The 65,303-nt window shown below is 41.0% G+C and overlaps 1 protein-coding gene across 1 annotated transcript; it reads right to left on the minus strand.

Annotated features, from left to right (window-relative positions):
* Nucleotides 1-2,916: 2,916 nt before the first annotated feature.
* On the minus strand, nt 2,917-59,047 carry PDE6C (phosphodiesterase 6C). The gene is made up of 22 exons (XM_003255234.3): nt 58,379-59,047; nt 50,809-50,961; nt 50,613-50,702; nt 49,521-49,661; nt 45,986-46,060; nt 44,930-44,994; nt 44,760-44,826; nt 42,314-42,361; nt 36,708-36,857; nt 35,982-36,125; nt 34,577-34,645; nt 31,423-31,569; nt 31,082-31,189; nt 30,600-30,709; nt 24,936-25,023; nt 15,184-15,284; nt 12,127-12,234; nt 11,968-12,031; nt 9,010-9,084; nt 8,506-8,589; nt 7,971-8,121; nt 2,917-5,790 (listed from the first exon to the last, which is right to left on the minus strand). The coding sequence occupies exons 1-22, from the start codon at nt 58,856-58,858 to the stop codon at nt 5,732-5,734; spliced, it is 2,577 nt and encodes an 858-aa protein (XP_003255282.1). The 5' UTR covers nt 58,859-59,047; the 3' UTR covers nt 2,917-5,731.
* Nucleotides 59,048-65,303: the final 6,256 nt, after the last annotated feature.

Here is a 65,303-nt window from a genome sequence, read left to right on the forward strand (position 1 = left end):
GTACAGTATGAGTATGAGGCCAAGCAATAGGGCGCTATACATGAAGACTTCTTTAGACGTGAAGTCCATGAATGTTCCTTGTCCTCCAGTGCCGTGAGCCAGTTGAGGGGCAGGGATGGGTTGGCGATGAGCCAGCTGTCTGAGCAAAGGGTGTTTAAGAATTGGTAGAATCGGCTTACTGCAGCCATCTGGGGTACTAGGGGTAGAGTTTGGTCTGCCCGAAGAGAAAAGAAGATGGTAGTTAATTTAGGGTGCGAGGGCAGGCCTACCCCCCCCCCCCCAATCCTGGGTATCTGTTGCTGGTCGTTGGCCGTTTAAGAGGTTAGCAGGGTGTGAGACTGTCTCTGGAGTCTGCCATGTCTTCACAAGTCGCTAGGAGCTGGTCGTTTCTGAGGAGAAGCTGGTTAAAGGTTTGGTTAGAGATGGACTCTTTGAGGGAACGGGAAATAGTTATGGTTTGAGTTGGATATGCCCAGGCATTGCTGGGATATATGCCTCCCGTAACTGACTGGCCCCAGACTGGGTCGGCGGGGTTGTCCATTATGTATGGCTCGGGAGGAGGCGTTGTTTTTAGTGGTATAATATAGGAAGGGGGTGTGTTTGTTGATGTGGGAGCCAGACGGCGAAGTGGAACATGTGGAAGAGAGGGTCCCAGCCATTTTCTATCATAGTGAGAATAGGGCTGGGAAGAGGGCCTGCCGGCGGAGGAAAGTGTAAAGATGTGAGAGGCGGAAAGCCAGAGAAGAGGACTTAGGAGATGCATGAGAGCGGGGCGTAAGCAGTTTGGTTCTTCGTGTGGTCCAGGTTGGTAGCCGGTTTCAACTGGTTGAGCGGCGACCGGAAGATGAGGTGGAGGGTGGGGGTATTGGGGGGGTTCATCGGCCGGATCAAAGTCGGGAGCAGAAGGAGAGGTTGGTAGCTTGAGAGCAGCGATAAGGTGTTGTGGCTTGCAAGGGAGGCAGAGGTTGGGTTTGTCCCATAGAAGAAAGAAGCCATGAATGTAGGGGATCTCTGCCCATTTTCCTGTTCGCTCACAATAGTTGTAGAGATCCCAGAGAAGGTTGGGATCAAAGGACCCATAAGTGGGCCATCTGTTTTGGTTGTCTAGGGGGTAGGTGGGCCAGTTTTGAGTGCAAAATTTAATCAGGCATGTAGGTTTGAGATCAGCAGCCAAACCAAGGGCTGATAAGTTATCTAAAAGGCATTGTAAGGGAGAGTCGGCCAGCAGGGATGCAGAGGCTCCCATTGCGGAAGGGAAGGTTTGCGGAAATATATGGCAAAGGGCTGAGTAGGGCGTCCCCTATCAGCCGATTACCATGTCGTGAGTCAGAACTCTCGAGTTGGTCGTCACCAAAACTAAAGGACTGAGAGGCCTGTAAAGGCCGAGGGCCGTGGGCCACCTGGTACCAGGTTTTCGGAGCGAGAAGGGGAAGGGACCTAGGCCTGGTGAGCGAGAAGGAGGAGGAAAGAGCCCTGTTCCCTGTGGGCCGAGTCTGGAATAAGTTTATGGCGGCCTCGCGGGCGGCTGGGATAGGCACCGGCCAACTAATATCGGATACCGGAAGGGGAAACTTACCAAGATGAGGCCGGTGTTGGGTGGAGAGGTCGGCGAACAGGAAAATGAGCGAAGACCGGCTGGGGTCTGGACTGAGCCCGAAAGGGATCGGGGTCCCACCGAGGGGGGTGGGGAGTCCCGATCCGAGTCATGGCACCAATGAAAGAGTAAAGGCAGACCCAGAGCACGCCAAACGCAGTCAAGAGATCTTTATTGGAGGTATCAAGTGGAGAAGGAAGAGAAGAGAGAGAAGAGAAGGAAGAGAAGAGAGAGAGGGCTGCTGGTGTGCTGGGTTTTATATCCCTTGGGCCTACATGGATTGGGCTAGGGGCGGGCCCAAGGGAAGGCGGGAGATGCTTCTTTCTGATTGGCCCTCCTTTGGCGGGTTCAGACAGTGCCCGGTCAAGGAGGGGTGAAGAACTTGGAACCGACCCCATCTTAAGGTACGGCGCCATTTAAGGTACCCCATGTTACCTAACATCTACCACTTAAGAGAGTTTGTTGTAACCAAATTTGACTTCCTAGCCTGTGGATAAGTAAATTATTACCACAGGGAGCCAGTGAGGTCCTAGTAGTCTAAAACAGTTCATGTGTTCACAAAAATTGACTCCCTGGCAGAGATTATGCAATAAGATAATTTAACTGAATAATACTATGTGCATGTATCTTGCCTCAGGTACACTCATGCAAATATGAGTATACCTCTGATATGGTTTGGCTCTGTGTCCCCACCCAAATCTCATCTTGAATGTGTACTCCCATAATTCCCACATGTTATGGGAGGGATCCAGTGAGAGAGAATTTGAATCAAGGGGGTAGTTTCCCCCATACTGTTCTTGTGGTAGTGAATAAGTCTCACGAGATCTGATGGTTTTTATCAGGGGCTTCTGCTTTTGCATCCTTCTCATTTTCTTTTGCCGCTGCCATCATGTAAGAAGTGCCTTTTGCCTCCCACCATGATTCCGAGGCTTTCCCAGCCACGTGGAACTGTAAGTCCAATTAAACCTCTTTTTCTTCCCCAGTCTCCAGTATGTCTTTATCAGCAGTGTGAAAATGGACTAATAGAACTTCTATGCAGAAATATAAAATGTAACTTCTTAACATAAGGTCCTAGTCGCAAGGGTCTATGGAGGTGCTTCAGGAGATCCAAGCCTTTTTAGAATCTATGTGCAAACTTCTGTGTATGTTTTTTGGAGGAAAAGTCCATAAATTTCAAATTTTCAAAAATCAGATTTTCAAAAGGATTTATTGATTTCTGAAAATTAGCAAAGATCTGCTTTTATAAAGAGCAAATAGATGGATAGATATAGGAGAAGATGCTTGACTTGATGAATAAGAGAAAGGACATATAGAAAATTAACTGAACGTAAGCAAGTATTTTATTGAAGATATACTATTTTAAATAACATTTAAACACGGAATGATTGGCAATAAACTGCAAAATAAGTAATTTGGTATCATTTTAAAATGGTTATTATCAGAGATTTTCCTTTTATTAAACAGTTGTTCATTAATTCCACAAATATTTATCAGGCTTCTATTATATGTGAGGCACTGAGCTGGGCATTGCTGTAAAGGAACCATCTAAGGAAGTAATTATGCAGTCATTTCTGAATCTGTTTCAGAAAAGTAAATCAGTGTTGGGTTTATCAATGTTTAACATTGTTTGATAGTCCCCTCACTTCTTGAAGAAATTGTTTTTTTTCACCTCACTACTTGTAGTGTGTAAAAATGAATCTATATTTCTGAGGAAAAAGTGTTTGAAATGTCCAGCAGCAAGACTGATAGTAGTAGTAGAATATATGCAATTAAACATTCTTATGGTAAAAATATGTCCATTGTTCAGTGGTTGTCAGAAAATAAAATTCCTGCAAAATTAAAATTAGGAATTTAACTAGGAAGAATATCTAAAGACCCTTTAAAAATAGATCAGTGTATTTGGTATTTCAAGTAGGTTTATGACATCAGGCTCATTTATAAATTTATATAAAATCACAATACTTAATCCACTCATACACAGTGACAGATAATGGGAGTTATGTTTTTAAGGAGTCTTGAAAAGGCCTCTAACATGATGAGTTTAAAAAGTAATTCTCCTACATACTTGTCTCAAACTTTGCTATAGGGCAGTCAGTGGTGGTCAGCAGACCACTGGTCTGGGGGTGTTGAAGTTAGGCCTTCTTATACTTGCTCTTATGCAGAGTTCATGTGTTTGGCAGACCTTCAGTGGTGGACATCTCTACCCTCAGTACAATTTCTGGTGACTAAGGAGGGGAAGTTGTTTGAGCTGACTGATGTTTTGGGGTCCAAAATTACATAGGGCTAAAGGAATAACGTTTCTTACGTGGTTTTTAAAATAATAGTGATTCTGGAAGTGGAGTTTCAAAATTATTTTAAGCAATGGAAATAAGGGAGCATGCATCACTTAGCTAAGTTGATTACTTTAATAATACTTGAGTGTACATATGACTTACTGTCATACCTTGTGTATATCTGTTGTAACATTTATTCACATATTATTCATTCATATTACTGAGTGCCTACCTTGTGCCAGGCACTGCTCTAGGTGCCAAGATAGAGCTGTGAACAAAACAGACAAAATAGACAAAAATCTTTCCTCATAAATTTTACATTCTAATGTGAGAGAAACAGTCTGACAATTCTAAGTACCTAACTTATAAAAATAAAACAAATGGCGATTCATTTATTGGCTGCTCAAAATTGAACATTATCTTGTCTATTACAAAATATATAGGTTCATTGATCTTCAATTCTTTAGAATATAGATAACTTGTGACAAAAATCTATGATAAAATATATGGCATAACTATATTATTATTCCATTTTCTAATTTTATCTATGATTATAGATAAGTAAAGGAAGAAATCTTAAATTTCTCGAATATCCAGACAGACATATACCATGCAGTCGAAGTAGTTGATTGCCCTTAGTTTCTCTTAACAATTTAATATTTAGAATGCCTGGTAGGTCTATTAATCATTTTTAGAAAGTCATCTTGGTTGAAGTTTTTCCACACTATTTTTGATAACAAGGTTCTTGCATAATCCAATCACATGCTTCTTAATGCATAATATTCATTAGCTGCTTTAACTTGCATTATGATTATCCAGTTAGTATCTTGTGCACTGATAATCTTTTTAATAAAAAGAATAGTTCTGAACTGTAAAAAATTCTTAGTTATACCCAAAATAATTGATTTCAAACTTTGAAGGAGGAGTGTAGGTCAAAGGCATAGTTTTAATAAATTGCCAAAAAATAGTTTGGTCTTCATCATTCTGTTATCACGGGTAAAAGAGACTAGAGATAAGCATTTCAGATGGAATAACATTGAATAAAATGACATCATTATTTTCTGTACCATATTTACAACACTATACATTCTATATTGCATTTACTCTTTTATTAAGACATGTTGAGAGATTTTAGTTTGGGGAGTGGCTTGAGGTATGAATCACAGTTACGAATGTTATGGGTGAATTGTGTCTCCCCCACCCCTCACCCATTTCATATATTTAAGTCCCAATCCCCAGTACCTCAGAATGTGACTGTATTTGGAGATAAGGCCATTAACAAGGTAATTAAGACTAAAATGAGGTCACATGGGTAGGCCCTAATCCAGTCCTACTGGAGTCCTTATAATAAAAGGAGATTAGGACACAGACACACAGAGGGAAGACCATGTGAAGACACAGGGAGAAGATGGCCATCTGCAAACCAAGTTGAGAGGCCTCCCAAGAAACCAACCCTGCCAACTCCTTGATCTTAAACTTCCAGCCCCCAAGACTTTGAGAAAATACATTTCTATTGGTTAAGCACCCAGTCTGTGGTACTTTGTTATAGCAGCCTTAGCAAATAAATACAATGAATGTTTTAAAAAAGAATTTGTGACTAGTTTCAGGATTGCATATTTTTTAATTTAAAATAAATTGGCACCAAAAATGTACCTATTTTTGTCATATTTTGCACTTTTGTTGAACTTTATTTTGCACCTGGGGTTTTTGGGCTAGCAATATATATTTTCTTCATAGTCACAGGGTAGTTTTTCTGAAGATCTTCTTACTCTGTTATTTGATGATTTGTTGAAGTTCTTTTGAATGTTTTCTGGTTTTCTTCAAAGGTAAAATGATATTTGAAGTTTAGACCAGTTAGATTATATTACAACATTAAACATGTTTTGGACTTTTTGTCATCACCACCTCCTGAATCTTCAGCAGCTAGTAAAATCAAGGAAAGCGATATTACTAGGAGTTAGTGGATATATAGTGTTTTTATTCTAACACTCCCATGATAGTAGTGTCAACTTTATAGACTAATTAGTCATTTTAACCTAGCAAGTACTGTGGGTTTAACCATGTAAAAACTTGAAGTAATATTCAGAGTTGGTCCACTCAAAAAATAAAATCTGGGTTAGGTGCAGTGGCTCCTGCCTGTAATCCCAGCACTTTGGGAGGCCGAGGCGGGTGGATCCCTTGAGATTAGGAGTGCAAGACCAGCCTGGTCAGTATGGTGAAACCCTGTCTCTATTAAAAATATAAAAATCAGCTGAGTGTGGTGGCATGTGCCTGTAATCCCAACTACTCAGGAGACTGAGGTGGGAGAATCGCTTGAATCTGGGAGGCACAGGTTGCAATGAACTGAGATCATGCCATTGCACTCCAGCCTGGGTGACAGAGTGAGTGAGACTCCGTCTCAAAAAAATAAATAAATAAAAAACAGAATCTGATCAGTGGTTGGCCAGTTAACATCTTAGTTTCTCACTGAGACAATGCAGTCTGGAAATCTGAGCTTGATGCACAAAACTCCATGCCTGGTGATAGCAAACAATGATCTTAGTCCACAAAGAATTCTCTATGTAGTAGCAAAAAAACTCAGAAGTAAATTTTTATGCAAATAAAATATAGATCCGTATCCAATGTCAGGAGTCACTTAAAGGACCTGATCATCTCTTCATAATAAAGTTGAGAGAAAGGTTAAATCTAATAGTACTAAGAAATACCCTCACCTTTCACTTGCTCGGTAAAAATCACTTATCTTTTTGAAATGCAAATCATATCTTACCTTAAATCTCTCGAATGACCCATGAACATTTTTAGCCCAGCCTTCAAGGCAATACAGTATCTGGCAGCTACCTGCACTACCAGCTTCATATGTACTTTGCACTCTTTGCTCTCTAGACTCCAGCTATATCAGCTTAAAAATTTTTCAATTGCACCAAGCTTATTCCCACTCCAAGCCTTTGTACATATTTTCTTACTCTTCCTCCCTGATGCCTGCTTTCTGTGGTTAGCATAAGCATTCTTGAGGAAAGCCTTCTCCATGCCCCATGTACACACTAGTGCTTTCTTCGAGATCATTAATTGTGCATTGGTTCACAATGTTTAGTTCCCCCACCAAATGGTAAATTGTTCAAGATAAAGGATCCCATCTTTCCCCAGGGCCTGCCTAACACAGGGCTTTATACAGAGAAGACGTCTGATAAATACATAAGTGAATGGATATCAAGGAGTCAAAAACTCCTGCTTTTATTCTGTTGAAGGACATCCTTTGTTAAGAAAAATATTTTCTCCTATGAATTATTTAAAATTTCACTAAATGCAATAGAGCCACCTAAAAGGAACATGTCAGGGCCTTTCCCCATAGAGATGATTTCTTTGTTAAGCGATAACAATTGCTTACAAAACCTTTAGAGTGATAAACTTTCAAGACAGAAATTAGCATTCCACTTTCAAGATGATGCTTGGGCCATTTGATGAATGAATAGTTAATCCTAAGCATTTTAAGAATCCAAAAACAACATTAAACTTGACAAAGTGACTTTAGGAATAGAAATTTCATGCCAGAAAAAATGGCACAGGAATCTCATGCCAGAAAAACATCTCCCAATGTGGAGACATTTGGGAGACCGGCAATTTCAGCCTTACTCTACATGTAGGGCTTCCTTAAGCTGAAGATCTGTAAAACCACCTCATTACATGGAAAAGAATATTAAACTCAGCGAGGTTAAGCAAGCTGCCCAAAGTCTCACAGCTAATGTATAATGGGACAAAAACTTTTCTCTCACCTAACTCTAATCCCCCAGATTCTGTGGTTTACATATTATCCCTAAGCACCTAGTGTTCTGCAGAGGAGCCACCTTCTAGAAGGATGAAGAAGCCTAGCTCCAACCTCTACTTCAACTGGACCGGTCAATTTGATCTGGAGTTATACATAAGATGTTGTCTGTGGCAGGGCCGGGGGGACCTGAAAACCACTAATCGGCCTCTTAAAATGATCAGTCTGCACCAGTAAAGCAGGTTTTCTGTTTCTAGTGACTCTTTATGCCTTTGTCACATGCCATTAAGCTCAGGCTAGCTTCTGGCTACATTACAGGGAGCAAAAACAGAGCCCATCTAACCTTTTTCGGCTCCTCCTTCTTGCTTTTTTGCCTCCTCTTCAATGACCTTCATCTTTGCATCATACTCATCAGCTAGTGATTTCCATTCTACTCTGTTATTCTGAAGACCACTCAGCATAGGTGTGATTTCTTTGTGAAACCGTGAGAACTCCTAAAAAGAATTTTAGGTCAGAAACTACATAAATCATACAGTTAATTTTCAGGATCTTTCATATGCAGAGAATGAGCTGTAAGGAATTGTTACAGCACTCAGAGCTGCTAGGATAAGTTTAACCCCGGGCCTATGAAGTTTGGGAAACAGACACGTGCTGTCTTTCCTGCCTGCCTGAGGAAGTGTTCAATTCGCTCACATCTGAGTTCCCTCCTTTTATTCCAGCCCTGAATGAGATTAGGGTAAAACCTCAAACTGCTTTGGAGAAACAATGACACCCCGATGGCTTTCCATATGGGTGACTTTTAAATTTTGGTGACAGTTTGAAAGAAAAATTCTTATCCAAATGTTTATGTATTTAATTCAAATAATTTGCTTACTTACCTTATATACAAAAGTACAAACAAAATCAATAAATCCAACTTGAAGTTTAGGTAGTTCATCTCTTTTGTTTCTGTCCATCATAGGCTAGAAAGAGAAATAAATCCTTTAAGACAGGTTTCTAAGATGTAGTGAACAAAACAGACTGATTTGTCCTGATAACTTTTTTTTTTTTTTTTTGAGACAGAGTCTCACTCTGTCTCCAGGCTGGGTGCAGTGGCACGATCTCGGCTCACTGCAGCCTTCGCCTTCTGAGTTCAAGTGACTCTCCTGTCTCATCCTCCTGAGTAGCTGGGACTACAGGCATGCACCACCATGGCCAGCTAATTTTTGTATTTTTAGTAGAAACGGGGTTACACCATGTTGGTCAGGATGGTCTCGATCTCTTGACCTCATGATCCGTCCACCTTAGCCTCCCAAAGTGCTGGGATTACAGGTGTGAGCCATCGCGCCCGGCCTGTCCTGATAACTTTTAATAAGTAATACATTTTTATGTCAAGGTCTTACAATGGGTTGTTGCTGCAACACTGTTCTCTCCAGATCTCCTTGTTCCCAAAATTCATTTGCAACCATAAGTGCTACCTGCAAATGAGAAAGGCTTGGTTCACTAAATCCACTTATGAATAGAGAACTTGCATTTTATTAGTACAAGTGACATTTAAGGATAGAGTTTACAGTCAATGCTTGAGGTGCTATCAAACCGTATGCTCTTAAGTTTTAAAAAGAGGTCATTTACAGATTATATTGAAATGGGAAGGGGGAGCTTTTTTCTTACACTTCAGTGTTCTAGGCTTATTCTGGGAGTATCTATCTCCCATTTACTATTGCCACCACTTCTCACCAATGAAAAGGAGAAATAGGAGGATTAAATATTATGCTTCAAGTCCTAACACTTCCCAAGTTGTTCTTTGTCCTATCTGTTAGCATCTAGCATGTCTGTGAATGCACATGTGACATACACCCATTAGTATGTAGCTTTACCTAATTACAGTGTGAGGATATTCCAGCATTAATTTATATCACTAAAAAAAATTTATCAAGTTCGTTGAACACCTGCTAGCTGCCTTTACATTGGCATGAGCCAGGCTTGCCAAGAGGAATAAGGCGTGATCTTTTTCTTTAAAATGTTCACAGTCTAGTGAAGACAGTCATGTATACAATGTGGTAAGTGCTGTAATAATAATAGTGTAAGTGCTATGGGTCAGGGAGAAGGGAGTAAAGAAAAGTTTCATGAAGGAAGGAGGTGGCGTTTATGTTGTATTCTCAAGAACAAGAGTAGTTTTCCAGGAAAAGAGGAGGGGAAGAATATTTGCAGAGATAAAATGGAACGTACAAAGCTTCTGTGAGTGCAGGCTTAGAGTGTGAAGCAATGACATGGGAGAAGGTGATGGGAATTGATGCTGGGAGTGTGAGTTGAGGACAGGCAGTGACGGGCCATGTAAATTTTGCCAGGAAGCTTGAATTTGATTCTCTAGGCCAGTGCTGTTTACTGTTGGAGCCTAGGGTTCCCCTGAAGTGCTCTAGGGCCCAAGAAGGTGGAGGCCAAGAGAGATGAAAGCTAAAGTAGCTTTGCTTTTTTCTCTTTTATAAAGTGATCTTTGGGCAAGTTTTGATGGGAGAAAATAGACTTTACTTCTTTGGGAAAAAACTTGGAAACCTCTGGCAATGGGGAGTATGAGCCTTTTAAGGAGTAGAATGGCTGAGTTGAGCTCTGTGTAGAGACATCCTGGCAGCAAGTCAGAGGATGAGTTGTGGAGTTGATGTGAGCATCTATTAGGAGGCTGCCACCATAGTTCTGTTAAAAGTCAGAACTGCGGTACTAGCAAGGCTGATATAAATGATTTTGAAATGAGGGAGATAAGCTCAAGCAAGACCCCAGGTTTCTAGCTTGGGTGACCTCATCGATAAAGAACAGAGGAAGAAGAGCAGGCGTGTCGAGTTGGAAGGAGAGGAAGTGTTTGGTTTTGGACTTGATGGTGACGGAGTTCAGGACACCCTGCCCCAAAATATTTTAAGGTGACAGAATTTGAGGAAACTAAAGCAGCAGGAAGATCAGTCTCACCTTCCCCCCACCTTCTCCCCTGAAGTAGGTCATAAAACCAGGTAAGGATTTTCTGACCTTCCCCTGAAGCAGATTGTAAGACCTTCATTCAAGAGGTGCCCTCCCTATTCCTGGAGGAAAGGAGCCAAAGACACAAAGATGCCAAGAAGAATCTGAACAAATCGGCCTTGCTAAGCTGCCTCACAATTAGATCATACCCTCTTTGTTGAATTCTGTTTCTCCATGACTATCTAATTCATCCAACCTAGCATAAAACATACAAGTTTAACTGTTTCTTAGGGTCTTTGTTTCCTCACGAAGCCTCCTGTATTACATGTAAAACAAATAAATGTGTATGCTTTTCTCTTGTTAATCTGTCTTTTGTTATAGGGGCCTCAGTCATGAAGCTAGGATGGTTGAGAAATAGATATTTTTTCTCCCCTACACTGAGTTCTAATTATTCTATCTTTTTAAAAAGATACAACCCACTTTTACAGTTAAACCCATTGAATTCTGGGCTCTCTTCTGCTTAGGGGTTTCCCTAGAAATTATTGGAGGAAAAAGGAAGGTTTTTTCATCCGATTAGTAAGAAAGCAAGTGGTAGACTAGTGCCTCCCCAAGGTGGGGGAAGAACTTCTGTGGAAGGCAACCTTAGACATCATCTCACAGTCAGTGCCTTCTTATAATTCACAGCACATTGAAGAAGAGACTGTAGGAGCAAAAACACCCTTGATAGAGGGAAACACTAACGATGCATCCTGATCTTGTTCTGATTTACCTTATTGATATAGTTTGGCTATGTCCCCACACAAAATCTCATCTTGAATTGTAGTTCCCATAATTCCCAATTCATGGGAAGGACCCAGTGGGAGGTAATTGGATCATGGGGACAAATCTTTCCCGTGCTGTTCTAGTGATGTTAAGTAAGTCTCACCAGATCTGATGGTTTTATAAAGGGGAGTTCCCCTGCACGCGCTCTCTCTTGCCTGCCACCACATAAGACATCCCTTTGCTCTTCCTTCATCTTCCACCATGATTGTGAGGCCTCCCCAGCCATGTGGAACTGTGAGTTCATTAAACCTCTTTCCTTTATAAATCACCCAGTCTCGGGTATGTCTTTATTAGCAGCAGCATGAGAACAGGCTAATACACTCCTCTATTTAAAACCTCAGACATTTCTTGGATAATTTTATATAAATTGTTTACAGTGTTTCAGTGTTAAAGAATTCTTTCAAGAAAGCATTTTCCTTCCAAAGTTCCTTCTATTTGCTTTATTCTAGGGCCTAATCAAATTGCCTACTGTCTCACTAATATCTGTAATTTTTCAGGATTCTGAGGTTGCCTAAGATCTTTAGGTAGACATTTACATGGGACCTAGGCAGTACCTGACAGTGTGACAGGAAAGAAAACTTGACTGGACTCACCTGACTTTGTACCTCCCAGGGCTTGGTGATAGCAGACAAGTCACATGCCGTCATCATCATTGCCCTTAGGAAGAAAACAAAAAATTTTAAAATAGAAATAAGTATAAAATAAGTTATTTTTACAAAAAACAAGAGAGAAATATAATTTTAACTACCTACATGATAATCTCTTTTTTGGTTGGATCAACAGTTACATATTTGATGGCTTCTTCTTCCGTTTGCATTTGTTCACAGGCATCAACAATTTTTTGAAACATGGTCCTCTTCCTAGAAAAGATACAGCTGTGAGCAACAATTTTAGCATATGAAAATGGAGAGAAAAAATATCTTAAATACATGCTTTTCAGATTTCATGTTCCCACTTTGCATTGTGATGTCCACATAGCAAAGTCCAGGGTCAGAAGATATGAGAGCAGAGAATGGTGGTATAACTTTGGCTCAGAAAGGGTTTAAGGCAGAAAAAGCACAAACCATAAAGAGAGAGAGAGAAAAAAACAACAACAATAGGTAACTTGGAATACATTACAACGAAAAAGCTACATATAAGGCCGGGTGCAGTGGCTCACATCTATAATCCCAGCACTTTGGGAGACTAAGATGGGAAGATTGCTTGAAGCCAGGAGTTTTAAACCACCCTGGGCAACAAAGCAAGACCCTGTCTCTTTAAAAATGAAAGCAAATAAAAAATTACATATGAGAAAAGAGACCATAACCTAAAAATAAAGGCCCCAAACTATGATAAGATATCACAACACATATAGCCAACAAAAAGTTGGAACCCAAGACACATGGATGTCCAGCTGGTCTCACTGCTAATCAAGAAACTACAAATTTGAACAATATTATCTCACACTCATTATATTAGCAAAATTTTGAATTTGCTGAGTTCAAGAGTACTTCAGATATGGTATTTTTCTTTTTTCTTTCTTTCTTTTTTTTGGGGGGGGACAGAGTCTTGCTCTACCACTCAGGCTGGAGTGGAATGGCTTGATCCTAGCTCACTGGAGCCTTGAACTCCTAGGCTTAAGGGATCTTCCCACTTCAGCCTACCGAGTAGCTGGGACTACAGGCGTGCTCCACCATGCCTGGCTAATTTTTTAATTTTTTTGTAGAGACGGTCTTGCTATGTTCCCCAGGCTGGTCTCAAATTCCTGGCCTCAAGTGATCCTCCTGCCTTGGCCTCCCAAAGTGCTGAGATTACAGGCATGAGCCACCCCACTCAGCTGGAACTCTTGTATACTGTGGGTGGGAGTGCTAACTGGCACAACTTCTCAGGAGTGCAGTTTTGTAATGTAGCATGAAACGGAAGACATGCAAATCCTACAGCATTGTCACTTTTACATTTCTTAGAGAAACTCATATATATACAGGGACATACAAGGTAGCATTGTAGGCAATGGTGAAAAATTAGAAACAATTGAAATGTCTATGAATAGAAGATTGGGTAAATTAATTATGAATATTCAACAGTTGAATACTCTTCAGTTAAAATGGATGCATTGGAGCTCCATTTATTATCAATGATAAATCTTTGAAACAAATGTTGCATGAATAAAGCAAGTTGCAGAAAGATATGTACAGACACGATGATACCACTTATGGACAATTTGAAAACACACAACAGGTCGGGCGAGGTGGCTCACGCCTGTAATCCCAGCATTTTGGCAGGCCGAAGTGGGTGGATCATGAGGTCAGGAGATAGAGACCATCCTGGCCAACATGGTGAAACCCTGTCTCTACTAAAATACAAAAAAAAAAAAAAAAAAAAAAATTAGCCAGGCGTGGTGACACGTGCCTGTAGTCCTAGCTACTCGGGAGGCTGAGGCAGAAGAATCACTTAAACCCAGGAGGCAGAGATTACAGTGAGCTGAGATTGCGCCACTGCACTCCAGCCTGGTGACAGAGTGAGACTCCGTCTCAAAAAAACCAAGAAACCAAACAAAAGAAACAACACACAACAATACCATATAAAAACGTGGATGGAAATGATGAATACACATCAACATCAGATGGTGATATCTTTGTGGAATAAGGGAAGGGATTTTTCATAGTGGAGTAGGGGTGGAATGCCTCAATTGCATCACTAGTTTTTTTCTCCTTATAAAGCAAAATCTGAGGCAAATACGGCAAAATTGCGCATTTGTTAAATCTGGGCTATGGATATTTGGATATCCATTTTATTATTCTTAGTATTTGTCTTCACGTTGAACTATTTAATAATTAAATATTCAGACCCAGTGCAATGGCTCACACCTGTAATGCCAGCACTCTGGGAGGGCGAGTTGGGCAGATCACTTGAGGTCGGGAGTTCAAGACTAGCCTGGCCAACATGGTGAAACCCATCTCTACTAAAAATATAAAAATTAGCCAGACATGGTGGTGGGAGCCTGAAGTCCCAGCTACTCAGGAGGCTGAGGCAGGAGAATCGCTTGAACCTGGGAGGCCGAGAGTGCAGTGACCCGAGGTTGTGCCACTGCACTCCAGCTCAGGTGACAGAGCGAGACCTGTATAATAATATAATAATAATAAATAATAAATATTTAATGAAGAAGGATCAGAAAGGCATAATTTGACAATGCCCAAGCCACTGAATATTTCAATCCTATTACTAGTTCATCTTGTTCTAACCCATTTTCATCAAGCAACTTTATAGTTCACTTATGAGAAAATGTGGAGATACTGGGAGTATCTGGTCTCCTTGGCAATATTACTGTTGTAAATAGGCTGGCTCTCTGTTATGTACAACTCAGTTTTGTAAGTTTGGTTAATGTGTGTCAATGCCACCAAAATTGTTCAGCTCCCAGACTTTGACAGAATTAAATTTCTGAGCCTGAAACATTAAAATACCAGATTCTGGACCGTAGAGAATTCACCTGGACAAAAAGGCACCTTGAGAGGTCTCTTGGCTTCACTCTTTTGGCAAGGCACAAACTTGGCTGCATATTCTGCAATTCAGACTTCTTCGGATAGCAACCTACTTAATATTAGGAGCTTATGTTTTTAAAATATGTTCCCGGGTGTCTAGTAAATTTACTGGCAGGCATCTGTCTTGAAGATACTCTACTTAGTAATCCAAAAGGAGAGCAAATGTGTGTGTGTGTATTTGTGTGTGTGTGTGTGAGAATAAATGCCTTTTAACATTAATGCAACATAATTTATGGAAGGTAAAACCACACAGAGTATAGGGCATTCCACTGTGCAGAGTTATGTACTTACTTGAAATATAAAGCCAGGTCAGTTGCTATTATTGCGACCTCGAACAAATGAATAACTGTTTCAAACTGCCGCTTATTTAGGTTCTGGAAGATGTTTAAACTCTGGAAGATGAAAATTCACAATAAAATGCAATCAATAATTTTGCCTCTGATTGAACAAATGAAACCATGCTAAACAAGAAGAAAATCTAAAAGTCTTTCAACGCTTTTTTATTTGGTTTGTTTTTTGTTTTCCTTCCTTTTTTTTGGCTTGCTTTTAGTTTTTATCTAATGGACTAAGTAAACCCCTCTACTGTACTTTAAGTAAGATAATTTAATTTAAACTATAAAAATAGATACTGTTAGCCAATATTCATGTAATCAGTGTTTAAGTTTTTGGAGTAGATGTTTTCTTCCAGGACCATTAAAATAAATAACAATAGATGAAAAATGAGCTTGTATAAATTGAGGAGCTTTAATAAATAATTTCTGGGAGAATTCCAACTGTCAGACATGTTACTTTATCTACCAGGTAATTTTAGAGTGATCATAAAAACCACTGGTCTTTCAGAAGTTGCAAATTACACTCTTACTCATGTATATGTAAGAAAAAATAATGAAATCCTTCCACGTTATCCTTAAAATGTTTACATGTAATTCTATTTTACCAAGACTTAACTAGACCTTTCTTCAAAGAGTTTCTCATTACATCTCTTCACATATGGATCAGTTTCATTTCTTAGCATTCTAGGAAATGATAATATAGGCCGAGCATGGTGGCTCATGCTTGTAATCCCAGCACTTTGGGAGGCTGAGGTGGGTAGATGGCTTGAGCTCAGGAGTTCAAGACCAGCCTGGGCAATATGGTGAGACTCCTGTCTCTACTAAAAATACAAAAATACAAAAATAGCTGGGTGTGGTGGTGTGTGCCTGGGGTCCCATCTACTCAAGGGGCCAAGGTGGAAGAATTGCTTAACCCTGGGGGCTAGAGGTTGCAGTGAGCTGAGACTGTGCCACTGCACTCCATCTTGGGTGACAGAGCGAGACCCTGTTTCAAAAAAAAAAAGAAAGAAAGAAAATGAGAATATAAAGCTGGGGGTGGTTTCTTAAAGCCCAGTTATTCCAAATAGACCATTTTAGTCATACAGGCCAAATGACAGATACATAGTGATTTTGCCAAATGAATTGGACAGTTACAAAATACAGAAAAATTCCACTGGAAAGAAAGAGGAGATAGTCTATCAATCTATATAAAGAGAGAAGTAGCATAATGCCAAAAACCATACTGGCCTGAACACCAAATAATAACAGTAAACACTTACTTAGTTCTTACTACCTACTAGGCTCTAAGTGCTTTGTGAATATTCTTAATCTCTTCACAACAGACCCCAGCACAGAGAGGTGAAGTAACTTGCCCGAGGTTAAGCAGCTAGAATGTGGCAGAACTGGTGTCTAAACCAGTGCAGCATGGTTCCAGAGTCTGTGCTCCTAATCTCTGCACCACACTACATAACCTCTCAAGAGGGAACCCAGGTTCATTTCCTGGCTTCCCCACTTTGGCAGTCGTACAATCCTAGAGGCTTCACTTAACATCTGTGAGCATTTGTTTTCTCATATGGGCATAGTAACAGCTGCCCTGCCTAACTGCGCAGCACTTAGTCTATGCTCAATTAATATCTGTGGAATGCTGAATCAAATGAAATGAAAACTGGGAATGCATTTTAAAACTAAATTGCTGTTAAAATTTATTGTTGCATCATTATTATTATTATGTAAAGTTATGAGGCTAGCTCCAGGTAAAAATAGAATTGCAAACCTAAGACCAAATATGGCTCAGTCATTTCAGAAGATTGAAATATTAGAAAGCAATCACTGGACAAAAACTCAAGTTTTAGACACTACACTATGCCTTATATAAATCTTCAGTTAAGTCATCTTTTTATAACATTTTCTAGGACAAGAAAAGTGGTGTTTTACAAAGCATATATAAGTAATAGAAAGGAAAATTGTGATTTGTTTTGTCAACATAATGAGTTCATCATAGCAACTATAGTTAAACTTTTAAAATAGCTAGAATGAAGCAATGGGTGTTGACCAGTCTAAATTACGATAAACAAAAGGGAGATTATCTGGATCAAAATCAGTGTTTTTTTTTGAGATGGAGTCTCACTCTGTCACCCAGGCTGGAGTGCAGCGGCACAATCTCGGCTCACTTCAGCCTCTGCCTTCTGGGTTCAAGTGATTCTCCTGCCTCAGCCTCCCGATAGGTTGGATTACAGGCACCCACCACCATGCCCAGCCAATTTTTGTACTTTTTAGTAGAGATGGGATTTCACCATGTTGGTCAGGCTGGTCTCAAACTCCTGACCTCAAGGGATCCGCCCATCTCGGCCTCCCAAAGTGCTGGGATTACAGGCATGAGCCACTGTGCCCAGCCCCAAAATCAATTTCTTACTTGGGACATTTCACAGAAGCATATTGGACATATCAGTCCAGAATCTCTGAACCAAATCTTCTGCATACAGGTTATTTTCAACCTGGTCTGGATTACCAGGGAGGGGAAAAGTAAGTGGGGCCATTTTGATCCCACTTAACCTGCCCCTGATTTTGGAACAATGGTGGCCTTCCTTTTGGACTTGGGGTGATCCAGTGGCATACTGACATCAGGGATTCACTGCCTTTATTTGTTCACTGATGAACATTTCTATGTTCCCAAAGTAATGTTTATTATGTGACTCAGATACATACTTGGCAAATTAATAATATTTGAAGCCAACCTTGATTGCTATACTAGGAAAAAAAGTAGGGGGAGGGGAGGAATGTATGAAAATGCCTTAAACTTTTAGACAAGTTAATATTTATAGCACATTAAATCATTTTAAAAAGCAAAACAGACTGCTGAATTCAGAGAAATAATTCCTTGGGACAGAGACTTCCTCGTCTCTACCAAGTGTCAGATTGTGCAGCATGTATAATCTACAACTAATCAAATCAAATTTATTATGCACCAATTGTTTTAGTGCATATTGCTTAATTTGTAAACCTGGACACTTGTTGCTATTTAATAAATGTGAAAGAAAAAGCTATATATAAAGAAATATATAGAAACATGTGACAAATACTGTTTACTCTGTTATACCTTTTTCCAATCCAAAATAATAAAACAGTTGTATTAAAGTTGACAGATTATCAAAAACTATCTTACTTTGCAAAATGAGTCAATACTGGATTTTTAAAAATTGATATACTGAAGAAAAAGGGCTTATAGTCACCATTTCAGTACCGCTTCCTTTGTATATAGCACTACATGTCTGCATTTCATTCATACCTTTTTCTTCTCACTCATTTTCATTTTTATCTAAAAACATGTACAAGCCTCCTAATTGAAAAACTCTTTCTTAATTCTACATTCTTTTAGATTTTCTCTATTCTCCCTTTCAACCTGAGGTTCTTGAAAGAAGAGCTTCTAATTGACTTATTAAGTTGTGGATATAGATTAATATAAAAGATCCCATTCCTGCTTTTGTATTAGTTGCTAGAAAGCACTTGGCCAAATTTGTGGCCTGTGTCTGATAAACGTTTTGGCCAAATTTGTGGCCCATGTCTGATAAATACAATAAGGTACATGTATGTACCTTATTGTATATATTTTGGGTATGTATGGCCTTTACTATGCTCACCTCATTTTTCTTATTTTTCCATTAGTCCTCATTTTCTTTTTCTTTAGTGTTGTATGTATTCTTCGAAGCTCCATCAAATCCTCTTTGGAACAAAGTGGGACATACAAACACACACACACACGCACACACACACACATACACACAAGTTGGGTTTTTTGTTTAGTAAGTAAACATAGACTCAGTGATCCTTTAATTAGAGCAAGAGATCTCAAGATGTGCCCAGCACACAGGAGAAGCAAGGAATTCATTTCAAGACCTACTTTGACAACACAAAACAACAGCAGGAGTTGTTGGAGAAGTTATGCTGATGTACATTTGTATTGACTTCTGATATTCAATCTCCTAGAACAAACAGATTGCCATAGGTAACAAGAAGTGAAGGAGGGAAGGCAGACAGCAATGGCCAGATCCCAAATAGAAGGCCTGGAGCTTCATGGGCTTTGCTCAATATGAGCTTTACCAACTTCCGGAAAACAAAATCAAAGAGGTGTTGATATGGCTCTGTGTCCCCACCCAAATCTCATCTCGAATTGTAATCCCCAGGTGTTGAGGGAGGAACCTGGAAGGAGGTGATTCAATCGTGGGGGCAGTTCTCCCACGCTGTTCTCGTGATAGTGAGGGAGTTCTCATGAGAGCTGATGGTTTTAAGTGTGCCACTTCGTTGCTCTTTCTCACACACTTTTGCCTGCCACCATGTAAGACATGCCTTGCTTCCCCTTCTCCTTCAGCCATGATTGTAAATTTCCTGAGGCCTACGCAGCAGTGCAGAACTGTGAGTCAATTAAACCTCTTTTCTTTATATATTACCCAGTCTCGGGTAGTATCTTTATAGCAGTGTGAAAACGGACTAATACAGGTGTGTTCCTTAGAATTGGTGAGAGAATGTTTGAGACAACAAATTGGAAGCTGAGGATTTCCCCAGCTCATTCCTGCCCTTCTCCACGGTACTCAGCAGATAGCTGGCTCCATTCAGGGATGAGTAATTTTCAGAGGGGAACAAGTGCAAAACCTATGCATAAAATGACCACAAGAACACAAAATAATCCATAGAGCCAGTGCAGTTCCAACCAAAATACCAACAAATTTGTGTATGTGTGTTTGTAAATTGACAAATCAATTATAAAACTTATATGAAAATGTAGAGTCAATAAGTACTGGACTCAATTAAAAGTTGAATTAAAATAAACAGTAGTGAAAATTACAGAGCAAAATGTAATTTTATAAATATTGATAATGGTAAAAAATAAAAAAATTAATCATATAAAACATATATGGGAAAAATTATACCAATTCCTTCATATTTCATAGAAGGGAGTTAGTAGATACTGTAAAGTTAACACATATAGCTTAAAAATGTCAAACATTAAATGCTCTCTACAGATTTTCATAATTTTTCATAGTCATTTGTTATTCATTTAGAGGGCTCTTTAAGAGCTAACATTTCTTGTGATAAAGACACCATTATGTGAAGTTCTGCAATTCTTTCTATTTCAAAAACATTTCGTCTCTTAAATTCAAATAAAGTCAAATTCAATAACTTTTATTTAAGATAAAGGGATTCTACTTAGCAATGAAAAAGAATGAATTGGCTGGGCACAGTGACTCACACCTGTAATCCCAGTGCTTTGGAAGGCCAAGGAGAGAGGATTGCTTCAGCCCAGGAGTTCAAGACCAGCCTAAGCAACATAGCAAGAATGCATTTCTACAAAACATACAAAAAATTAGCCAGGTATAGAGACTCATGCCTGTAGTCCCAGCTACTTGGGAGGCAGAGGTAGGAGATTTGCTTGAGCCCTCACCCAGGAGGTTGAAGCTGCAGAGAGCTATGACTGTACCACAGCACTCCAGTCTTGGCAACAGAGCAAGACCCCATCTCTAAAAAAAGGAATGAATCATGGACATGCACAACATGAGTAATCTAAAAATTATTATTCTGCATGAAAGAAACCAGTGCAAAAGAATGTGATTGATTGCATGATTATTCTATTATTGTGCTAATTGTATGATTGCACTTATATAAAATCTAGAAAATGTAAACTAATCCATAGCAACTGAAAACATTTCAATGGTTGCCGCCTGGGGCTAGGAGTGGAGAGTGGGATGTGCTGTGAAGGGGCATGATACGAGCAATTACTTGGATGATAGAAGTGTTCTGCATCTTGATTGTGGTGCTGGTTTCCCAGGTATATAAAATAGTCAAAACTCATGGAATTGGGCACTCTAGAGATGCAGTTTAGGCTAGGCATGGTGGCTCATGCCTGTAATCCCAGCACTTTGGGAGGCCAAGGTGGGTGGATCACCTGAGGTCAGGGGTTCGAGACCAGCATGGCCAACATGGTGAAATCCTGCCTCTACTACAGATACAAAAATTAACCAGCAGTGGTGGTGCATGCCTGTAATCCTAGCTACTTGGGAGGCTGAGGTGCGAGAATCTCCTGAACCCGGGAGGGGGAGGTTGCAGTGAGTCGAGATCACACCACTGTACTCCAGCCTGGGCAACAGGGTGAGACTCCGTCTCAAAAATAAAATAAAATGAGAGATGCAGTTTATTGTACATATACGTCAATGAAGTTGATTAAAAACCAACTCTGGCTTAAAAAAATAGCTTGGGTAGTGGGATCACATTTTTCAAAAGTCCTTTCTCTCCATGCTTCCTGTATATATCCACAGGGTGACTGCAATGAGGTTCATTAGACATTAATGAAATATCGATTTCTGGATGGTAGGATTTGAAGCAATTTAAAAAATATTTGTCTTTGATGTTTTTCCTATTGTTTGAATTTTTGTAGTGGGTCTATGTAACTTTTGCAACTATTAATGAATATTGAATACATATACAAATATGTAATATTCCATTTGTTTTCGAGCATTGTGTTGAAGACATTATGTGGAGACAGGTGCACTAGATGAGAAAGGAGACCTACTTCCCAGCCCCTGGCCACGGGCCCTGACTTGCTCAGCTGCTTTCATTTGCTCATGGAAAGAGTCTATTTTATTTTCCCTGACTATTAAAATGGCGATAGAAATATGAATTCTGCATAGCACACCCCAAACAGGTAGAAATGGCTTTAATTCATTCAAATCGTGGCTCTCGAGCTAGCTGAGGCCAGGGAAAGTACAGGCCGTTCTAGTCTTCAGTGTGGTGCCTATGACGCCCGCAAGAGAATATTGCCAACATGTTCTTGCCTTGCTAGTGGCAGTACACGAGGTTTTTGATTTCTCCTTCACATTTCTATGTGTAAAATGGGGCAGGCTGATGGGGTTGATATGAAAAAGCATAAATAAAATTATCATACGCTTTGGAAAGAGATGTTCTGAATAATAACAGGATTTTGTTATTTATGCTGAGCAATATATTTTGTCATTTCTACAGTATATTCTAGTATTAAAATTTATACTTGTGCAAATTTGGCTAACAAGGTTTCCACCCATTCATTTGGGTTAAAGCATTGATTTCTGTCTGGTTTAGAGTACAGGCAGTTCTATTCCTCAAAGCGGTGAATCCACCTCTGCTAGGATAGACGGACATTGCAGTTCAAAGCCTTATAATATGCAAAACAAAATGTCTGAGTAATGCCCACAGATGCTGAAATTACTGGATAAATCCCAAGGATTTCCCTTATTTAAAAAAATTAAAATTTTTAATGTGTATATTTTCTTTAGAGAATGAAAAAAATACAAGAACTACATTGTCTCCCCAAAATGTAAAAAGAATATCTGATAGGTAACAATCTTTTTGTGTGTGTGTCCAATTTGACTGCTCGTAAACAGGCTCTGTGTGACTGCATTGCCTAGCGACTCTATTGACAAGGCTTTAAAAGTCTGCAATTAGCAGGTTGAATGGTATTACAGAGAGGTCCTTGAAAAGATGGTATAGATTACTGAGATGCAATATTCCTTTTTAGAAAGAATAATAAGCCTTTATATAGCCATCAAAGCCAGTTCAGACTGCAAAGTAAATAACATTAAAAAAAATTCAGACAGAAAACTGTAACTGTAAACTGCCAAATCCCAGAAGGAAAAATATTTAAGAAACTAGGAGCCTTCCACTGTTAAGCATTTAGATATTTGACTGCTGTTTTAAAACAGTATTTTGTTTTAGTAGGTAACTGTACGATTATGCGATACATGACATTTGACACTACCTCACCGTGGTATCATATAAACAGTGGGATTTATAGAAAATTCTTACTCAGAAACCGAAGATTGTCCCAACCAGCAAAACAAAGACTTATAACAAATTAGGTAATAACAATTTACTCTTACATTCCTGAGTTACTTTCAGTTCCACTCCTTCTTTTAATTCTCATAGAACAGGTGTTACCTATGCTGTGAATTCAGCTGCGGAGAGAGATTCTGTCTGCATATCATAATTAAAAGGGTTCTGGTCCAAAATACAGATTCACAGGCCCAAACTCCAGAGAGTCTGGTCAGTAAGTGGAGAATGGGGCCTGGGATCTGTGCCTTAATAGCCTGTCTGACCCCGCCCTGTTAAATTAATGAGTCCAAAAGAGTTGGTCCAGGTACCCATGTCTGAGAACCACCATCTGGATTCATACGAGGTTAGCGCTTTGCCAAGAGCATAGCGGAATTAGAAATGCCCCAGCAGGTTTGGGATGGCAATGGTGTTGGGTGTTGTGTCAATCACAGATTGTTAAAGCAACCAAGCAGTTTTCTTCTTTTTCCATTTTTCTGCCCAGTTGCTCTGCCTTATGAGATTTTCCTGCTTGGCTTATGAGGACCATCTTGGATTTTCATTAGCTAGAGGAATTTAGTATTCTCTCTAAACTTGGATATCTTTCTGTATATTCTCCCTGAGCTTTTAATAAAAGATTATTATTAAAACAGAAAAGCCCACTCTCCAGAGGACTCATGTATCCTAATGAGTATGTGATTCTAAACAAGTTCACTGCCTGTGACAAAACAGTGCTCCCCTCAATCTAATGATTCACCTTAATCATTTTTGGTTTGGAACGTTCTTAAGAAAGTATAATTAGACAACATCCACAACTTTCCACATGCCCATATATCCCTTCAATAAAATTGATCAAGGGAAGAAGAATGACTACCCTCTCTGGAAGATTAGTAGTACGTAATACGTGCAATTCACAATGAATTCAAGGGGCTGAGCCGCTCCTGCAGAAAGCCGTCTCTGATCCCACCCTCTTTGTACCTTTCTGCTGCCATAGACTTCACACAAATGTGGTTTCTCCCCTTGGAACTCTCAGAGCATGGCTCAGTGCCTCTCTGATGGTGGCTAAGTCACGCCTACCTCCATGATATAGTTTGGATCTGTGTCTCCACCCAAACCCCATGTTCGGTTGTAATCCCCCAGTGTTGGAAGTGGGTCCTGGTGGGAGGTGATTGGATTTTGCGAGCGGTGTTTCTTATGAATGGTTTAGCCCCATCCCCCTTGGTCACAATACTGAGTGAGTTCTCATGAGATGTGGTTGTTTAAAAGTGTGTGGTACCTCCCCCCAACCTCTCTTCCTTCTGCTCTGGCCATGTGAAGTGCTCACTCCCCCTTCAGCTTCCACCATGATTGTAGGCTCCTTGAGGCCTGCCCAGAGGTTGATGCTGCCATGCTTCCTGTACAGCCTGCAGAACCGGGAGTGAATTAAACCTCTTTTCTTTATAATTCAGTCTCAGGTGTTTCTTTATAGCAATGCAAGAATGTGTGAATACACTCCACTATGAAAGCTTGACTTTCTTAAAGGCATAGACCATGCTCTAAAGCATATGCCCCATGAATGAATAAGAAAATCAGTGACCATGTAGCCTCCTTTCCCCTTTACATTTACATATGCTTGGGGTGCACGGAGCCCTTTTGCATCCACCATAAGCTTTTTCTTCTTTCCCTACAGACCCACAGAGATTCTGTGACTTTCCGTGGCTCTCTTCACCTGTCTCAGCTACTTCCAACTTGGCTGTTCAAAAACTATTTCAATATAGCAATTTCTATCAATTGACTTCAATAAGGGTATACACTATCAACTGCTGTAACTCAAGGCCACCCTTTTTCTAAGCATTTTCTGTGGGTTAGTGCTTTGATCCAGAATTTGTGTTTAGCTGTCCTAAAGAGAGGTTTACGTACCTCATCCTGCAACAGAGTCTTACTGTACTCCAGGTGGTGCCTCTCCAAAATAGAAGAACCATGAAGTCTTGCTAATGGAGACGTGGATCTAGAAGGAAAACAATATGCCATGATTCTAGCTGTTTAAAAATTACACATAGGTTCATACAATTCAGGATTTTTCTTAACGTCTCTCTTCTCCCTCCTCACTCAATTTTCTGTGAAGTGGTCAAAAATAACATATTGGAAAAGATTTTCTAGATTTAGAAGATGAGAATATGCTCTTTCGGGAAAAAAAACCCCTAATTTGTTGAATGCATAAATGATTGAATTGTTTAAACTAAGGAGTTTGGCTCCTTGTATCTAAATTTTCTTTAAGTTCCCTGGGACTTAATGGCGATGGACTATGACTTATAGAGGAAACGTGGAGGCCCATAGGTTATCTGCATAGAACCAAGATGAAAAGCACTATAAGGTAACATTTCTCTCCTCCCCTAAGACAGGGACATAAATGTAAGCTTAGAGTTCCCATTTATTAACGATTAGATCACAGCTTTATATAAGTAGGGGCTCCAGTCTTTTGTACCCTGTTTTTCTTCAATGCCTTCAGGGTAAAAGAGGCTGACGTCAAAGGTCTAGAGATTATGTGAAGACTCTCATGAAAATATAGAATAAATAATTTTAAAGAAAGAAGAAATCAAAAACACAGCTGGCAGCCTTAGTAGAGAAGTTTTATTTATTTCATGGAGAACAAAACTTTAGGCTGGGAGAGCCCATTGCTAGGTCAGGGAAAGCAAATACTTTAGTTGGGGAATAATTAGGCAATATCTGATCAATAATACAATTGATCATAATTTTAACACATATTTAAACAACTACTCTGTGTTGGCATTGGAGATGTTTTTAAAAATGAGTAAATCCCAGTTTCTATAACCATCAAGCTGCTCTCTATCTTATGAGATCCACTTTTGAAGCCTCCATATATGAGTGAGAACATGTGATATTTGACTCTCTGTGCCTGGCTTATTTCACTTTACAAAATAATCTCCAGTTCCATCCATATTGCTGCAAATGACAAGATTTCATTATTTTGGTGGCTGAATAATATTCCATTATATATATACTCTCTATATAGATATATATTCCATTATATATATACTCTCTATATAGATATACTATATATACTATCCATAGTATATATACTATATATATAGTGTATAGATATACTAGTGTATAGATATAGTGTCTATATAGTGTATAGATATACTATATATAGTGTATAGATATAGTATATATACTAGATATAGTATATAGATATAGTATATATACTAGATATAGTATATAGATATAGTATATAGATATACTAGATATAGTGTATCAGTTCCACTCCTTCTTTTAATTCTCATAGAACAGGTGTTACCTATGCTGTGAATTCTGCTGCAGAGAGAGATTCTGTCTGCATATCAGACAGAATCTGATATATAGTACTATATACTATACTATATACTATATCTATATACTATATCTAGTATATCTATATACTATATCTATATACTATATCTAGTATGTATAGTATATATAGTATATATCGTATATATCGTATATATAGTTATATAGCATATAGATATACTATATATAGTATCTATAGTATAGATAGTATATAGATAGTATCTATACTATAGATAGTATATAGATAGTATCTATAGTATAGATAGTATATAGATAGTATCTGTACTATAGATAGTATATAGATAGTATCTGTACTATAGATAGTATATAGATATAGTATCTATACTATAGATAGTATATAGATATACTATCTATAGATATACTATAGAAAGTATATAGATATATTATATATAGTACATAGATATACTATATATATATCTATATAGTATATATAGATATATATATATACACCACATTTTCGTTATTTGAAGATAGAGAGTAGTTTGGTGGTTATCAGAGGCCAGGAAGGGTAGGGAGGTGGGAAGGATGAAGACAGGTTGATTAATGGGTACAAATATACAGGTAGGTAGAAGAAATAAGATCTAGTGTTCAATAAATTAATAGAGTAACTATAGCCAACAATAATTCATTGTTATTTCAAAATAGCTAGTAAAGAATAATTTGAATATTCCCAGCATAAAGAAATCATACATGTTTAAGGTGATGGATATCTCAATTATCCTGATTTGACTATTGCACATCATATGAATGTATCAAAATATCATGTACCCCAAAAGTATGTACATCTATTATGTAGCAATTTAAAATGTATATTTTTAAAAATGAATAAAGCTCAATTCTAGTTAAAAAGGAGTGGTATCTTTTATTCCTTTAGGTTTACAAATATTAGTTAAAAAATGTTATTGGGAAGCTAGATATTCATCTGATCTCAAAATAACGTTTTGCATATTACTAATTAATTGCAAAGGAATTGCAAAGGAGAAAATGTTCCTTTACATAAAGAGATCTTCTGGACATCGTCCATAAATAAAATTGATATCATGGGCTTCTTGACACAATGCATTGAGAAGGACACAACATCATCTATGTAGTATTCCTGCCAAAAAATGTTTAGTCTGAATTTATTAATCAGGAAACAAGTAGTTAAATCCAAATTGAAAGATATTCTGCCAAATAGTTGGCCTAGACTCTTCAAACGTCAACATCCTGAAACACACAAAAAGGTTGAGCAACTACTCCAGATTAAAGGAGATTAAAGATATTTGACAACTAAATGCAAAGTGTGCTCCTTGATTAGATCTTGAATTGGAGGGAAAAAATAGCTATAAAGGACATTGTTGTGGTAATTGGAAAATTTTGAATAAACATTTTATATTAGATAATATTATTGTACCAATACTGAGGGTGATCATTGTATTGTGTTTATGTACGTGAATGTCCTCCTAATTCTTAATAAATATATGCTGCAATATTTAGGAATGAAATCTAGTATTGCAGCCGACTCACAAATGATTTAGTGAAAAAAAAAAAAAAAAGAATTAGTTGGCCACGTACAGTAGCTCAGGCCTGTAATCCCAGCACTTCAGGAGGCTGAGGCAGGAGGATTGCTTGAGCCCAGGAGTTCAACACCAGCCTGGGCAACATAGGGAGGCCCTGTCTCTACAAAAACAATTTAAAAGTTAGCCAGGCTTGGTAGCATACACCTGTAGTCCCAGCTACTTGGGAGGCTGAGGTGGGAGGATTGCTTGGGTCCCAGAGGTCAAGGCTGCAGTGAGCCCTGATCGTGCCACTGCAGTCCCTGGGTGACAGGGTAAGACCATGTCTCAAAATATATATATATATATTATTTATATACACACACAGACATTCACACACACACTGACAGTCTGCTGTCAGGAAGCCCTTCCATCACCACATGCCCCTACAGTTGAGTTTACAGAGGAGGAATGATGAAACAAAACCAGGCCAATGCAGAGGGCAGGGTGTGGCCGCATGCATCTTTCCTGCAAACCTGTAGGCAAGATGGCAACTTCAATCCTGCCACTTCCTATAACCTAGGGAAGGTTTGACTTCATTTTTTGAGTTCATCAGTTAAAGTGGGGGATAATAGTACCTCCTATATGGTACCTCCCTTCACTGTGCTGTGAAGGTTAATTGAGGCAGTAGGTATCAAGTCCTTACTAGCACAAAATAGATGCTCAATTTGTTCCTCTGGAACTGAATTGGCTAGTATACTACTGATCAAGAAGGAGGATGAGGACTTCAGTGACTGTCAGGGGACTTGCATTCTGGAGGAGCGAGTGGCCAGTGTAGGCTGGAACCTTTGAGATGAAGATGTCTCTTGCCTCAAGTCTGGATGGAGATTGTCTTTTCAAGACAAAGCCTAATAATAGGTAGAATTGCTGAAGATGAGGAGTCACTGCTTACAAAGTGCTTTTCGCTCAATGAAATTATATATGTGAAACCTAAAGTAGGCACTTTCTTAAGTTGGTTCCACATATATAGTTTCACTGGATTCTCACAACAATCTTTGAGAGGTCAATACTTTATCCATCTCATGGCTAAGAAACTGAATCTCAAATAGATTAAATGATGTGTCCAAGATCCCCCAACCAAGAAGTAGTTGGTCCGCACAAACCCAAGACTCCAAAGCCCGTTCAGTCTGTCTACAACACTTCACTACTTCTGGAGAGGGGTAATTCATGTGTCAGAAATGAGAATGAAGTGTGGCTAAGGCAGATAGACCATCTTAAAACCCATTATCAAGGAACTGGGCTGGCCATGAGCAATACTGGTGAATGAAGAGTCCAATGACATCGTAACAGTAATAGTAATCATAATAATACCTAAAGTTTATTTATTTATTGATTTTCTGAGACTGAGTCTTGCTCTGTCACCCAGGCTGGAGTGCAGTGGCGTGACCTCAGCTCACTTCAACTTCTGCCTCCTGGGTTCAAACAATTATCCTGCCTCACCCTCTCAAGTAGCTGAGATTACAGGTGCACGTCACAACGTCCGGCTAATTTTTGTATTTTTAGTAAAGATGGGGTTTCACCATGTTGGCCAGGCTGGTGTCCAACTCCTGACCTTGTGATCTGCCCTCCTCAGCCTCCCAAAGTGCTAGGATTATAGGTGTGAGACACCGCGCCCAGCAATCATACTTAATATTTATTAACTGCCAAGATCCTACCATGAGTTGAGGGCTTTATATGCATGATCGCATTTAATCTTTACAACAACCTTATATGCTGGGTATCATTATTATAATTCTTACTTTCCAGATGAGGAAATTGAGGCTTAGAAAGTTTAAATAACTTGTGATCCAGTGAACCCAAATCTGCCTGAGCCCAGAGCTTGCACACTTCTTATTGTACTTCCTTTCTTGGGGCAAGAGAGAAAGATGGCATTGATGTTAAGATAGAAGACCAGCTGAAGGAGAGTTTGGTAGAAGCAAAAAGACCAGGGAAGTGAAGGGTAGTGAGCCCAGGGGTAGTATTCTCTAGCCTGAGCTGGGGAGTGCGCCATAGGAGTGTACAAGTGTAAGCCTAACATTCATGTACCTTGTGTATTTGTTTTTTATTTTTTATTTTTTATGTTTTTCGAGACAGAGTCTCTCTTTGTCGCTCTAGCTGGAGTGCAGTAGCGCAATCTTGGCTCACTACAACCTCTGCCTCCTGGGTTCAAGTGTTTCTCCTACCTCAGAGGCACATGCCTACCTCCTATAGACATGTGCCTATAATCCCAGGTGTGCCACACCCGATTAATTTTTGTACTTTTAGTAGAGACACAGTTTCGCCATGTTGGCCAGGCTGGTCTTGAACTGACCTCACTTGATCTGTCCGCCTCACTCTCCCAAAGTGCTGGGATTTCAGGTGCGAGCCACTGTGCCCAGCCAGATTCACGCACTTTAATATAGGAATTCAATACTCTGATTAAACAAAGTTGAGAGAAGAAAGCCTGAAGGCCTATAGGAAGAAGGCAGAGGCACATTTGGAAATGAAAACAGAAAGGAAAGGGGGACGCAAGCACCTAGGGAGAAAGAGCAACGTTATCGTGAAGGCAGAAGCTTGGGAGGGAACAGAATCCAGCCCTGGAATTTCCAACATGGCAAAGAGGGATTGACTGGGCCAAGGAATAGGGAGAAGTGTTTTTCTCACCCTAAGTACTTTCCAATGTCCACCAATACATGTCAACATTGGACATGTGTTCACTTACTTCATCTGGTACAAATTATTGGTGCCTCTGTGGTCAATATCATGGCAGAAAGCAGCAGCAAGCATGGCAAAGGCTTCGAGATCTGTATAGTATTTCTTTAATCTTCCTGTCTAAAAAAAAAACATATATATGTATATCTATAATTTATTTGAGTTAATATACCTCTCTACCAAGTGCAGCCTGCAATAGAGAATAGGCCCACTAGGTTTCTGGAGCAAGTTCACTTTATTTGTTGTGAGTATTGTAGTATTGTGGGTGAAGACTGAACCTTCCTTTAAGAAGGTAAGTGTGTGAATGTCTGAATGATCATCCCACTGATGCTCAAGGATACCAATGTTCCCTGGGACTCATCTGCAGCGGAGAGGGGTTTGTGCCCTGAATTTTTAAATTACTGATCTAAAATGATGGACCACACCTATTTCTTATCATGCTCAAATGGGAAATCTGCAGGTTTACAAGGATTTACAGCCCTCTGTACCTACCATCAGCAAAGTAAACATGGTCTGCCCCACATTGAACCCATGCCGCCAATTGTGGTAAGTGACAGCTCGGTACCCTTTCCTCACAGTGTACATCCATCTGGTAAGAACCTAAAAGAAGATGACACCATTCAGACTTTGGAATAGAATTCTAAAGGTTAGAAGGTCTGTGGCAATCTTATCTAAAAAGATGTGTTGGTCTTGTTGACAGGGGTTAAGCCGATGTATTTAGAAAGTTAATAATAATTTAAAATTCAAACTGAGTCCGTCTTTTGAACCACAGAAAACATCACTGAAGCAGAGCCACAGAATCACACAGTATTTTAAATTAAATACCATCTGACCTCTACAGGTACTTTGAATTTCTCCACCACATTTATTTCAAAAAACAGTCGTATTCCACATTTAATCAATCCATGCTCTGTAAGGGGGAAGTCACTGAAGCGGAATTCGTACAGTTCTGCTGAGCGTGGGTCTGGCAGGTCCTCTTTCTGTTGAAATAAGGATGGATTGTTTCAGATTACATTCATCTGTTTTCCCTTTCCACTCCCATAGCCAACATTGGGTGTAAACCAAAATTACAATAAAAGAACACAATGTGTGATTCACTGAGCCACCATGTGCCTGGCACTGGATGATGCGGTTTGCACAGATTATCCTCACGGCAGGCCTACACGATTATCTCCATTTTACAGGTGATGAAACTAAGACTTGCCTATATTAAAGACTTTCTAAGTGATGGGATACCATTCCAAATCCAACTCCAGTAGCTCTTTTCTTTCTATGATGCAAAATAAAATGTTTAGTTACAAAAGCCTTACTCATTTTCAATACTCAACTTTTTTTTCTGTTCAAGAAATATTCAGTAAACAGTAAACGACTGCTTAATTCAATTCTCTTGAATTTTCTTTATGTGCTCAGTGACGGTTTCCCACTAGAATGTGGGCTCCCCGAGGGTGGGGATCATCTGCTTATTTGCTGCCATATCCCAAATCTGCAGGTCCTGTCCCATGAAGGTGCTCAGGAAATGCCTGTTGAATGAATGAGTGGATGGATAAACCAATGATTGCCCTGCAGTACATAGGTATACTTGCAGACATTTCATTTAACTCACATCTGGTTAGGATTCCAGATTATGTGAAAAAACAGCCAAGTAGACACACGGCATTGGTGTGACTTGAGAAATAAAAATATGGATCTTGCCCTTAAGGAACTTAACTTATTAAAGTGGCTATAAAATATATACGAGTGAAAAGTAAGCGCTTAGAATAATCAGAGAGTATGGCCAGTGCTCCATGCTGAGGGAGAAACTGAATGTCCTTGGACAGGTGGGGAAATTAAATGAGGAGAGATGTTGGAGGGACATGCATGCAGCTGGGCTGGCAGAAGGAAGTGGAGAAACGATTCCATGTGAGTGAGAAAGTGCCAAGAGGCAGAAATTAGCAACAACTATGTGGGTCTACCAGACAGATCTGCAGGAGAGATTCAGTTCGATGGGTATTTATTTGAATGTGTAGTATGTCCTTACTAGTGCACTGAGGAGGACACAAACATAGGGAAAGGGAGGTCACTCCCCTTAGTAAGTTTAATGTTTTTCAGGGGACAGCCATGTTCTATTTACACAGATTTCAACACCGAATGGTATATAGCTATTTAAAGCAAAATTACGGTTTCCAGTCCCCCCAGCCCCTGAGCCTGGGCTGGCCCCTCACACTCTTGCACAGAACTGTTACTACACCCAGAAAATCAGCTGAGCCTTCCCTGGAGGTAACATTAAAGTGCAGGCCTGGAGAAAGACTCAGGTACGTGAGGATGGACAAATAATTACGTAGCTGAGAAATGACGCCAGGATAATTTTGGAGAACTCCTCTGAAATATTTGTTACGTTCCTCAATTTTATGCAACAATGATTTGGGATTTGCCCTGAGTAGATTTTACTTCAAAAGAGCTGGTTTTTTAGGAAGTCTACTGGTTCTTTGTTCACTTTATTGCTTCTACAACATGAGATCCTTCTTCCTTTAAATAAGAAATTAGAGAATTTCTAGTGACACGGATGTCAATGAAAGCGTTGTTTTCCAAGAAGATGCCTATTGTTGAGGGCAGGTGGGGAGAAGAAAGGGTGGTCTTCTGGGCCAGGCTGAGAGGATGGTGCCCAAAGGGGGAGCCAAGCAAAATGGGAGAAAAGGGAACCTCAGATGACATGAAAATATGGGGGTGGGAATTAAGCCCCAGAAAGGGGCCAAAGACCAACAGTCCTATGGTAGCAGAGCAAAGGCCCCGGGTGGGAGGACAGAGCCCATAAAAGATGGAAAGGGAGAAGGTGAGATAGTCGATGTGTCTTAGTTTAGAAAGAACACTCACATCACAGATCAGAAAAGAGACTGTGAAAAACAGGTTATAGCAGTTAGTAAGGAAATTAAGTGTGATATTTCCATTTCAATCAGATGGAATTCAATCCTCTGAAATTCAAGGTCTTGGGGTCTTGGTAAATATCCCAGGATGTCATGGATTCCGGAAAAGCCACATTCTAGAAACAAGGGCTCCACCCTAATAGTAGGAATAAAACCAAAAAATAGCATCCCAAATGAAATCTAAAACAATCCTCTCACCTGCCAGAAGAAACTCTAATGCTCTTTGCAGAAGGATAATATCACTCAGAGCCCCTACACGTTTTTATCTACAATATCTGATTTTTTATTTTAAAAGCATAAGGCATGCTTTAAAACAGGATCAAATGACTAGAACCCAGGGGTAAAAATAAACAGAATCAGATCCACAGGTGATTCTGGTATTAAGATGGGTACCTTAAAATAATACACATCAATACATTTTTTAAAATACAGGGAAAAATAGTCAAAATAGATCAAATGATGAAAAGTTTTAACACAGAGTTAGAACCTTAACAAAAGAATTAAATGTACCTTCTAGAACTGAAAAAAATATCTCTGAAATTAAGAACTTAGTGAGCGAGTTTAACAGTTGATTGGACACAACAAAAGACAGAATTAGTGAAGTGGGAAAGTTAATTTCAACCAGAAATAATAGGGATGTCCCACTGACAACAACAGGAAAGAATGGAGCCTTCAGACTCCAGAAGAGAAGCTAGAAATGGCAGGGGGTGCCAGTGCCTAGAAAGATCCATGCTCCACGCTAACTCTGTCATGTCCTCTGGGGTGGCCACAGTGTCATCCAAAGCTATTAAAATAAACTGTGCCTTGATATCCCTAGATTCTGTGCCTGAAGTCCCCTAAGCAGTAGTGTAGGCTACCTACAACTGTAAATTATCTGTGTGAATTGGACCAGAGGCGACAAAGATGAAGAAAAGCAGGGAATCAAAAAATCAATCTTTAGAAGAATTCTTTCTTTTTAGCCTTCAGAAATATCAGGAAAAGAGAAAACTCAACATTTACTTGAAAAACAAGAAAGCATGTCCTAATATATTATTGATTTATAATGCCTCTATTTAACAGGCATTAAGGTTAGAAAGAAAACACTTACCAAAATTGCAACAAGTTGTTTTTCTTCACAGTCATCAATTACATCAACATTTAACTTCTCTTGAAATTTCTAAAATGTAAAAGCAATTGAGGTGTGAAATTCCTAAAGGAGAAGATTTCCATCTGATTCCTCTACTATTACAATCTTAGTTAAGATATATTTTAAATATGTGGGAGGAAGAGGCGGGAGGATCCCTGGAGCCCAGGAGTTGGAAGATGCAGTGAGCTGTGATGGCACCACTGCACTCCAGCCTAGGTGAGAGAGTGAGACCCCATCTCTAAAAATAAGTACATAAATAAAATATACTACAATGAGTTCCATGGCAAAGATGCATTCTTTGTCATGGATACAAAGACCTATAGCACCTGATTATGAAGACTTTTTTCAAGAAATAATCTAATATATTTGATTTTTAAAATTCCCCCAAAATGATTACAGTAGCTGGTTTTTTTAAAGAGGTGTGGATTGTTTGCATGTAGGAAAGAGAAAATGAGTGGCTTACATTTATTTTTCTATTAGCTTATCACAGTTCCCTTTATTCCCTCAAGATCTTCTCATCTTTAACATCTCAAACTGTCAAACTGAATTACACTCAAACCACTCGGCAAAACCAAAAACCAACATGCTCACCAAAAACAATCCACTCCAGCAAAACTACACACACACACACACACACACAAAGCCAGGGAAATAAAAGAAATAGAGATGGTGGGTACATGATATTTTCTCTTCATTTTGTGGTGAGTAGAACATGGTTAGCAAATCCACTTGCTCCCCCATCATCTATAAGGTTGGTCTTCGTGATGTGGCTTTCTTTGGCCAATGAGCATTTTGGTGAATGTGATGTGAGCGAAAACCTGAAGTATGCCTGCACAATTGGGCTTGCTCTCTTGCACTTCTGTCATCTCTGTGAGAAGGACATCTATCAGGTAGCTCCTGGTCCAAGAAGGATAAGAGACACATAGAGCAAACCAAATTCACAGCTTGAAGCCAAGTCCAGCCACTGTCAATCAAAGCCTGGTCAACCCACAAATGTGAGTGAGAGATAGAGGTTCATTACTGCATGCCACTGAGGCGTTAGGGTTGTTGTTATGCAGCATTATATGACAATAGCTGACTGATACATTTCCCTTCCTAAAATATATATATTTTTTTCTTGCTATAGCTCCCATAGCCCCAGGGCTCTTTTGAACAAAGAGCTATTCCAGCCAAGCAGCTGTACTTCCAGTAAGCGTCTCTGTACACTGGGCCATCCATGTCTTCTTCCAACCCCTCCTTCCCTGTCTCTCTCTCTCAGCCCAGGAGTAAACCATTTGCATTTGTCAGACCCCTGGGTAATTAGATGACTTCTAGAATATGTGGTTAGGTAACATCTTATGTCCACAGGACTGAATTTCCCACTTACCAAAATGGACTTAATTTCTTCAGGAGTGGCTTTGGTTTGGTTCATGAGCATTTCCTGAGCAATGTCCTTTCTGTTTTCTAGCTTATTCATCTTATCGTAGGTGTCAGTATTTAAAAGAGACCATCCAAGAAATTGTGTGAGAGTCTGAAACAGATAAAAGGTGATTCTAATTCTCTTCAGTTAAAGGAAAATTGGTTTGGAGGCAACAATCTGCACACTTTTCTATCAATCTCCCTTTCATCATCAACCACCCCATTCCTTCTTTTAATTTAAGAAAAACATACTAATAATCAGCTTCAGACAATAAAACTGGCTGAGTTATTGCTTTTTAAAGTGTACCATGCACCACGAATACTTCGTTAGAAGACAGAGGTGTTACCAACACCAGTATAATCAAGCAGGACCTAAAAATTAGGCAGGGGGCTGGGCGTAAGAATGAGAGGGAACAGGAAGGAGGAGTGGGAGAAAGAAGAAGAAAATCCTCTTTCCTGTTTTCTGAGTATTATAACAAGTTTTGGTTAAGCTAAAATTTTATACTTTGGTAGAAAATGTTGCAGTTTATAGAAGTCAGGAAATAGAAACAACAAAATAACAACAAATTGGTTACAGCTATGTGTGACTCATGTCTTAATGGCCCTTCAAAATATTCCAGAATAACAAATAATTATGCGCCCTCTCTTATTTTGTGAATTGCATTGACTTCCATTATCTTATTATTGCACTTGCCTCGGTAATGTATTCATCATGCTCATCGAAAGGTTTTCCATCCTTCCTGTTGTAAAATGTAGCCACTCCCACAATATCTTCTTTCTTGTTGACAATAGGCAGGGACAAAACATTCTTAATGACCCAACCAGTTTCGTCTACAGGTCCTTTCTACAAACGAGAAGGGACCTCAAGTTATTTTTTTTGCCTTTTTATTTTGAAATAATCATAGATTCACAGGATATTACAAAAGAAATGTACAGAGAGATTTCAGGTACCCTTCACCCAGTTTCACACAATGGTAACGATGGTTAGACAACTATAGTGCATTTTCTACCGTCTTGTGTAACTATATTACAATATCAAAACCGGAAAACGGACATTGTACGATCCAGAGCTGATTTGGATTTTACCAAGATTTGTGTGCAGTTACTTTTGCACATATATGTGTGTGTGTACATATAGTTTTATGCAAATTTATCCCTTGTGTAGATTTTCAACCACCATTAGAATGAAGATACAACACTATTCCATCACTACAAGACTCTCCTGTACTCCTCCCTTCTAGCTACCACCCAACCACCTGTCACTTAGTTTATTTTTAATTTAAAGAAAAAGGCTGGGCACAGTGGCTGGAGCCTGTAATCCCAGCACTTTGAGAGGCAGATCACCTGAGGTCAGGAGCTTGAGACCAGCCTGGTCAACATGGTGAGACCCCATCTCTACTAAAAATACAAAAATTAGCCAGGCGTGATGGTGGGCACCTGTAATCCCAGCTACTCAGGAGGCTGAGGCAGGAGAATTGCTTGAACCCAGGAGGCAGAGGCTGCAGTGAGCTGAGATCATGCCACTGCACTCCAGCCTGGACAGCAGAGTGAAATTCCATCTCAAAAAAAAAAAAAAGAAAGAAAGAGTAATCTTTTGGTATTAGATGTGCAATTCCTACTTTGTGTCAGAACACAGCTAGGACCATACAGCCATTATATGTACTCTAGCACATCCGATAGAGTAAACTAGAACCAAGTGTCTGTTTTCTGACAGTTCTAACCTTTTCCCTTTCTTTCCCAAGCCCGAGGGATAGGAAGTGCTTCTTACCACTATGTTACCTCACTGTTCCCTTTACACTTTCTCTATCCTCTAACACCTGTTTAGCTTATTCCTTAAAGAAAATTCTCCCGTTGAAATACTAGTGTAGTTTTTGTTTTTCTGACTGATCCATGAAGATCGTCTTTCATTCTGTGGTGTGTTGAGTTGAGTAAACATTTGTCAAGCCTCTATGGTATGCCAGGAACTGGGGCAGTTGCTGAAGGCACAAAGAATAAATCACAGGTCTTGCCCTCAAGATGCTTAGGGTCTAGTGGAGGGATGCAGGCACAAAAGTTTAGGAGTGTTTCTCAAAGTGTGGTCCAAGGACCATGTGTAACAGATTTGTTTTAGCTTGTTTCATTTTTTTTTTTTTTTTTTTTTGAGACAGGGTCTCACTATGTCACCCAGGCTGGAGTACAACGGCACGATCTTGGCTCACTGCAACCTCTACCTCCCAGGTTCAAGCGATTCTCCAGCCTCAGCCTCACGAGTAGCTGGGATTACAAGCATGTGCCACCACACCTGGCTAATTTTTGTATTTTTAGCAAAGATGAGGTTTTACCGTGTTGGCCAGGCTGATCTTGAACTCCTGACCTCAAGTGATCCACCTGCCTCAGCCTCCCAAAGTGCTGGGATTACAGGCATGAGTCACTACACCCGGCCTGGGCATGCATCTTCAATAAGCTTCCCAGGTAATTCTGATGCCCTCTGAAGTATGAGAACCATGATGTAGCATTTGCACAGTATGTAACTAAGGCAAAGATAGACAAGCACTCAACACACCACATTATTTGTTCTTGAAGACTTCCCTTGGCTTACTTAGTCATCCTTACAGGCTCCTGTTAAGTCTTGGCTCTCCCATGCAGCCTTTTCTAATTTTTCTAACTCATAAAGAACTTTTCTGTTTTGGAATTCCAACTGCACTTAAAGTCTGAACCACAATTTAGCATTTAGACTGAGCATGTAATAAGTGCTCAATCTAAGTAACTTGTTACTACTCTATGTAGTCGTTATACGTGGAATGAAAAGCAGAGGAACCAAACCTCAACGTTTGTGTCCTGATGGTCAAAGCTTTAGAAAAAAGACGCAGTGCATAGTGCTTGCAAAGCCTGCATTTTTGGAAAACAATGAGAAACATTTATGTACTTATGACATCATACGGACCAAGGACAAAATCAGTAATAGAAAATATATCACATGCGTGCAAAAGAACTTCATGTGTATTTGTTAAAGCTTCCAAAATAAGCTTTGCTGACTGCTTCTCAGTGTTGCAGGAAATATTCATTTGCTACCAGTTCATATTCTTGTGTTTTGCCATTAGCTAGAGCTTATTGACAGACAAGTGACAGCAGGAACCTAAGGTTTAAGAAAAATTAGTAGGACAAAAAACTGAGGAAATTCTATGCACTTTTCCTCCTGTGAATTGGAACCACTTTAATTGATGTTAAAGGAAGACCCCTTAGTCCACTTCAAGGAACACTGTGGCAGGCAGAACAACGGCCCCCAAAGATGTCCATATCCTAATCTCTGGAACCTGTGAATATGTTGTCTTACACAACACAGGGGAACTAAGGTTGCAGATAGAATGATGGTTGCTAATTAGCTGGCCTTAAGATGGGGAAATTAGCCTGGATGTTCCAGGCGGACCCGATGTAATTACAAGGATCCTTAAAAGTAGAAAAGAGGTTAGAATCAGAATGGGAGAAGGAGCTATGATGACAAAAGCAAGGTCAAAGTGATGGTGTTGCTGGCTCTGCCAGGGGAAGGGTCACCAGGCAAGGAAGCTGGGCGGCCCTGAGAAGCTGGAAAAGGCAAGGAGATGAATTATCCCCCAGAGCCTCCAGAAAGCAAGAGTCCCACCAGCGCCGTTCGATTTTAGCCCAAGAAGACTCATTTTGGAATTCTGACCTCCAGAACTGTGAGATAATACATTTCGTGTGGTTTTAAACCACTCAGTGGCAATTCGTGATAGCAGCAATAGGAAATGAATCCATTATGCCCCCAAGAAACATAGTCTGAGAACCACTGCCTTTGCAGGTTTGCTCTGACGGCAGTTCTTTTTATATCATTGACTTTTCTATCAAACTTCTCAGGTGCAAAAGGGAATTGTAAGAATCAGGGTGGGGCCTGAGCAGGGAGAGACAGAATCAGAAGACAGAGCACAAAAGGAGGGTGGTGGTTTGGGGAGGGCGGCCACCCGTCCTAGTCCTCTCTGTGGAATGACGCACAGGTGATGCCATTGAGGTGAAGTGGGGAGGGAGTCTGGGGGTGCTGAGAGAGATATCAGACAGAGATGCAGTCCCGACCCTTTGCAAAGGAGAAACGGAAGGATGGAAGGTTGAGGGGAGCCCCTTAGACCACCGTGCTGTTCTGAAACTGTTCGCAGAGCTGTTAGGCATTCCTAGGGCCAAAGCTGCCTGGCAGGGGATCTGGCTGTCTTCCAGGAGCAGGCCTGCTTTGCTGTCCCTGCCACACTCAGTTACCAATTGGGAGTGGCCTGTGGAGCGTGTGGCCTCAGCGCAGATATGACCATGGATTTCAGGCCAGCAGCCATTGCACAGCTACACTTCCCACAGGTGGAGAAATGAGAAGCACATTTTCATGGGCACCACACTGATGTTTCCCAGAGAACTGGGAAATCCCTGTGGCCTGGAGGTTTATCCCACACTGGGGACTCCCGAAGGCCCCCGGGAGGCCCCAGGCCTCCTCTCTGCCGAGGCCATCAGAGCACATCAGAGCAGTAGCTGCAGTGGAGCATGAGAGAAAGCAAAGGGCCTCACATTTCAGAGCAGCCTGCGTTCTCCTGGGCCAGCTCTATTCCCACTCTCTGTTTAGACAATGACTGCTTAAGGTTCAGACTCTAGAAAATCATTGTCCCCCTTTTGCTGGCATGCATCCTATTCTGACATCCACCTGCCATAAATATAGGGGTCAGGCCTGGGCACAGCATGGTCACAAATAAGCTTCAATTGCAAGGAGGAAGGAGCTAGAGCAGCCATATGGTGTTTACATGTTTTCCATGTCAATCAGCAAAGGGAGGAGCAGGCAGATGCACGTAACGAAGCAAGTGTGTACAGCTTTCCCCAAGGTGTGGTGTGGTTCTGCAGCTAAGGAGGCACGCTGCAGCCTGGGGAAGGCTGGCTTTTCCTGAAAGGCAGAGATGGGGCTCTGCATGTGAGAGAGACAGAAAAACAGACCCCAACAGTACCCACCGGGGAGGGCAGTCTCTATTTCTGACTGAGATCAGGGCTCTAAGAGGATGTTTTTTTAAACACAGGACAGAGAACAACAAGTGCCCAGAGGCAGAAAAGAAGATGCTGTGGAGCCAAATGCCAGTTTATCTCTAACAGTCAGGTTGGGAGGAGGTGACAGGTAGGGAGTGGGTGGCAGAGATGACAGGTGAGGAGGGATGGGCAGGTAGAGAGGGGAGTGGCAGAGATAACAGGTGGGGGGTGACAGTTGGGGAGGGGGTGGTGAAGACGACAGGCTGGCCCTTCTGGTGTGCTGGATGAACTCAGGGGGCAGGGAGGGATCAACTCAGGTCTGCAGCCAGGTTCCAGCAGGAAGCCCTGATGGGGAGAAGTGGGTCGGCTAGAGTAGCACATACTGAAGCTGATTCCTGGGAGCATCTGGTGGTGAGTGGAGGCAGATTCCCCAGGCAGTGGGTCTCTGCACAGTGGAGAAGGAAAGATACAACTGAGTCTAACAGCAGGAGAAGCTCTAAGGACTCAATCGGAATTGTTGATTTTCCTGAGAACAGTTGCAATAAGCTGCAGGGAAGGGCTGCTGAGAAAACCACCAGGAGAGCAGGATTCAGGATGTAGGATGTAGCCAGCCAATCACGCATGCAGAGAACGTTTATTGAGCACGAATACTGTGCCAGGCACTGTTGAGCCCTTAGATCAGGGGTCCCCAACCCCTGGACTGCAAACCAGTACTGGCCCATGGCCTGTTAGGAACCAGGTTGTACAGCAGGAGGACAGCAGTGGGCACTCGCGTGAAACTTCATCTGTATTTACAGTCACTCCCCATTGCTCACATGACCGTCTGAGCTCCGCCTCCTGTTAGATCATCAGCAGCATTAGATTCTCATAGGAGTGTGAACCCTATTGTGAACTGCGCATGTGAGGGATCTGGGTTGTGCAGTCCTTATGAAAATCTAACTAATGCCTGATGATCTGAGGTGGAAGTTTCATCCCAAAACCATATCCCACTCCACCCTCATTCTGTGGAAAAATTGTCTTCCACGAAACCGGTCCCTGGTGCCAAAAAGGTTGGGGACCACTGCCCTAAATGACCAGGAGTGTGAGCAAATGGAGGAGTGGCAGGTCCCTTCCCTGGCCTTTTGTCTTATCTTTCTTTTCTTCCTTCATTGAAGAATCTGCTACTTGCTGGCCCAGCCAGGGTGAGTGGGAGATGGACCCGTGTGTGCCTGTGGCCACACCTGAGCATCAGGCAGACTCTGGGGGTGGAGGAGAGGCGAGAGCATCCACCCCCCACCCCAGCCCCGAGAGGTGAGGCCTGACCCAGAGTGCAGTTACCTGAAATGTGAAGTATTCATCCGCAGGGGCATTCATCATGTTACAGATCTGGAAGGCAAGAGGTGACAAATGTTCTGAAACAGTGTGTGGTGGAGCCCTCTTGACTCACAAAGCAGAATAAGAAAGAACGCATTGGGAGTGAGGATTTCCTACATGGCTCTTGACTGCTTGCAGGCAAATGGACCTCAGCTAGGCCACAGCTGCTAACAACTCATTCAAGATGGCTTCCCTGCTGCTAATTAAATCACTGGAGGACATGTGGTACCGTCTCTGCCCCTTCCCACTCCCCCAGACTCCAGGGAATCCCCTTCAAATTCAAAGCAACAGGCTGCTCAGGCCAAGGAGAGGAGAAAGCTGAGAAATCCTAGCTCTGCTACAGCCAGTATGAGCAGCAGAGCTAGGATTGCTTTTTTTCTTCTTCTTCTTCTTCCTAAAGTGAGATTTGGGTTAGAAGATGATGGTTAAGAGGCAGGAGGAAACAGCCAGATAGGTTTTTAGTTACACCAAAGTAAGGATTCAGTGAGAGATATCACTTCACTTAGTGGAATTCACAGACTATTGCTCACATCTATAAGGACAAGAAATCACTCCATTTTGGGTCATTTTAAGTTTTCTGTACTTTGGGTTGTAATCACAAATGGATCTTAATAAAAGACCATGTCTTTCCAAGAGATAATTAAAATCACAGCATTTTATTTGATTTTATTTTTTATATTTTTTGAGACAGAGTTTTTGCTTTGTTCCCCAGGCTGGAGTGCAATGGTGTGATCTCGGCTCACTGCAATCTCCACCTCCTGGGTTCAAGCAATTCTCCTGCCTCAGCCTCCCAAGTAGCTGGGATTACAGGCACCCGCCACCAAGCCCAGCTAATTTTTGTATTTTTAGTAAAGACGAGGTTTCACCATATTGGCCAGGCTGGTCTCAAACTCTTGACCTCAGGTGATCCACCTGCCTTGGCCTCCCAAAGTGCTAGGATTACAGGTGTGAGCCACTACGCCCAGCAATCATAGCATTTTAAAGCCAGAAGGGATCTTAGCAATTAAGTTCCTACTTAAAAAAAAAAAAATGAAGAAATGGAAGCCTTAAGAGGTTAAGTGATTTGTTTAAATCTATGGGATGGAACTAGAACTGTGAACTCCAGAATGGGTGCTGGGGAAATCAGCTCTCCTGGCTGGGAATTGTGGAAATCCTTGGCTTGTATCAGTTGCCAATTTCTATGGTCCCAATTCTCCAGCCATGGGATATTTCAAGCTGCCAACAGTTTAACAACTTCCTCACAAAAGTCCTAAAAAACTAACAATCTAACAAGATCTAAGTGGGCTCCCTCCTTAAATCCCCACCTCACCAAACTCTGCCTGCCTCTTGGCCCCAAGGTAAGTGCTTTCTAAGAATAATTGAATGAACCATGTCTACTATTTTTGTAGTACTCTTACAAAGAAAATGTGAGAATCTTTCAAAGTTTTTATAAGCATATATAGCCTAAGAATTTAAGGAATCTTTCAAGCCATGCATTAATTTCATGATCTAACTTGAATAAATTACATCATTTGATGGGCTGAGCACCCTTAAACTGTGTTTTTGAAGAGGAAAAAAGCAGCTTATTCTTCTTTTTTGAACTTTTCATCAGCGATATCTGTTTTAGTCCTTTCTTTGAAGAACGTTATGTTCTGAATGTTGTAAGAACATTTACAGGTGGGTCAAGACCTTAGAGGCCCAAGCTTTTAACTCAATATTGGAAAGTTCCACATCCCACACCATCCCCACCCCATCTCCCTCATTTATGCTTTAAAAAATTGACTGATGTACTTGAGATAGAATTAAACCCAGTCATTAAATCGTAGTCATTGGATTCCAAAGGATATCTGAAATGTGTGTGGCTGCAGAATAAGAAATTGAAGGATGGAGGAACCTTTCTCATGCTGACCAAATATTTCTGTGTAGAGTTCAGAAGTCTCCAGTTAACCTATATTTGACTGTCAAGGTTCTTCTCTCCTTTGTCTTACGCCAAAGGAAGTGATCATCTAGCTTTTTTTTTTTTTTTTTTTTTGTTTGGTTTTACACGGAGTTTCACTTTGTTGCCCAGGCTGGAGTGCAATGGTGCAATCTCGGCTCACTGCAACCTCCACCTCCTGGGTTCAAGTGATTCTCTTGCCTCAGCCTCCCAAGTAGCTGGGATTACAGGCATGTGCCACCAAGCCCAGCTAATTTTGTATTTTTAGTAGAGACGGGGTTTCACCATGTTGGTCAGGCTGGTCTTGAACTCCTGACCTCAGATGATCCGCCCGCCTCAGCCTCCCAAAGTGCTGGGATTACAGGCATGAGCCACCGCGCCCAGCCCATCTAGCTTTTGTTGGGTGCATTCTTGCTTTCACAATTGTATCTATCTCTTAGCTAATAAGAGTTTCATGCAATATTATTTAAAATTTGAATTTGTTCAATAACTTACAAATCCATTTTCAGCGACATACGTTGGCAACCCACTAATGAGTGTCCAGTGGTCTGCAGGAGGTGTCCTTGGGGAAGAGAAGAAGAAAAAAAACCATTGCAATATAGAGAAATGCAATATGTGCAAAAATACAACGGCAACTGCGGCAGCAACTTCCTGTCAATACTCACGGAATCACTTTGATCTCTTCTTTTCCATGTAAAATGTAATCAATGATTTTATAAAAGTTGACTTCCTAAGAAAGAAAGAGGATATTATGAGCATAATGTTATTTCCCAAAGAAATCATTTTTCACTGGGGAACTTGTACTTTAAAACTCTTACAAATAGAACCTTATTTCCCAACCACATTATATTATAACATAAATTATCAAACTACTTATATCCTGACTACAAACTTATAGTAAAACCAGAAATATTATTGGCTGTTTATCTACATGCACAAGGCTAAAATAAATTTTGTTTTTAAAAAGTTGAATTGCCCCCAAACAGCTTTTGGGGTGAGGGGGATCTTTGTCTACCAAATCATCAGATAGTCTGTTTTTATTTTCAAGTGATCCCTTTTGTTGTCCAGAAAGATCTGACATTAATAACTTCACTAGAACAAATCACGTAATTTCTCAACTGTAGTCAGTTTTACATTATATATAGTGACCCGTACCCTCCTTTCATCAGTGACTTATCTGAACAGGTGCCTCAGAAATAGGAGGTTACACTGCCAAAGCTGGAAGGGACTAGAGAATTATTCTCTCTGTTTCATGAGGCAGATGATGAACCTGAGGCCTGGACACATTCCATCCCCTTCTCTTTCCTGTGTGCTATGGACACAGGGGTTTCTGCCTTCATGAAGCTTGCAGTCAAGGGGGAAAGTAAACCTAACCCAACCCTTCCTTAGAGATTCGAATCCCATATATCTGAAGAAGGGCCCAGGTACTTCTTTAAAATGTTGTGCAGGTGGCTCTGATGCATCCCTCCCTGTTGAGAACCACTGGTCTACCAAGCCCTGGCTTTATAGAAAAGGAAACGGAGAGGTTCAACAAGGAGTTAAGGCAAGGGCAAATCAGCTCTAGCTTGGGGCAGAGCTGGGACTAGAACCTCAAACTCCTTGTCTAGTGCTGTTTCTACTACTCCAGGTCTTCGCAGGCCAGTGCTGTATGCACTGTGGCCTCTTAATTTTAGCACCTGACACCATGCACAGATGGCATCAAGGAAGACATTTGCACGTACCCTGCCATCAGGTGTCTTTGGACCTTTATAAGGCTCTACTTCTCCAAGCTTGATTGGCCATTCATCGTAGAATTCCTGGAGGCAATTAAAGTATCATTAAACACACTGTTTCATGACCTACCATATTTTATATGAATTTTATGTGTTTGTATATTTTATGTTAATCTACATAATTCTGGAATTTCAGTGCTGAAAGATCTACAATTCACAGCAATACTGATTAGGAATTTTTGACTGTGAACATGTTACTTAACCTTTTACATCTGTAAAATAGGGATAACAATAGAATTTGTACTAAAGAATTGTTGTAAGGATTAAATGAATAATACATATGTAACATCTACCCTGGCACATAGTTCAAAATACTCAATGTATAGCAATTCTTTCATAGACAATTAAGCTAAATCTGGTTTAAGAGGCTTGGCCAAGGTCACACAGAGTGGCCAAATGTTGGTTGCTTTACCCAACATTCATTCTCTGTCTTTTCCTTGCTAGCATAACCTGATATGATTTGAGTATCAGGTGGTAATTTTCCATCAGACCACAGCCCATGAGTGGTCTACATGAGGTGCCTAGATCAGTTGAAGAGCAGGTATGTGGCCCAGCTCTGGACAATGAAGAAGGGGGAGAAGTCTGCTGAGGGACTACTGGCAAAAGGTATTCCTCAGATAAAAGCTGATGAGAGTGACATTTGGAGAAAATGCCTCCCAGTTGTGTCATGTCTATGTGCCATGATTTGAACTGCAACAGCCATCTTTCCACCATAAGAGGAGGCCTCACCAACATGCTGCAGGTAGCAGAGACCTTGCCAGGAAGAAAGAGAAAGCCCCCGGACTTTAATGACTACGCTGATCTCTGAATCAACCAGCACTAGCGCTGCCCTACCTTGTTAAGTGGGAGAATAAATATCATATTGTTAGAGATGCTTTTAGCTGTGTCTGATGTTTCTTACAGCCAAAAGCATCCTAACCAACATACTCAGCTAGAAAGTCCCAGAACCAAGTTCAGAACCCAGCTCTCCTAGTGCTTCATCCTATGTTTATCCACTTAGAACAATTACTCTGAAAAAATAACTTCCAATCACACGAATATGAAGAATTATAAATAAGGACAGGTGCGGTGGCTCATGCCTGTAATCCCAGCACTTTGAGAGGCCGAGGCGAGCAGATCACTTGAGGACAGGAGTTCGAGACCAGTCTGGCCAACATGGCGAAACCCTGTCTCTACTAAAATACAGAAAATCAGTGGACCTGGTGGTACAGGCCTATAATCCCAGCTACTGAGGCATGAGAATCGCTTGAACCTGGGAGGCTGAGGTTGCAGTGAGCCAAGATCATGCCACTGCACTCCAGCCTGGTGACAGACCGAGACTCTGTCTCAAAAAAAGGAAAGAAAAGAAAAGAAAAAATATATAAATAATATGGTATCATTAGTTATTTTGAACTACAAGGGTAGCAACAGAATTAAAGATGACGCAAGGGCATTGTATTGTGAATAATATTAAATGTTTCAATATTTCTACTTTAATTAAATATTTTTAGAACACAAAAACCTAAAGTTGGTAAAGATAATATTGATTATCCACCTAGTATGTAAATTCTAGACACTATATACATATAGTGTTTCTACATATAAAATATATATGTATATAATCTCTAATTCTCACAATTGATAAGAGAGATGTCCTCATTTTACAGATGAAGAAGCCAAGAATCAGGTACATTAAAAGACTTGCTGACAAGAAGAACAAAATCAAAGAGCTGACACTACCTGACTTAAGATTTGCCATAAAGCTGCAATAATCAAGACAGTGTGGTATTAGTGAAAGAATGGACAAATGAATCAATGAAACAAAATAGAGAACCCAGAAATAGACCCTCACAAATATAGTTAACTTGGACAAAGGAGCAAAGGCAATGAACAAAGGATAGTCTTTTCAACAAATTGTGTTGGAACAACTGAACATCTACATGTAAAAAAAGTGAATCTAGAAACAGAACTTGTACCTTTCACAAAAAATAACTCGAAATGGATTATACACCTAAATGTAAAACATAAAAGTTTAAAAATTCTAGGAGATGACATAGAAGATCTAGGTGAACTTGGGTTTGATGAGACTTCATAGATACAACACCAAAAGCACAATCCATGAAAGAAAAAATATAGAAAAATTGGACTTCATTAAAATTAAAACGTTCTGCTCTGTAGCAGACACTGTTAAGAGAATGAAAAGATAAGCCACAGACTGGGAGAAAGTATTTGCAAATCACATATTTGGTAAAGGACTTGGACCCATAATATACAAATAACTCTTACAATTGAATGATAAGAAAACAACATAATAAAATGTGGGCAAAAAATCTGAGCAGATATCTCTCTAAGAAGATATACAGATGGCAAGTAAACATATGAGAAGATGCTCAACATCATATGTCATTGGGGAACTGAAAATTAAAACAACGAGACACCACAACTGATACCCCAAATACTAACATTAGCAACTGCTAATACCCAAAATACTGACATTAACAACTGCTGGTGAGAATGTACATCTGGTAGACATGCAAAACAGTAAAGTCACTTTGGAAGACGGTCTACCAGTTTCTTACAAAGATTAATTTGTCTTACAATATACCAGCAATTGCCCTGTTTGGGATTTACCCAATTGAGTTGAAAACATGTAGACACACATAAACCTACCTACAATGGTTACAGCAGCTTTATTCACAATCACTAAATATTAGAAGGAACCAAGATACCCTTCAACAGGTGAATGGATAAACAAACCTGCCATACAGTGGAGTATTGTTCGGTGATAAAAGAAATTAGCTATTGAGTCATGAAAAGACATGGAGGAAACTTAAATGCATATTCCAAAGTGAAAAGCCAGTCTGAAAAAGCTACATACCATATGATTCCAACTATATGGCATTCTGGAAAAGGCAAAAACTATAGAAACAGTAAAAAACAAACTGTGGCTACCAGGACTTTGGAAGGGGTGAGGGAAGGTTGAATATGTGAAGCACAGAGGGCTTTCAGGCACTGAAACTAGTCTGTCTGATACTGTAATAGCAGATATATGACATTACACATTTGTCAAAACCCAGAGAACTGCACAAAGGATGAACCCTCATGTAAACTATGGACTTTAGTTAATAATAATATATCAATATTGATTCATCACACCACACTAATGCAAGATGTTAATAACAGGGAAACTGGGAGAGGAGATTGGGAGGGAAGAGGAAACTCTGTACTTTCTAATCAATTTTTCTGTCAATACTATTCTAAAAATAGTCTATTAATTAATGTAAAAAAAAACAGACTTGCTGAAAACCCATACTACTAGGAAGTGGAAAAACAAAGATTCAAGCCTACATCTTTTTTGCTCCAAGACCCACACTTTTACCTCTGTTCTTGTGATCAATCATGACTAATTATTTACATAGCGTATCTGTTTTTTAAGGATCACATTTCCTGTGGTGTGTTTTATAGGCGATGTTAGATGAGACAAAATGTGTAGAATAATAAGAACCTTCTCCTTGGTCATGTCCAACAGTCCAATGGAGTATCGTTCACAGTTCAGATATGTTCTAATCGTGTAGAGTGCTTTGTGAAACTGTCGCTCAACATCTGTGAGTTCTTCAAATACTTTATTGGCTGACCACATGAGGATCTGAAAGTAGGTATCAAAAAGAAAACAGTTAGAATAAAGTATGCTATGGAGAGATAGAGCATTCGCCACAAGAAAACATGAGGTGCATCAAATAAAATAAATGCATATCATTGGAAAGTACAATTCTGATTTTGAACATGTGTACGTCCAACAAACTATTCAGATCCTCTAGGTGAGATGATGAGTAGACCTTTGCAAGGCTGTGGGTCTATGGAGAGAGAGAAGCTATGATTGGTTCCTGTGTCTAGATGTTTTGGCTCCAAAGGGGAAGTGCCCTGAAATCGGATGCAGGGATGGTCCCTGGGCGGAGAATCCAGTATTGGTGGCCCACTGGCTCCTGCTGGCCCTGATGTGGAGAGAACCACATACCTCCTTCCATGCATCCTGAGCTAGTTGGAGGTAACCTTACCTGGAGAGTTGAAATGGGAAGGGACCTCCCTCTCAACCTCTACTCGTGCATTGTACTGGTGAGGAAACTGAGGTCCAGAGAGTGGGCCAGACCTAGGTATCTTAGGTACCAATAGTGCTCTTTATCTCTCTGTCTCATGGAATTAGGAATAATACGCTCCTCAAATTAATAGGTTTACTATGACCCAGGAATTGCTACAAGCTTTATGTGAGAGCTAATCGCTAATAGTCAGAACAACCATCTGAAGTAGGTACCATAATTGTCATCACCATCTCATAGACAGAAATGCCAAGTCCACTCGGGACCTAGACTGAAGAAAGCCAAGCCAGTCGTGCACACAACTGGAGAGCTTGGGGTGCAGGGGAGTGTGGGTGGGGAGAGTGGAAGGAAGATCATGAGAGGACACGGGGGACTGAAGTTTGGGGATCTGCTCCACGTGGCTTAAACCCCCAAGAGGAATAGAAGGGGTCTGAATTTGTTGTCTCTGGGTGGCTTTGTCAGAATAGGTCAGCATGGAATGATTAATGCTGCCTTCCTTTTACCTGGCTTCTTCGGGATTCAATACTGTACATGTAGCTGGTATGATGAAGCCTTAGGATGATAGACACGAAGTTGAGGTATTTGGAAAAGACCTACAGACGGCAGAGAAGAACAAGTTATGGTTGTGACATCTTTTCTTTGGTTATACAACAAATAAATTTCCTGAGCCTCCAACCAGATGCCCAGGGTTAGCATTACCTCTTCATCCTGTTTGGAAAATTCAGCTGCATTGACTTTATTAACTGCCATGATCACAGCAAGAACCTCCTTGCCCACCACGATCGGGGTTGCCAGCAGGTTCTTAGTGACATACCCAGTTTGCTTGTCCATGAAGTCAGAAAAATGGCTGTTCTGAAAAAGACAGTCACACATTTGTCAAAGTGACACAGAATCATAGAGTGGTAGATCTAGGGATGATGACAGATCATTCTCTTTCATTTAAATGCTACCAACAGATAACCAGGGCTCCAGTACAGTGGTCCCCAGCAAACAATCCCACTCCACCTGCCATCCTATGACTGCATAGAATGGAATTGTCCATTTCAGAATAAGCACTGCCAACCTGAGCTATGGCCTATTTAGGTTAGGCTGAGGTTGGGCCAGAAGAAAAGAGGTGATGAGACAGCCAAGTGGAAAGTGAGGTGCTAAGAGGAAGAGAGGGGAAGGCACAAGGTTACAATAGACAGCAAGTGCATGCAGGGAAGGAGAGCACAGCTAGGAATACAGACACAGTTCATAGAGCGCTTGTCTGTCATTACAAAGGGAAAACATGCACTTGAAATCATCAACCCATATGTCATAACATAAAGCAAAAATTATCATTGCCCCCAGTTCCTTCCAATCTACTAGAAGAAATCCATGCTAACCGCTGGTGTGTCTCCTTCTATGCCTTTCTCTGTGCTTGAACAAAGAGTTTTCTATTTTTTCTAAAATTTCCTTTTCTAATTGCTTATAATAGTTTCATCACTTAATGTCTTAGGGACTTCCCTGAAGACCAGTGCACACGGATGTGAACTCACCTCTTAGATTTGTGCACACTACTCCACCCTGGGTGCTCTACGATCCACTCAACTGTCCTCTACTGATTCTGCCTGTTTATAGTTTTCCCCACTACCAACAATACTGCACTAATCCTTCTTGCTTTTATTTTTATGTGACAGATTCCCAAAAAAGGAAATCCCTTTTGCTGGATCCACAGGAACATACAGTTTTTCTTTACATAGATTACTTTGATGAAAGATTCACATTCTGAGGCTGGGCAGGGTGGTTCATGCCTGTAATCCCAGTACTTTGGGAGGCCGAGGCAGGCGGATCTCCTGAGGTCAGGAGTTTGAGAACAGCCTGGCCAACATGATGAAACCCTGTCTCTACTAAAATACAAAAACTAGCCAAGCATGGTGGCGTGCCCCTGTAATCCCCGCTACTCAGGAGGCTGAGGCAGGAGAGTTGCAGTAAGCAAAGATCGCACAATTGTACTCCAGCCTGGGCAACAAGAGCAAAACTCTGTCTCAAAAAAAAAGAAAAAGAAGAAGAAAGGTTCATATTCTAACTTCCACTGACCCTGTGTGAAAGGACCAAGGACTACCCTCTTGCCAGCATCAGATGCTTATCAGGTTTTTAATGTTCTACCAAGCTTATGTCTTCCATTCCTATTTTTTTTTTCTTTCTCTGGGAGAGAGGAAAGTGGACCTTCCCAGATTCAGACCTCATAGAGTAGATTCGAGAGATGGTTCTAATCCACTGGCCATAGCAGAGGCTGAGTAATGAGTCTAGAGAAGCGCACAAATGGAAGGGCTTGAGAAAAGGGTCAAGGAAGGCAATTATCTTATTAGCTATCATGTCAGAGAATAGCCACTCATGGTGGGTTTAGACCCAGCCTTCCTTGGGTCATGATATTCTTCGCTTTGAACCTAGGACTTCTTCAATTAGAACTGAACTTTCAGCCTTAACTCTGAGACTCAGCCAAAATTAGTGCGGTATTCCTTCCACAGTTGTATTATTTTCATTTCCCTGTGTTGGCAGTGCTTCTAAAAGAAGCACAAACCTTGGAGACTGGATTCTGTCTGGTTTCCCGTAGAAACAAATGTGAGAATTTTCTGGGTGTGTCATTTCCAGGCCAGAGTTTCCACCAGGGAACAAGGGCTGGTTGGCCAATAGAACTCACAGAGCTCAAATGAGATTAGCAGTCCTGAGACATGCCTCAGAATCACCTGCAGATTAATGCAGCAGATGCACTGAATCCTAATCTCCTACAGTGGAACCTGCACTTTTATGTGGCCCAGGTAATTCTTAGGCTCAACCCAATGGGGAATCACTCCTGCAGAGGATCACCAGAAATGGTACCGCTGTCAGAGGAAATGTGTGATGTAAAGGGGATAAAGGCAGCCCCTCACTCCAGATCTCTTCTATACCCTTCCCAAAGTGGAAACACACAAACCAACTCTTGAGGCATCAGCATTGCATAAAGGCAAGGAAGGTATTGGAGTCAGTCTTTCTTGGCTGAAACTGGGCCCCATTGTACTAGCTATATGGTCCTGGGTGTGTTACTTACCTTCTGTGCCTCGTTTTCTAATCTGAAAATAGGGGTAATACTTCCATCTACTGCCTAGAATGCCTGATGTGAAGATAGAATAACATAGTATAGGCTGAGCACTTAGAGAAAAAGGTGTCTGGCCATAGTATTCAGTAAGTACTGGGAAGAGAAACTTAGTACTTTTCTAGGCTTTCCTGAATGAGAAGTAGTTCTTTTGCAATTACCATTTTGCTTCTAGTTTTAATTTTTCTAGCCAATTCAAATCACTGAAGAAATCAGATGCCCGTAGCTGGATGTATGCCTCCCATACCGCAGAGCACCTTTCCTCCAGAAGGCCAGCACACTCCCTCACTCATGCCACCAAGAACCACATTTCTTTTCTATCCACTTTATCTGTTACTTCTCTCTGTTTCCCCGTAGCATCTTCACCCTCAGACCAAAGTGTCTACAGTTTTTGTTAGATTCTTTCTCTTAATCCACTGCTTGTCTAGGCCAGCCCCCATTGTTTCCCTTCCACCCTGTTATCCATGCAGATCACATCACCTTCATTTACACAGCCTGGGCACTAAAGGAATCATCGAAATACCAGAAACGTGCACCATGGGATGAAGTTAGCCAGGACTTCTTTTTTTCTTTTTCTTTCTTTTTTTTTTTTTGAGACAGAGTTTCACTCTTGTTGCCCAGGCTAGAGTGCAATGGCGTGATCTCTGATCACTGCAGCCTTCACCTTCCAGGTTCAAGCGATTCTCCTGCCTCAGCCTCCCAAGTAGCTGGGATTACAGGCACCTGCCACCACACCTGGCTAATTTTTGTATTTTTTAGTAGAGACAGGTTTTTGCCATGTTGGCCAGGATGGTCACAAACTCCTGACCTCAGGTGATCCGCCCACCTCAGTCTCCCAAAGTGCTGAGATTACAGGTGTAAGCCACCACGCTTAGCTGGCAGCACTTGTTTGCAAACACATTTCACTCTGCAGCTTCAAACTTAATGCCATTTTATTCCAGATTCTAAACACAAGGAAATGTTCTTAAGTTCAATGGACTGTTTTGAAAAAATGGCTTGTAAGTTTCAAAATTTAATACTTGCTTATTATTGCATCTGAAAGCCCTAGATAAACCAGCCATCAAGTTACAGGATGGGGGTGGGGGAGGGGTTTTTGTGTTTTATTTTCACTAGCTCAAAAAATCCTTAGAGAAGTTTCTTTGCATAAATCCTGCGTGTGTCCCTTGATGGTTCTTCAGAGAAGCCCTTGAAGGCAGCTGGAGAACATTGTTTAGAGCAACAGGAGGCCTGATCCCTCATCAGATGTCAGTATTGCTAAATCCTGATTAAACACCCTTAACCCCTGAGATCCAAGGCAGAAGTAGAGGAGGAAAGGAAGAGAGAGGAAGGAGGACTTTTAAACCACAGTCAGAATCAGGATCACCCATAGTTCATGGACAGCTTTCCGAATAGAGAAAGAAACAACTTAAAGAGGATATCTCTCAGTTTCCTATTGTTAAAAGTCTTCCTCTCAGCACTTTGGGAGGCCTATGTGGGCAGATCACGAGGTCAGGAGTTCAAGACTAGCCTGGCCAACATAGTGAAACCCTGTCTCTACTAAAAATACAAAAATTAGCTGGGCATGGTGGTGCATGCCTGTAATCCCAGCTACTGGGGAGGCTGAGGCAGGAGAATGGCTCGAACTTGGGAGACAGAGGTTGCAGTGAGCCGAGATCGCACCATTGCACTCCAGCCTGGTGAAAGAGCGAGACTCCGTCTCAAAAAAAAAAAAAAAAAAAAAAAAAAAAGTCTTCCTGGCTTCAACTTGTTTTAAAACAGGCGATAATCACTGACCCTTTTTTGGCCAACCATATCCAGCTCCTAAACCCCTACTGGCATAATGACAATATTATCACAGCTATCATTTATTGAGCATCTACTATGAGTCAGGTCCTTAATATACATTTAATCTGTACATTTGCTTATCTCCATTTCTTAGGGGTAGAGACTCCATCACACAGTTACTAAGTCACAGACATGGATCTGCACCCAGGTCTGTGTGATGCCACAGCCCTCTCCCTATACCAGTGGCTTCCCTGTTACCTTCATGGACCCTCCAAGGTTGGGAGTATGTAGTTCTGTACCTTTGTCTAGGTGTGAGAAGTCTTTCCCTCACCTGAGCCCGCACTGATAACCAGAGGAAAGTTGTATGTGGTCAGGGATGTGGTAGAAAGAGGGAGGCCTCCAAAACCTGAGTTACTTCCCCAGATCTGCCACATCCTGTCTACCTAACTTTGAACGATTCCTACTACATAGGCTGGAAATAAAAAATATGATCCTTGTCAGAGAACGTTGTTTAAATTGTCAAGTGCAATGAAAAGAGGAAAAATTAATCAGATATTTCATTCGAAACATTGGTTTCTACTTCGTTTCCCATTGCAAATCTTACTGTAGCGGCTACAGCATGTGAAACTGCAGGGGTGTAAGGTAGGCGAACAGCACTGAACACGTACTCAGCTACCTCCGTTCCAACCCTTCTCATCCACAGACACATACTGTTGGGGGAGATACAACTCCTATGGCCTCAACTTCCGGTCCTCCATAGGACAGAGTTGGGCTAAAGACTTCATAAGCCCCTTCCATCTCTAATATTCCACAGTTGATTTGAAACTCATTTCCTCCTCCTGTATCTGCTTACCCATAGACCAGTGGTTTTCAACATTGGCTGCATATTAGAAGTAGCTGGGGGAGCTTTTTAAAAATACCAATGCCTGGGCCGGGTGCAGTGGCTCACGCCTGTAATCCCAGCACTTTGAAAGTCCGTGGGGGGTGGATCACCTGAGGTCAGGAGTTCAGTACCAGCCTGGCCAACATGGTGAAACCCTGTTCCTACTAAAAATACAAAAATTAGCCAGGCATAGTGGTGCATCTCTGTAGTCCCAGCTACTCAGGGTGCTGAGGCAGGATAATTGCTTGAACCCAAGAGGCAGAGGTTGCAGTGAGCCAAGATAGCGCCATCGCACTCCAGCCTGGGTGACGGAGCAAGACTCTGTCTCAAAAATAAATAAATAATAAAATAAAAATACTAGTGCCTGAATTCTAATCTTTGAGAGTCCACTGTAACAATAAAGCCACCAATATGGTTTTGTGGATTGTGTTTGTTTTTTGAGACAGGGTTTCATTCTGTCACCCAGGCTGGAGTGCAGTGTGTGAACACAGCTCACTGCAGCCTTGGCTTTCCATGCTCAAGCCATCCTCCCATCTCAACCTTCCAAGTAGCTGGGACTCCAGGCACACACCACCATGCCTGGCTTATTTTTGTATTTTTGGTAGAGACGGGGGTTTCCTATGTTGGCCAGGCTGGTCTCGAACTCCTGGGCTTAAGCCATCCACCCGCCTTGGCCTCCCAAAGTGCTGGGATCACAGGCATGAGCCACTGCACACAGCTTAATATGGTTTTAATGGATAGCGAGAGTTGGAAATCCCCACTCTAGAGAGAAAAAATGTGAAGAAGCAGTTGAAATGAAGAACCAATGAGGTCTCTGTCTTTCCCATGAGCACAGAACCATATCTGTCTTCAAAACACATTTCTGTGTCACACCCAGAACAGCCAAGAGCCCTCCAGAGAAGACAAGAGAGACTCCCCACTCCCAGATGAAGTGCTCCATCCGTGCGGTGATGCTCACCATGGACAGCCGCAGACCAAAACCACCTCCAAGCAGCTCCGTGCTTATTTCCTTCTCACCACAGAGAACTGGGCTCATCAAAGTATAACAGCAGACATCATTTTACCCATCTCTTCTTTAAAAGCCTTTCAAAAAATTGCTGAATGTCACTTTTTCAAGTTTGATGTGCTAGTAGGGATGGGCTCAGTTGGGGACCCTCAAGGAGCATATTCCCATGAGAAAAACCTCAGGATGTGCAGACATTGCCTTCCAGTTGGCTGTCTACGGAACTTTGCCCTAAGGACGCGCATCCATTTAGACACTTGAAGCAGCTGCAGTCAGGCTCAAAAGCAAACTTAACTCAGCTTAAACTCACTGAAAGGAGGAATTATTCAGGACTGAAGGCCCTACCAGGCCCCATGGTAACCCTTGCACCTGAGCAGTGTTCTGTGGTTGTTTGCAGAGAGTCGCTCATGTTTAATGACTTCCACATCTCTTGGGTCCGTGTGACCCTCCCCCTATAATCAGCTTCAGGAGGCATTTAGGAGATTATCCTCCTGCCTCTCCAGCTGCCCTATTCACCCCTGCACAGAAAGCATTTCACAGGTTGTTCCCATTCAACTCTGTTCCATCATAATCCACTTTTCCCTTTTTGTTAATGGTAAACCGTAATAATGGACCACATGTGTAGAGAAGGAGCTGCCAGGAGAATCTCCAAGCTGGTACCATTGATTATTGCTGAGGGGAGGGATGATGGGTGATTAGCATTGCCTCCTTTGGTTTATTCGTATCTTATAATTGTTTAAAAATGAACGTGTACTCTAATGGTAAGAATAAAGTTTTTCTATTTCTACAGGGGCATCTCAATACCTTGTATTTGTGCAGTATGCTGTTGGTCTTCAAGAGGGTCCAAACGTCCCACTTACATGATTGGAATTCATTCTTGAAAGATCTGGGTTATGGAGCAGTGGGAGTAGTCAATTGCACTTAACCATCACCTAAATTCACATATGTAATGAATTCCAAATTTGAACATCTGAACTTTCAAATGGCATCATTTTTTTCTTTTTGCACATTTGGTCGATAGATGAAAGAATTGATTTACTAGCAAATCCATCCAAAAAACCTGAATGTTTTCAAAGGACTGTAAATGAGAGGCATGGGGAGCAGTTCACAAGTCTTGGCATCTGGGCATGTTGGCCCATCTCCCTAGTGGGGTGGTTTGTTTTGCTGGTGTTGCTGAGAAGGAAAGTCCCCCAGGGCACTGGAGGAGGCGTAAGGGAGGGGGTGTGGAATGCACCAGATCCAGGTAGGATCACCTGATAAAATGCCAAACTTTACATGGGACATACTTAAACCTCAGAAAATAATAATTCATTGTTTATCTGAAATTCGAGTTCAACTGGGCAACTTGAAATTTCGTTTGCTAAATTTGGCAACACTAGGCCTGGGTGATCCTCTTCCCTGCCACCCACATTCCCCCGGTTATTGCCAAACCAATGCCACAAGGATAGCACTATCTCTCTTTCCCATTTGTTCCTCCCTGACCCTGCCAAGACCTCTGCCCCACTGTCATAAGGCCACCTACCTTTTGCACATCTGGGACATTATGAGTTTTCTTCGTGTGAGCAGCCCAACCCACTATCCCAATGTCCAATGGAAACACAACTTCTTTGTCAGGGCCCACCAGGTTGTCCTCAAACTTGGAGGTGGGGGTGACATCCAGCAACCTAGAGGCCACCTCAGGTGTGCCGTTCCGGGACCGGCACAGGAACATGCTGCAGCGGTCAGCCTGGAGCAGGTGGGCCAGCCTCTGCAGGGCCCTGTGAACCCCCTGCTCTGGGGTGCCCCCCTCCTCCTGCACGGTCCACAGCAGCTCCAAGCACAGGGCCGACTCCTCCACCTGGGTCAGCTCAGAGAAGGACATGCTGGACTGGACTGGCACCTGGCTGTTCTTGAAGATTTCTCCCAGCACCTCCACCCGCAACTTCCTGTCGAAGTACTCCTTGGCAAACTGAGGGTTCTCCTCCAGGTATTTCTCCACGGCATCTTGGTTGATCTCACCCATGGTGTGGCTTGCTTTGCTGCGTTTGTTCAGAAAGGACGACCTTCAGGGCACTACCTGAGGCAGAGTGATGAGAAGGAAATACATCCTGGTGGAAATTACTGAGGAAACCGTAAATGGTCCCTCATAGGACTTCCAAAGGTCAAGCAGAAAGCAGAGCTTTCAAACTGCCTGTAACTCTTGGGATGTGACAGAAGGCCCTGGCTTAGGGTGGGATTCAGGAAGCAGAGGATTAAAGAGTTCTTCAGGACACTAAATCCCTGAGCATTAGTAGCTCATAAGTCCCTAGTGAATCTTCAGAGCATCTTAGATCAGCCCAGCAAGTGGCAAGCTGAGGTGTCTATTCCAGAAAAATAACTGAATGTCAGCTGCTGTCCGCAGCAAGGAAGAATCACTGACATATCCATGAATGACATGACATTGGCAACAATTGGCACTTTGAATCGTTCTTGTATGATAGCTATAGGAAGCAAAACTATTTAGACCTCGGAAGTGCTTGGATTTTTTTTGTTTATATAGCAACTTTAATGAACATCTGGGAGATATGGAACAGTTTAGCATCACCACAACATAAAGGTGAATATTAATCTTTCCTTTTCTTAAAAGTCTTTTGATCACCAAGGTTGCTTGGCCTCCTCTTTCTCTAAAACCTTCACCTCTCAATCCCTGTCACTTTAGAAAGCTTGACCTCAGAAGTGTTTTAAAGGAATAAACCTCAAGCTTATTACTAAAGAGGTGAAGATAGCAAAATATTTGCCAATGATCCAAACCTAATCAAGTCATGAATTCAATGATAAGCCTTGTCGAGAGACTATAATTACAAAAGGTAACCTACATAGTTACTAGCTGGGTTTTTCTGCTAAGTATCTTAGTTAGGATTTTGTTTTCAATAGCAATAGCCAGAGGTCATGCGATTTTGCTCCAACATGCAGTCTATTAAATCTACTAGATGATAGATATCTTGTCTGTTGCTAGGATCCTTAACATCTCAGGGGCTACTGGCATAGAAAGAACACTTACCACTACTTAGTTTTGTTTAATGTTCACTTTCCTAAGCTTTTACATCTATTAAACACATTTCCTCAAATATTTAAACACTATTATGCAACTAATAATTCAAACTATTAATTCATGAACCAATTGCCTTCGATACTTAAATGTTGGTTTCAAACTTAGTCAAGGTGTTTTAAACACTTCAATAAAGCTACAAACCTAATATGAGAAATTCTCTTAAGTGGAAAACACACACGTTACAGTGACTCTAAAAATTATTATTACACCCACATTTAAGTTTGCTTCAAAAATAGAAACTCTATGCATTTCATTGAGTTCTCTAAGCTTTACCTCTCTAGATAGTAATCTTTTTTTTTTTTTTTTTGAGACGGAGTCTCGCTCTGTTGCCAGGCTGGAGTGCAGTGGTGCGATCTCAGCTCACTGCAACCTCCGTCTCCTGGGTTCAAGTGATTCTTCTGCCTCAGCCTCCTGAGTAGCTGGGACTACAGGTGGGTGCCACCATGCCCAGCTAACTTTTGTATTTTTAGTAGAGATGGGGTTTCACCATGTTGGCCAGTCTGGTCTCGAACTCCCAACCTCAGGTGATCCACCTGTGTCAGCCTGAGAGATAGTAATCTTATTAGTCACAAAGAAAAAGAGATCCGTGGAGGTTGCACATTCCCTGTCGTGAGCTGAGAGATTCTTGGTGGGAAACATGGTTTTCCCAGGGGTACAGAAACAGTCATTTGTTGAATTATGCCACTTCTTGTGATTGAGCTTCACCTGCTACCTCAAAGCACCTTGTCAGGTGCACACATTTTCTTGGACTGTCCTATGTCACACTCAACTCTAGTCTCAGGAGGTTCCTCGTTGGGTGACTATTTACTTCATAACACCCTGTTATTATAATTAGGATAATGCAGAAATGTATTTCCCAGGAGAGAGTTGAGTCAACTTAGTCACCCCTCCTATGGGACCATCCTCCTCATCTAACAATTTTGGACACTCTTTTTTACCTAGTTATTTTGTGTGACTCATGGTACAGGTCCTACTGCTCCTGTAAGTATGTGGCGTGCTCACAATTTCCTGGTTTCATCCTTCCCTCTTGAAACAGAGAGGGAAAAACACATATTTGCATTTCATATACAGACTTATACTTAATAGAAAAAACAAAAAACAAAATGCCCATATATGTTTACCTTTCATAATCTTTTTTTTTTTTTTTTTTTGAGACAGAGTCTCGCTCTATAGCCCAGGCTGGAGTGCAGTGGCGCGATCTCGGCTCACTGCAACCTCCGCCTCCCGGGTTCACGCCATTCTCCTGCCTCAGCCTCCCAAGTAGCTGGGACTACAGGCGCCTGCTACTATGCCCGGCTAATTTTTTGTATTTTTAGTAGAGACGGGGTTTCACTGTGTTAGACAGGATGGCCTCGATCTCCTGACCTTGTGATCCACCCGCTGCGGCCTCCCAAAGTGATGGGATTACAGGCGTGAGCCACCGCGCCCAGCCCATCTTTCATAATCTTATAAAAGTAAATATTAATTTGAAAAAGAAACATCCTATCATAGTCAGCATTCTTTTGTTTTTATAACTAGTTAGAGATTCATTCATATGTTCATTCTTTCTTTTTTTTTTTTTTTGAGACAGAGTCTCCCACTGTCACCCAGGCGCGATCTTGGCTCACTGCAACCTCTGCTTCCCGGGTTCAAGAGATTCTCTTGCCTCAGCCTCCAGAGTAGCTGGGATTACAGGTGCACACAACCATACCTGGCTAATTTTTTTGTATTTTTAGTAGAGACAAGGTTTCACCAAGTTGGCCAGGCTGGTCTCGAACTCCTTTGGTGATCTGCCCTCCTCGGCCTCCCAAAGTGCTGGGATTACAGGTGTGAGCCACTTCACCTGGCCTCATTTGTTCATTCTTTCAACATTTGTCTATTGATTGTCTGTTATAAGCAAGGCACCATTCTAGCTATTGTGATAGAGACTTCAAGTTCCCCTTATATTATATGATTGTTTCCTTCTCCCAGTTATATGGGAAGATTACTCTTCCTCCCTCTGGTACAGCCATATGACTGATTTTAACAAATGGTTTGTGGGCAGAAATATCACTTTCAGACAGGAACAATTAATTGCCAACGGGAGGCTCTCCAGGTCTCTGTTCCCTCTGCTGCCACATCAGTTTCAGATGAAAGGGCTCCTGAATCCCAGAGTGAGGATGTCATGTAACCGAGGCCCCTGCTGACCCGAGATGGACATGTAGCATGATGAGAAATAAACTTGTCTTGTTTTCAGCCTCGGAGACATGAGGGTTGTTGTTACTGCAGCATCACCAAGACAGTTCTGACAGTTACACTTCTACTGCCGGGGACTCAGGGGGTAGTCCCAGCATTACAAGCACTTGTGGTGTGGGAAGGGAGATAAGACTAGTGCATAAAAAGCCATGAGACATAGAACAGAATACGATTAATGCTGGAAGTGAGGCACATGTACATGGCTATCGGAGTTCACAAAAGGGATCATATCTAGGGTGGCTGAAGACAGGGTAGAAATCAAGAGTGTTCAGAAGCAATAGCATGGGGTGTAGGGTAAAACAGGGAGGACAGTGAGAGGTGACCCTGGAAAGGTGGGTCGGGCCCAGATTAGAAGGGCCTCAAAGCCTAGACTGAGGATTTTGAATCCTGGAAAATTTTTGAAGTGGGAGGCAACATTATTAGCGTTCTTCTTTACAAACTTAATGAGGAAGATAACTTGGAGGAAAACAAAATACTGGACATTGGGATACAGATTAAGATACTTATTGCATTTGGCTCATTATCAAACAACCTAAAAATGTGTATAGGCTTTGACCCTATAATTCTGCTTTTATGAATTCATCTTAGAGAAATAATTAAGAACGTATGTGATTAATACAGTTGCAAGGGTGCTTATCATGAGTGTGGGTATAAAAGCAAAAGATTAGAAATAGCCTAGACACTTAATAGTAGGAGGTTGAGTAAATAAATGGTATTAGATCCCTAAAATAAAAAGCAGCTATTAGGTTGGTACAAAAATAATTGCGGTTTTTCCCGTTACTTTTAGTGGCAAAAACCGCAATTACTTTTGCACCAACCTAATACTATTGTTAAAGTCTATTGACATGAAAAAATATTTATGATATGCAGTTAATTACAAACAGTATTGCAGCGTGATTCCATTAATATGCACGGACAGAGGTATATATACCAAAAATATTAAGTGAAATTATTTCAAGGCAGGACATGGTGGCTCATGCCTATAATCCCAGCACTTTGAGAGGCTGAGACAGGCAAATTACTTGAACTCGGGAGTCTGACAGCAGCCTAGGCAACATGGTGAAACCCCGCCCTACAAAAAAATACAAAAATTAGCTGGGCTTGGTGGCACACGCCTGTAGTCTCAGCTGAGACTGGGACTGAGATGGGGGGATGGCTTGAGCCCAGGAGGTAGAGGCTGCAGGGAGCTGTGATCGCACCACTGCACTCCAACCTGGGCGACTGAATGAGACCCTATCTCAGAAAAAAAAAAGTTATTTCAAAGTGGTGGGATTCAAGACATTAATTTTTTTCTTCTTTTTTTGCTTACCTGATTTTTGTAAAGTATCTACAATGAACATATATACTTTATGTAATAAAGAAATTAAGTCATTCATAAACAAAGATTTTGAAGGTATCTCTGCAGTCTATGGGTGAAGTTGCTTGGAAATGAAAAAGAAAAGGACAAATGTGAGACACAATCCAGCAAATGTGTCATGACAATTGACAGGACGAGGCAACTGATTAGTTAGAAAAAGCACGCAAGACAAGGGGTCACTGTTAACTACTTTGAGTGTTGAGCGAAGTTATGGACTGAATGTTTGTGTTCCCCTAAAACTCATCTGTTGAAATCCTAACCTCTAATGTGATGGTATTAGACGTTATGGCCTTCAGGATGTGACTAGGTCATGAGGATGGAACCCTCACAAGTGGTATTAGTGCCCTTATTAAAGGGCCCCCAGAGAGCTCTCTAGCCATCTTTCTTCCATGTGAGGATACCATGAGAAGATGGCTGTCTGTGACCTGGAAGAGGAAGATGGCCATCACTGAAACTGACCATGCTGGCACCCTGACCTCAGATCTCCAGCCTCCAGAAATATGAGAAGTGAATTTCTGTGGTCTATAAGCCACTCCGGCTGTGACACTTTGTTATAGCCACCTGAACTAAGACAAATGACATTTTATCAAAGATTTTTAAATGGGTAATATTAGAAGCCTCCTTTTAGCACACACACCAATAGGCTTTTCTTTCTTTCTTGTTCTTGATGAAGTCCTATGATTTCCATAGCTCTTCCTCTCGGGATAGTTCTTTGCAGAGCTTCTTGCCAGTGTTAGCAAGATCTTTGTGTCTCTTATTGGCTGTCTGCTACTAGGCACTGAAAAAAACAAAATCAATTTCAGAAAATAACATATTTTATTTTTTAAAATGTCTGATTCAGGTGGTACATGTGTAGGTTTTTTATATGGGTATATTGCATGATGCTGAGGTTTGCGCTTCAGTTGAACCCATTACCCAGATAGAGAGCACAGTACTCAATAGGTAGTTTTTCAACCCTTTCCTTTGTCCTTTTGGAGGTCCCAGTGCCTATTGTTCCCATCATTGTGTCCATGTATACTCAATGTTTAGCTCTCACTTGTAAGTAAGAACATATGGTATTTGGTTTTTTGTTCCTGCATTAATTCACTTAGGATAATGGCCTCCAGCTGCATCCATGTTGCTGCATAGGACATGATTTTGTTTTTTGTATGGCTGCATAGTATTCCATGGTGCATATGTACCACATTTTCTTTACCCGGTTCACCACTGATGGGCACCTGGGTTGATTCCATGTCTTTGCTATTGTGAATAGTGCTGTGATAAACATGTGAGTGCAGGTGTCCTTTAGGTAGCATGATTTATTTTCTTTTGGGTTTCTACTGGATAGATACCCAGTAATGGGATTGCTGGGTCAAATGTGAGTTCTATTGTTAGTTCTTTGAGAAATCTCAACACTGTTTTCCGCAGGGGCTGAACCAATTTACAATCCCACCAACAGCATTTGAGTGTTCCTTTTTCTCCGCCACCTTACCAACATCTGTTATTTTTTGACTTTTTAATAACAGCCATACTATCTGGTGCAAAAGGTTTTGATTTGCATTTCTCTAATGATTAGTGATGTTGAGCATTTTTTCGTATGTTTGTCGGCTGCTTGTATGTCTTCTTTTGAGAAATATCTGCCCCTGTCCTTTGCCCACTTTTTAATGGGGTAATTTGTTTTCTTCTTGTTGATTTGTTCTTTATAGATTCTAGATATTAGTCCTTTGTCAGATGCATAGTTTGCTAATATTTTCTCCCATTTTGTAGAGTGTCTTTTTCCTCTGTTGCTAGTGTCTTTTGCTGTGCAGAAGCTCTTTAGTTTAATTA

The sequence above is a fragment of the Nomascus leucogenys genome, chromosome 3 (assembly GCF_006542625.1).
Source record: "Nomascus leucogenys isolate Asia chromosome 3, Asia_NLE_v1, whole genome shotgun sequence".
NCBI lineage: Eukaryota > Metazoa > Chordata > Mammalia > Primates > Hylobatidae > Nomascus > Nomascus leucogenys.

What these genes read in the sequence shown, in the direction of transcription:
- PDE6C (XM_003255234.3), bottom strand. Translation starts at nt 58,858, where the DNA reads ATGGGTGAGATCAACCAAGATGCCGTGGAGAAATACCTGGAGGAGAAC. An exon ending in TTGAATCCCGAAGAAGCCAG is followed by an intron (nt 49,662 to 50,612) that starts GTAAAAGGAAGG and finishes ACCTACTTTCAG; the next exon opens with ATCCTCATGTGGTCAGCCAA. An exon ending in TGTTGCAGCAACAACCCATT is followed by an intron (nt 8,590 to 9,009) that starts GTAAGACCTTGA and finishes TTCTCTTTCTAG; the next exon opens with CCTATGATGGACAGAAACAA.